This window comes from Spea bombifrons, chromosome 3, assembly GCF_027358695.1.
Source record: "Spea bombifrons isolate aSpeBom1 chromosome 3, aSpeBom1.2.pri, whole genome shotgun sequence".
Taxonomy (NCBI): Eukaryota; Metazoa; Chordata; class Amphibia; order Anura; family Pelobatidae; genus Spea; species Spea bombifrons.
In genome coordinates this window covers 11466741-11538829 of record NC_071089.1, presented here as the reverse complement: position 1 = coordinate 11538829, position 72089 = coordinate 11466741, and the positions used below count along the sequence as shown (strand labels likewise).

The 72089-nt window shown below is 38.4% G+C and overlaps 1 long non-coding RNA gene across 1 annotated transcript; it reads right to left on the bottom strand.

Moving 5' to 3' along the window:
* Nucleotides 1–44591: 44591 nt before the first annotated feature.
* On the bottom strand, nt 44592–44766 carry LOC128484666 (uncharacterized). Its single transcript, XR_008351186.1, has 2 exons — nt 44716–44766; nt 44592–44671 (listed from the first exon to the last, which is right to left on the bottom strand). It is a non-coding gene; the product is annotated as an uncharacterized LOC128484666 (long non-coding RNA).
* Nucleotides 44767–72089: the final 27323 nt, after the last annotated feature.

Sequence of the window (72089 nt, the reverse complement as noted above, 5' to 3'; positions counted from 1 at the left end):
ACTTCCCATTGTTTATGTGATTTTATATTGAGTGATAAGGATTAACTGTGCGTAACAGTGATATGACAAGACAAAAGGAGATGTGTTTCTCTATGAAAACAAAAAGGCAATTCTAACTAGGGTCATCAGGTGCTTTTGGTTTTAACCATTTTGAAATGCTAATATGTTCTCATGCCTCGTGCTTCTTAAAAAAAAAGTGGATAGCCGAGACAAAAGCTTGTGTTAGCGGCTTGTATATTCCTTGTTTGGTTTTGTTAATTATCGGCCTACCCTGGATATAGATGGGTGTCTATTAGAAATGGGCAATAATCACTTGCATCAGGTAGTTTATGGCCCACTAGTTTTCAGGCAAAAAATTACATTCCCATTCAGTTTGGCTGAAAATTAGGGGTCATTTTTTTTTCGGGCACAAACTCTGTTGCCTGGTTCCCACATTCACTCACACTCTCACACTCTCATTCTTGTTCACTCTCTCTTACACCTTCTGGGTGTCTATTAGAAATGTGCAAAAATGACTTGCATCAGTTAGTTTATGGCCCACTAGTTTTCAGGCAACAAATTACATTCCCTGCCCATTCAGTTTGGCTGGAAATTAGGGGTCATGTTAGGGGAAATTAGGGGAAATGTTTCCCTACAATGACCTTTATTCTTTAACTTTTTTAGTTTTTTTTTATTTATTACAGCAAAGCAAAAAATATGGTGAATAAATATTTTTTTTCCGTCTTGGAATTTTTAAATAATAAATAAAAAAAAAGTATACTATTTTTACTTACTCTTGGGGAAATTATTTGAGCTGATAGTTCTAGACAGCATCTCATGAAACAATAACAACTGTCGGTTTTATTACAGCAAAAGATTAACAAACGCAGACATTGAGAGTTTATGTAAATTTGTGTACGGTGCACAGAAAGTACAGCCAATATTAGGACTGCCAGTTCTTCGTTCAGTGGGTCATTCTCTATATTACGAAACAGATCTCTACTTTTGAAATATGGGAGAATCTTCAAATATAAACGTTTGCAGATATTAGAGTTCTAAGAACTCACATAGTGGTAAAACCGTGTCAACAAACATTCTGATCGAGGTCTAAGTTTGTATGATTTTTTTTTTGCGAAAAATTCATTGCAGCAACGATTTATTTTTTATTCTTCCTATGTAAAAAGGGTAAAAGCAGGTGTAGCTAATAAGTAAACCTCCAACATTTTGGCTTAACTGCAACTCTCATAATGTTTAGCAGGGTTTGTAAAGCATATGAAAGGTTTTGGTTAGCTAAGCAACTATGGAGTTACTTTGTGGTTACATATTCACCTGGGTTAAAACATTTCAGGTCTTTAAGACATAACTCAGCTATGGCATATATACCTACCAAAAGTTTAACACTCATTGGCGAGGCAATCAGTATTTTGTTTATTAATGCAGTACAGTAAGCTTAAAGCGGGGCCAGCTTTAAAGCAAGGAAAAAGGGGCAGCTGCCAGGCTTACCTAAGGGTGTCATGCAAGGGCCCCCTCAACAGCCACCATAGTCTGTCCTACCTCGAGTCCCGTGCAGCCCTTGCTGTTGATGAGCACCAGGATATGATGCCATATTCTTGCGGCCAGCAGGAGGGGGCACATATACCATAAAGAAGCCTTAGAGGTGAAGCTTGTGCCAGTAGCTACAGAGCTATCCGCCTCCGCTCAGTACAGTTTGGGTGGGCAAGAGACAGGGGGCTATGGGGGACCTTGCCCTATGCCCCATAATATTTAAAGATGTTCCTGGCTAAATGATCAGTTCTTCACTTAGCGCTTCTCGTTTCTTCTTTAACCCGTGCAGTATGGGTATACTCCGCATGTGCTTCTGAAGTTTTTTTCCCTTGTCTCGTAAAATGACACTGTAGCCTACTAATTAGAGTAACAGGTCATCAAGTTAAAAGGAATGTGGTGGACTGGGGTGGGGGTGTAAAGTAATAAAGAAAATGTTCTACAAAAAAATACTTTTTTAGTGGTATGATCCAGAATTGATCTGCTATCATCTTGTGATGAGGGCTATTCAATGCTTTCATTTTTATAACCTCATCTATCCTTCTCCTTATCATTATTGACTCTAGGATAAGAATGCGTTATGGATAAAATGAGCACTTGATTGATAAGTAGCTAAAGGACATTATAAGACTAGTATTGCCACTTATGTACATTGAAGATATATTTTTTCTTGACATTTAATCCTAGACCCTATACAGCAGGATAAACAGGCTTTTTATTTTAACCAAAGACACATGTGGTAAAAGAATCTTCTTGCAAGGCCGTATTGCAATCTTGATAATGTTTTATAGAAGCCACATTAAGAACTCAGAATAGTAACCAGAGCCTTGATGCACACATAGTATGATGTCAGCTACGATGAAGATGACAGCGAGCCGGGTCTGGTACCACTGAGCATGCAAAAAATTGAAACAATACTTGTGACAACACCAACAAAGGGCAAGGTCAGACAGAAGGTCCAATTTTAAATAGAAAAAACTAATAGCAGGATTTGTGAAGGAATATTGTAAAAGACGTTACATGTGTGCATGCTTGCGTTCCCCGTGCCGTCTGGTCAGGAGGCCACATACAACGGGTAAAGTCTAGTTGTAGACCTCCTTGTGGACAGAGGAAGACGGTCTTGCAAGGAACAGGATGGACATCTCAGGGTGAAGTCTGACACCACCTGGCCACCAAATAACAAGAAACAAAGTATCCCTTTCCATAATACAGCAGAATGAGTGTTGCTACTTGTAGAATAGAAAGTTAGCTTGCAAATAGGTCATGCTATGGATACTTTGAAAGTCGTATGAATGTTATCAAACAACAGTCTGATTGTGGTAACCAAATAGTTCTTAGAAACAAACTTCACATAAAATAGAATAACTTCACATAATAAACATAAATTCTTAGTTGTGTAAGTAAAAATGGACATTGCTGCATTATCTATAAAGTACACTATGCTTTATGTACATGTTGTGGACCAGGTAGACAGATTCCAGTTAATGGCAGGTGGGGGGGGGGCACTGATTTAGGGCACTAGGTCATAAACCTCCAAAGTAATATTTTCTGAAAAAAGTGGAATCTTTGGGAGATCAATGCGTGGCTGAGAAGGTGGTGTGAGAAAAAGGGATATGGGTTTTTGGAGCACTCGGCAGACTTTGCAGTCGGCTACAGACTCTACAGCATTGATGGTCTGCACCTAAACAATGAGGGGGCTGCAGTATTAAGGGAGAGACTGGCTAGAGGGATGGGTGAGTTTATAACTAGGTTTGGGGAGGGCAAATATAGAAATGCAGAGGTAGTTAAAGAAAATTAGAAGGGGAAAGGAGGTGAGGGCAGTGGTAGGGTTAACATAGACAATAAGGAGGTGCATAAAATGAAACCTGTGGTCATGAAATGTTTATCAACGGATGAAGCAAACCAAAAATCTATGGGTTAGGGGTTAGTGAATAGCCTCCCGAGTAATACTATGCCGTTTTTAACCATGTTAAAGATTAAAGACAACCTAAAACAAAAGCAAAGATAAAACGTTCCATTAATTACCCTTGACAAGCAATGTAGTAACACTTTATGGGATTTCAAAGGCAAAATGTTTACAGTGAAAAGGTTAGCAAATTCACATGTGGCTAAATTTTCTTAGCCATCATTGTCAGGATAATGGAACACTACATTTAACATTAGTTCAATTACGTTACAATTTCTGTATGCATTCATCATAAATCACGTGTAAATATCACTGATAATCACTGATGTATCTATCGCTTGCAGGGGTTAGATGCGCGTTAGATTACAGTACATTTGCTTTGCATGTACAGTATCTCCCAAAAGTGAGTACACCCCTCACGTTTGTGTAAATATTTTATTATATCTTTTCATGTGACAACACTGAAGAAATGACTCTCTGCTACAATGTAAAGTAGTGAGTGTACAGCCGGTATAACAGTGTACATTTACTGTCCCCTCAAATATAACTCAACACACAGCCATTAATGTCTAAACCTTGGCAACAAAAGTCAGTACACCCCTAAGTGGAAATGTCTAAATTGGGCTTAATTAGCCATCTCCCCTCCCCGGTGTCATGTGACTCGTTAGTGTTACAAAGTCTCAGGTGTGAATAGGGAGCAGGTGTGTTACATTTGGTGTTATCGCTCTAGCACTCTCTCATTCTGGTCACTTGAAGTTCAACATGGCACCTCATGGCAAAGAACTCTCACATGCTCACATACACCTTACAGTTGCACACACAACGTCATATGCTCATGCACACGTATGCTAATACCATATACTAATACACGCACTCAAACGCTATATGCTGACATGCACACTCAAGGCAATGTTACACAGTAACACACACAATATCATAACCTCATATCCGGTAACACAACACTCTTATTCACATGTACACACTATCCAACATACTCTAACACACACTGACTCCAACACTATACAATATACTGGACCTGATACACCTGTATTGGGCATATCCCATGATGGGGGCCCTATACATCGCACAGACTAAGCAAATACATTCCTGTGAATTAAATGCCAACGGCTTTCATCAGCAAATACAATATTCATATCACAGTTTGTATATACACTGTGAAAATTCCATGAATTAGGGGGAGGAAAATATTATTTCTAAGACACTCTCGTAAATGCATGAAGATAACAGGGTAGATATGCATTGAAAAAAATACAGAGATTCACATTTACATTGCGTCTCTGTTTCAAACCTAATCTCAAGTTAAACCATGGTAGACTGAGTATTATACTCATGATCAGTTCCGTAACTAGTGAGCTTGTAGGCCCCCAATTATTTTTGCCATAAACACAATTATTACTAAATTAGACAATCTTAAACAACACCAAATATCTAAAATATTTAAATATAAAATAAATAAAATTTTTACCTTCATAAACTTGAAATCTAAAATTCTAGGGTCTATGCATTAAGTAAAAATTGACAAGGTTTTCTGAGACATGCAAGAGAATTGTAAATTGGAATAACAGCTAAAATGGAGATTTTCCCAACTCAGTTTTTGAACTTCAAAAATATTTGCCCCCTAAATAGCTGGTCTGTGCCATTATTGCTCTCAAACAGCTTGTCTGTGCCATCATTGCCCCCAAACATCTTGTCTATGCCTTCTTTGCCCCTTGCCCCCAACATACACTCAACATACACAAATTCGCACATGCTAACAAACATATACATGCTTACACACACTTACAGATACACATCTATGCTAACACTCAAACATGTACACATGCATGCTCGTACATACAAACGCTTTCATATACACATTCATTTTAACACAATCTTATACATACCTATTCATGCTCACACACATACATAGACATTCATGCTGTATACATTTATAATATACATTCATGCTCACATATATTTATACATGCACATTCATTATAACACACACATATACATACATATTCATGCTCACATACAATTATATGCCATTGTTCAGTAAACTATTTTTGGTTGTTCATATAAATACAAGTCCAGCCATCAGGGCTGTAGGCACATCTGTATCTAAGAGTCAGTACTAGCAGGCACAGAAAATGTCCACTGGGAACCACTGATAGAGGTTGTTGCGAGGTTGACTGTAAATCATACTAACTGAGAAGGGATATGTTAATTTATTAAAATAATACTTTAAAAATGGTGATAAAGTAATGGACTGAACGAGGGGTTAGAAACAAAGTAGGAATCAATTATAGTCTGAAACTGACTAGGTGTTATGAGAAGCTGTTGGCTACCCTTGCTTTAGAAGGTAAGTTGAGATAATGAGAAGCTTTCTTCTGGCCTGACTGAGGAACTTCTATTCAATTAATAATGTGTCTGTCTCCACCTACAATATAACACTAATGATAGGACAAAAAACAGCTTTGTTAGGCTTGTTGACAGTGTCACTAATAGGGAGTTGTGCTGAGACTTGAGGTATCCTTTCATTTGTCTCACATTTCCATATGACACATATAACAGGTTCAAGCTAAATCCATATATTACTGGTTGGGATCCCCAATTTTGTACAATACATTTTATTTATAGGGCTCCCACAGATTATGTAGCGCTATTACAAAAGTAAAGTTAAACTAACATTAAATTGACTATGATACCTCACGTATACCACCACTTTGCCTGAACTTATAACTCAAACATCACTTTTTATTATGCTCGCTGGCAAAATATGGCTTTGGGTGATTTAGCAACCGGGTGCCAACTTGTATCAAGTTTTGGCAATGCCTTCCACAATGCAATTGATACGGCTTGCACATTTCTTGGCCAGTAATGCAAATGTCTTCAAAATTTGGCAACCCAACACTGTGCATTTTTATATTGTTAAGCCGAACCAACTTCATAAATATTAAGCATGATATGTTATATAATGAGTCCGCCATGCTCTTAACTAGCATTTGCTGTAAGAATTCCTCAGTAAAAGGCTAGTCATTAGGCACACACAGCTGTAGAACTCTACTTTTTACAGGAAATGCCTTTAGTGCACAAATACATTAGGAGGACAGCGTGATCCGTGAGAAAGATTTTACAACTACTGCCTGCGTTGCACCTGTTCTGATGATTAATGCGAAACATCAGTTTCTAGCACTGTCACTTTGGCACATCCCGCAAGTCCACGCTTTTATATAGACAGTAAAACATCAGCGATATGCATATGTTGAAAAGTAGAATCTATCATCGGTTTAATCCTTGTTTTGCCTGATTTGCTATTTAAAGAAACTCGCACATTTGTCTGTATCCACAAGCAAATCTGTAATGGGATACCATTCACTGAGAATTGTTTTTCCCCATTAAATATTATTATCTACAAAATACCTCTTACAGAGAACAGTTCTTGGTAAAAAAAAAAGGTTGTTTTAGAGACAAACATTAATTTTGCTCTGTATTATGTCAGCAAATAAACTTTGGAGAAAGCAGATTTGGCATTGTATTCTTTCCTCTGAAGGTTTAATCAAATACAAAGCAGAAAATATGCTTCTTCAAGTTCTGTACAAGAAGAGCCTTTCAATGACTTTTGTGTCACATGACATTTAAGTATTCCCTAAAAAAACAATGGCACATTTTTACACTATTAATAAATTCATTTCAGGAAGGAGTTGGGGAATTCGGCAGCAGTGGGAATGATGTTTCTAATGCTACATTTCATTAAAAACATGCTAAAGACAGAACAAAAAAATTAAAAAATATAAATATCAAGGTCTCCTGAATAACCTAATGCTACATATGTCAACCATACTGTAAAACATAATTATTTTTACGTAAGATATATTCACATATCCAAACAGAACATGTTACAACACGTATCTGTTACCCCCCAAAAAAGTATTTAATTTATTTGGTATATTTTAGAGCTGGGCAAGCAAGTCGAAGTGCAATATCAGCCACGACAGACTCTAGTTCAGCTCCCAGAGTCTGGAGCCCCACCATACACATACACAGGTTCTCTCTACCCTTCCTCCACTAAATCTGCTAAATATATGATTATACATACATAAATAAAGCTTGCAGTGTTTGGATACCTCTACCACACCACATGAAAATATCTTCAACACCCCTAAATCATCCTCATAACCTCCCATGGGTGTCAGAGGTGGGTGGTTTGTTTTGGAGATCAATGGTCTCTACCACCTTGAAGCCTATTCCTGTCAGCTGTTGAAATTCCAGGATCATAAACATTCACAGGGAAAACAGGAATCTGTCCCAGGTATAGGAGAACATATGGTAACACTAACAATGGTACAGGAGAGTGAGTATGAAATATTTTTACTTGCTACCCTTGAGGCAGTCAATCACGGTGACAAGCTGCTCACCAAGGACCATGGTAAGATCCTGGTTCACATTGAATTATGGCATTATAATATTCCCAAACCATAGCATCATTGCTGCAGAATATTATCCCAGTGCTAATCTGGCCAAGAATTTTAGTTTTTAGTAATATGTATATGTTCTCAATGACCACTATATTTTTCAATAAACTCAATTTAAATGTTAAATGGTCAGCTCAAAAAAGAAAACACGTCAGACGAATAAACTTTTTTGATTCCTGAATTTCTGTTGGTACTCAGAGAAAGTAATCTACACTGGAATTCTGTTTGGTAGAAATGACTTGCAAGTTCTCTTTTGCTTACCGTTAGCTGTCAGAGCCGAAATAAATTGTAACTTGCGTCATCCTGGTTTACAGAAGAGCAATTTGGGAGCTTAGAATCATAAGTGTATTGGTGATGAGAACTACGATTAAAGAACCCCAGCAGAAAAAAAGATAGAACCTCATGGCAGACAAGAGTCATATATTCCACCTGGACTGCCCAGTTTTCTGCCTGCGCCAGCCTTAAAGTACCAGGGCTGCCTCGTTATCCCGCAAACCCCATGCATGCATATATTGCCTCATAGTGTTAACCCTATTAACCAACCTTATCAACCAACCTATTCACCTACCGTTTGGCTGGAACGGTATCCCACTTGATTGCGGAAATACTTGCATCTAACATTATCCAGCCTTTCCAGTTTTAGACTATAGATTCTTTTCCTAGCAATTCACCTCCATATAATGAACTTTTGTTTATACTCCTTTAAGTATTTAGATGTTTTTGTCACATATCTTTTTAATTTGTACAACTGACAAAGATTAATCACCTTGAATTTGGGATCATTACTTGTATAATGCCTTCTTTTTAGCCTTGTTTTATTTCCGCAAGCCTTTTACATTTGATATGTTTATTGGCTAGCTGATGGATAATAGATTGCAGGCTTTCAAGACTATCTAGGTCTCTTCTTCAGGCGTATTAAACCAATTTCATTGTTACCAAAAGGTCACGAGTATAAAGGCCATAAAAAGTCTCCCCAGACTATATGTTTGTCTATATTTCAGGGCTGGCAGCATAGGAACTGTCATACGTTACATGATCCTCAATCCCTGGTGCTAGAGGCTCATACAAGGTCTGCTAACATGCAGTAGAGTCCACGTGATTACAGCTTCTTGCTTGGGCTGGCAGTAGGATTCCAACACAGTTTACACTAGAGGTCCATGGGGAATGAAGAAATATGTGCATGAAATGTCCTGGATATGCCTTTGGTGGAGTTCAGTAGCATGAGCAAAACATTAAATATAAATCACACCAGCACAGTGATTATTTTCAGTGCTGTCTTCAAATATAATTTATTGACAGCTGTGGTAGACTATTTAATGGCCATGTGACCTTTATTTTTAAAGGAAACGTCTCATAAAATAATCTCTATGACCATAAAATACAGAGATTACCTTAATGCTGTATAGCATTGACAAAAAACTCTAATTCTCTCTCATTTCTTTATCTGCAGACCTGGAGGCCGCCATTGGTGTGAGTCATGTGATTTTTTATGGGGTGCCTTTTTCCTGCTCTAATGCCACACTGAGCTGATTCTTAATGGCAATGCTAATGACCGTCCATTCCTTTAGACTTTCATAAATCAGAGTGCGCGGCTGGGTGATTAGGACTGACTGCTTGTTTACTAGGAACAGTATGATAGGGAGTCAGAGTGTTTGTCTTAGGCTAAGATAACAGAGCTAGAACACATACAAAAGGTTAATGCGCAGTGGCATTATGCTATGCAAAAATTAGAACTGTTTTTAAAAAAGAAAAAAAAAACATATGCTTTTGAAAATGATTCATCTTTACATTTTTAATCTCATACTATTAATAAAAAAACTTTGGTGGGAGTTTCACTGCGGATGCTTCAACATATTACATAATGAAAGCTGTAATGTGAGGCTTGATGATGTATTACAAATGGTAAATTAATTCATTAGTTTTGCTGATGGATTTGGTTGAATAACAAGCTTGCAATCATTTTTTTTAATGTGCAATTGTAACTTCACTACACTTAAGATTGGAAGTCTCAGGGGGCAGGCTAGGCATGTGTCCAGAGTACCATGTTTTATGGGGTGCAGCTAACCATCAAGCCCACCTACTTTAATCTACCTCCTTCCAATTAAGCTATTTTCTCTTGTAAAAAAAAATCTGATTATTGCACTGTTTATAATCTATGCATTACTTCAAAGCTGATTTAAAGTTTTTTTTTTAATCGTTGAATGTGTAGCAACACATTGGTTTTATGTAGAGGACGATAGGGTTGCTTTATTCAAGGCCAACAGTAACTGACTGTTCCCAAACTGTTCTATCCCACATTTTGTTTTATTAAATATGACCATTATCCATTATTTATAAATGTGGTTTAATGCAGTTCAATATCTCTATGAGTCGATTCAATGCACCCCTGTAAATATGTCTAATTAAGTAGCGATGCCCCCTACCCAATCATATACACCTTCTACATGCCAAGAAATGGAATCATAATTTAGTGGAAGCTATTCAATTTTTTGTCTATTTTAAGTGGGGTTTTTGCTGGTTAATGAGAATGTTATGAACTCGAGTGTGGTTTAAAGCACCAAGAAAAACGCCAAGATAAGAATGGGGATTCAGATGTATTTTTTTTGCCAAGTAATTACATATTTTATAAACATCAGTAATTATTAATAAAATATCTATAAAATTACAAAAAAAAACATTTTAGCATATCTTACATGCTGTTTTAGCACTGTTATCTTGTCTTTCCCTTAGAAACAATTGTTTAACTGTTCCTGCAATCCATTTTTAAGGCAAAAAAAAAACCAGGAACTTTAACCAAATCATTTTAAAAGTCTGAAATGTAAATAGTTTATTTCTGCTGACCATAAAACAAATGTGGCAGCTGACTAGCATTAGTAAAATAATATTTCTCCATAAACAGAAGAAGTGGTATTGCTTCATTTTAACTTCTCCATGTTGTAAGAAAAATAACATTTTTGTGAAACCCTGCACTGTTTTCTTCTTCTTCTTTTTTATTTTTACTATGCTCCTTGCTGAATAAACTCTAACTTTATGCTCTTTGAGGGTCAGTGACACCCCATAATTTACAGTCTGCAATGAAGACTTAAGGGAAGAAGAATGGATGAAATATGGTGTCCAGGATATAGCTGCTCACATTTCACACACTAAGAGACGTACCCCTTTGGCTTGTTGCCATAGTGAATTCTCTTTTGGGAGTAAATAACTCAGAGCAGAAAAGAACTTGAATTCATACTGACCCAGCTGTGAAATGTCACTACCTCTCAAAAGATATTGTGCATTGTGTGAAAGGAATTTTGTAATCTTGATATATGTGACCACAGTTCTAAAAGTTCATTAAAAAATAAAAAAAATATATAAAACATTTTTTAAAAAAAGCTATAGTTTATTTTGTATGTTACAAACTAATATTAGAGAACTTTGTTGTTGACATTTTGCTAGTATTATTAGAAATCATACGATATTGGAATTCTAGATGAACTATTTTTTCCATATTATTTACTACATTTTAATAAAAACATGTTAAGCGAAACATTTGTCTTTAATTCTAAAACATACTTTTTTATTTTTTATTTATATTTTCACTGCGCTAGATAATATAATAGGTATTTGGGACCTATGTCTATAACTGTTAAAACATTAATACGCAAATGAAAAGTCTAATTTATTTTGATAATATGATACAAAATAATATTATGCACAAAATAGTATTTTGCAAATTTTTCCTTTATTCTTAAAAAAATCATAAATGCATTTATTGATATTTCTATATGAACTGCATTTTTCAGTATTAATTGTATTAATTTTAATACAAAAAAAAACACTTTTTTAAGTACTGTTCACTTATACACAACAATAATTATTTTGGATTCACATGAAAAATCATTAAAATGTAATAAAATAAAATATATTGTTTGCTATGATTTTTTTTAATTTTTTTTAATCAGACGGTTGCAGTCTAACCCATGAGATAATTAAACAAACACTTTTAATAACGCAATGTTATCATTTCCCAGACAAGAGATTTTCCACGTATTGCTTGGAAGTGCCGGCACTGGGGAGTGACTCAATGCATAAAAGCCCACTTATTGTAAACAATAACAGAGAGATTTTAGAGCTGAACTCTTTCAAACCACAGTGTCATGACCTTGGGAAAGTCATTTAATCTCCCTACGCCTTTGGCATCAAAACACATGTTTTAAGTGTACAGAGCGCGCCTGCAAGGTGTGGAGGGATGCTTGTATTTTTGGCTGGTGTTTTCTGTTCGGCAGAATAATGGTGTTTCATCATTTAATGACTGCAAATACTATAAACATTTAGTAGCGATATATATATTTTCCTTACAAGGTTAAAAAACTCAGTAGTAGCCATATTTAGCAGGTCACATCTCATTCTGGTCTGACGCAAAGTGATAATATGGAGCAATTGTTATAGATCACCGGTTTCTATGGTGACTGCTCCAAGATCATAATTTTGCACTGTAAATGCTCCATTTTATTTTTTTTACTTTCCCAGATCAGAAGTAATACACTACAGGTGGTATGAATTTGCAATTTAATTTAGCAGAACTTTTTTACATAATGTACATTCGCTACACATTTGCGCATTAACCAAAGCCTGAAAAAAAAGGGGTGCAGCATCCTTTTCTCTTATTTCATCTTTCATAGAAGGATCTATACTTTGGAAATCTGTCAGTACTAGTTTTGAACTCAAATATTTCCATGGCCCAATATTTGTTACTGATGGGATTTGGGCAAATGTCTACTCTATACCAGTTACTCGCATGTCTCAGGTCATCCACTACCCAACCATGAAAAATTCTAGATCTCGGAAAAATGTTCTGCTCCCAAAGAAACTTCCACGTGGCTGAATGGGAAAGTGGAAGCAAAACCACCAGTTTCCATCCACCACCGTCACAGTGCACACAATGATCTCTGATGCATTCATATTGAAATCACACGTAGCCATGTGACATGTATGTCATGGTGCTCGTGACATATACGTTGGTGGAAGTTCGTATGCGGCTAAAGAGTTTTTCCTGCAACGGTTTCTCCTCGGTGGAAAACAAAGCGTTTCCAGAGAAGGTCATTTTTTCCCAGTTCTACTAAATTACCCCTTTTTCCCAAATCTTAGCCATCCTTTTCACCTGCATCCTTATCCATTTCTTCCTTCTGTTATTTTATAACACGGGTAGTGTTGGTTCTCTCGGAATGTTTTGGCATTAAAGTTTTTAAGCATTGTTTTTATTAGAAGTCTGAAGAATATTTTGGTATCATTATATGGGAAAGGAATGCCTTACAAGACCCTTTAAAACAGATTGAGTGGGTCAAATCCACAGAGTTATGTGTACAATCAGGCCTACTATAGATATAATTACACATAAACAGATCTCGGGGATATTGTTACTGGTCATGAGTTCACACCATGAACGCAAATGCGAGTCATGAAGGCCATCGCAGAGACAGGCATTGTTCAGTGTAAAGTGTACCGAAAAAAAAAAAAAGACCACTTGTCAGCAAATTTCAACTTCACACTCAGGTTTGAAACTCGATTATATAATGTCACGGTGCTCAGACAGACGATGAGAACCCTCAAGGGATTCTGGGTAATGAAAAGTTCAACACAAGACTCAAAGTGAGTTGGCGACTTGCAGAGAGGTAACTTGAACCATAAGGAGAAATAATGAAACAGCAGCGAAGTTCCCCGACATATGCGCGTATAAATCCCACATCCAGCTGTGCAGCGTATCTAAAATAGTAAAACCTTTCTTCTAAAAACATGCATTCGAAATTGCAGGCTAAATGCAAAATGCTAGAGCAAAATATGCTGCTTCCCCAAAGATAAACTATACTTAAACCATGCTCGCCTCGCTGTATTTAAGCATAGGTCCCACTGACCGATCACCGACCTTTGGAGGGTTTTAAAAAAAAATAAAACCAAATTTAGAGCTTTAGTGGCTTTAAAAAATAAAAATCAAATGTGAAAAAAAAATCCTAACTTGTATTCCTGAGAAGTATTTTGAAATCTAAAATTTATTTCCTCATTCATGGGAACATGTCATTCAAAGTTGGGCTTATAAACGTCGATGCAAAAATATAAATTTTCTCCTCCGTATGACAGATCATCAGACACTATATGATTATCTTTAAAAAAAAGTTCTAAAACTCTTTCCCCTTCTTACACTCTAATCCAATTTAGCCAGATAGTTACTCGAAATCCCTTAGAGGCCTGCGGTTCGCTCATTCTCTCACAGTCCTGCGATTTCCATTAGTCCAGCTGGCAGGAGAATTTAGAAATAACAATATCTCAGGGGGGGGAGGATCTGGAGATTGAAAGGAACCCTTTGTCCAGGGCTGTATGAAGCCAGATTAATTATGCATTGCAGAACACAGTTTTAAAGCTCCGAATTAGGTCCTCATTGTAAGCGAAGGACAGCATAGGTTTGAAACTAAAAAGAATTCCCATTTCCATCACAGGAACAGTCATATAATGACTGAAAGAATTCAGAATTAAAGAAAATGCAATTAAACAGTATTTTTGTCGTTAGCCCTGCATGGCATTTATATGTGGTATTCATAAAATGATTCTCTGACATTTTTTCACATGATCGCTCCATGGGAGGCTAGTCTTTGAAAATGTCTTAGTCTTACTCTCTATAACCAGGCAATCCAAGCATGTTCTTCTTCAGCAAACGAGAAAATACATGAAAAAAAAAGAGGTCTCATTTATTTTCCATGAATAAATTGGTTTTTTAACACATACATTATTTTCTCCGATTAAACAATTGTATTTTGTTTAAGAAATATCAATGAGCAGACAAAAAAAAGGAGAAATCTCCTCTAAACCCACTAAAAAGTACCATGAAATCTTAAAAGTATTATGGAGGCTGTATAAAACCTATCATAAAGTTATTTATTTATAAAAATAAATTATATTAATATTATTATTATTATTATCCATCTTGTATGTAGATGGTTCATTAACTAGAAAAAAACTTTGAAGCTGGGGGTTCTAGAGTAAATATTAAAATTATTTTGTAATGTCAGGGGCAGATACATGGTGGTATATTGCATATCCTAGCACATGGCAGGGCTATTCTTATTGCAGTAGACAGGGCTGATTATGATCCATTATCGACAATAAAATACATAGCAGTTACTAAAAACCAGCAAATTAAGTGGGTTGGTATTCCCTGGTTCCCAGTTATGATTTACTGACATGGCACATCAGGAGCTGAATTATATCAGTCAAAATCTATTTGAGGTGTCCTCTGTGGAATAGGAACAGAGTAGATTGCGCTATTTGAAGGCAAGGCAAATATTCAGTGGATTCCCATTACCAGAATTTCCACAGATACTTTTAAACCTTAATAAGAAATCACTGTCACAAATAAATGAATAGCTATTCTCATATAGACTGCAATGGGAAAATAACAAATATTGGCCAAGATTTATCAACAGAGATAAAACATGTTACTCATTTTTATTGGATAATTTGTATTAATTTACTTGTAATAGACTTATCTCTGAGATCGAATCCAGCCCTGGATCTTCTGGGCCCACTGGAATTTTGATGTCCCCTTTCTTCTAGCTTCCTCTAAAAAATAAATAGCAGCTGGGTTCCAAAAACTGCTCTATCCTGCTTGCTTAGTGCCTCGGGGCCACCTTCATTTGTCAGGGCCATCTTAGATTAAAATGGGGCCAGAGGCAACCCTTCCTTAGTTGACCCCCCAGCCCAGTTGTACCTACCCTAGAACCACAACTAAAATCATTCTGGAAGTGGGGCTGTCAAGGAGAGCATTCCATTGGTTGCTTTGGTGATAAGACCACTTTTTATAACTTTTCCCCCAAAATTGTTCTTGATCAATAACTGCGTTCAGTAATTTAAGGTCCCGGAGTGCACTGAAAGACTTTTCCCTGTATTCAGTAGGGTTGTCACTTTTTACTGGACCTTGATTTTTACATGTTTCTGACTACAAGCCACTGCTTCCCCGCATTATGGGCGATGTATAGGCTTGATTTAGCTCAATTCATGTATTCCCTTTTATGAGCTGAAATATCCCATATACTGCAGCACTATAGACGGTTGTCAGGAACATGTAAAAATTAGATGTGTTCAGAAAAAATTGTCCGAAATACACAAGATATCCACTTTACCTGACCCGATGCCCTTTTCACTGATAATGGGAGCACGAGATTTTAAGCTAAGGTGTGGCAGGCCCAAAGGAGTGGAGTATGTGCTTCGAAAAAACTTTATCTGTATTACAAAATACACTCCATACATTTCCAGAAATATAAATCTGAAATCAGACATGAAAAAATACTATATGCTTTCAGGTCAAACTACCCCCCAAATTTAGCTAACTGTGCTGCTTTATTTACAATGTAGTTGAGTCAATGCTGTTTTTCTAACACACTCGGAGTCTTTTACAATTTATAGCCCTCTTTTGGACACCATTAATGAACCACCTGTGTGGGGGGTGCTTTGCTACCTCCGAGCCTTGATCAAAGATTACAATGTATAAAAAGAACATTCAAGGAATGTAATAAGTAAATATAATAATATAACTTTTCTAATTAGCAAAGTAATTCCATATATATATATATATATATTTCTGTATATATATATTCATTTCTGTATATATATATATATATATATATATATATATCCCTAAAAACTGAACAACTATATAATGGCATGCAGCACTTTATGACTGCTTACATGATTAAACATTTATATTGATAAGTGACTTTGTATCACTTTATTGTAGGAAAGTTTTTTGTTTTTTGATCCAAAAGACGCAAAAATCTTACTAGTACTTACTAGTAGTTCTGATAAAGATGCTAAATTGCAAAAGCTATTGTTACAATGTAAAACTGATTGTAGTGAAACAACTTGTGTGATCTTTCAAACTAAGGAACACATATGTGTTTAGAATAAATACCTTTTTAAAAAGATTAAAAATCTTCCAGTGGCAAAAAAAAAAAAGAAATGTGCCGATCCAAAAGAGACAGTCAGCAAGGGGTTGGGGGTTAAAAAATGGTGTCAGCCTGGATTCAATTGATTTGCTGCAAGGGACATGTCATTGAAAGAGTTTTATGGCCCAAGGAGCAATACTAATACTAACAAAGGGTTAAACAAAACCCAAACATTCAGTGGGCATATTTTTTTGTTTTTGTCTCACATAAAGCAGCCCCTTTAGCCATTGTCTGCCTCTGATTATTTGCTTGCTCACTTTTTAGTGTCACTATGCTGCCCCCAGACTGCTCTGCTGCTCACTACACCCCAAGCCAGCGTGTTCACCAGTATGATATGCCCATGTGCTGTAAATCACGCTTTCATGCCATATACAATTACCCACATGTGTAATGTAGGATCGGATTCCATATTATACGTCACATGTCTCCATATTGACATAATGCTCATTTCTGTAAATTAAGATATTCACAAAGTGAGAATGGAAGCAACATTTACTCTAGATAAGCCAGATAAGAGGTACTTCTTTGTTGTAGTTAAAGTTCATCCTTTAGCTAGCCTGTGCCAAAGTCAAAAGTTGCTGAGAGTCATGGGAGCAACAGACAACTGAAGGGCTCCCCTTGTGGCTATACTTTTGTATTGCTGCAGTACGGTCACGTGGTTTTCTACTTTCACAAAATAATGAAGCCTTCATATTCTCCTAAAATAAAGCATTATGTTTCTGTGAAAATAGCTACGCTTTGGGACCAAGTCCCCTACCTCTTTACATAAACCTGCATCCCAGCTTCACGGATAGCATGGATGCTGCCTTCATAAAAGCTCCAACGAGAGGGGATGTGCTGGGAGTGGGAGTATGCCTGCTTCTAACATGTTTAGGGGGTAACTAAGCAGTGTTCCATGGTAATACTCTGCTTGGCTTATGCGGAGACGTGGTTAATGAAACTTACGGTGCTGCATCGATTTTAAAAAAGGGACACTAATGTCACTTTAAACCAGCGGAGACAATTGGAGTAGATCCGTTTTATTTGCACATGAATGATTCCCATGCTTTGGTTCCTGTAAATCTGTCTTCTACTTTTATCTTCAAAAATAAACCACGAACCTACCCCGAAAACGTTTTATTGGCAAAGGTGAAAATTCCCCGTAGAGATCATTTAAACGGCTCCTGTTAGGTACAGCTGAGCAGGGCTCGGGCTCGATGGGGGGGGGTACTACTTTTACAAGGATCTCCTCTAAAATAAGATTATCAGATTATACGGGTTAATGGTCCCAAACCTCTAGTTGGAAAGTCTGTTGACTCTTGCAAGCACTTATTTTTTTTGTTTGTTTGTTTTGGGAGCATGTTCTGCATGGTTACCATCCTGTTGCGCTGTTCACTTTTTCTCCTTACCATTGCGGAAAACAGAATCCTCGTAGCTGAAGGAGTTGTGGGCCTTGAAATCCTCAATCATAAAAGTCGATCTTTGCTGACTATGTGTTTTTAGATCCACCTTATGTGCGTGGCAAGGTTCTTCATCTGTGACCATCAGGTGTTATTGGGCACTGATTGAGTCCCAGCTGATACAATGGATCTGCATGTATCATAAAAACAACATATACACACAGCTATGTATGGAATGTGACTGGGTTCCAAAGCAAATATGGGGGTGAGGGGGGTACACAAATATAAAGACAGCTCCCTAGATGTAGGTACGTATATTTCTAGGGTATAGGTATAACATCACGTACTATGTATGTCTGTGTAATGGTGCCATGTTGTATCCTGATGGGCACTATGGGAAGGGAGTTGGGTAACAGGGAGTAGTGGGAACCTGACAGTCCTCTACATAGGGACATCTGCAGAGTAGATCCACTCCTGATGTGGACATTGATATAACCCTTTTTTAATAAAATAGGATACCCAGTTAATAAAAACTTTAATATAAAGGAATCATGTAGCCGCTGTAATGCTGCACAATGTTTGAAATGATGCCAGTCCAATGCTAGTTGTTTTTCACACTTGTCCTTTTAAACTTGCACTCCAAAATAGCACGCATTATTGTACAGTCCCTTCTAGCTACTTCTGCCTTGTGGCAGGAGTTCAGGAATGCTTTGTCTTCTCATGCATATCATTTATTTCCTCTGATCCTGTGTACCAGTTGACCCTTTAAAATACAATTTCTACAGTACTTACTCAACAGAAACTGCACTCGCCCAAATAGCCAATGACCTCCATATGGTGATCACACAAGGAGACTACTGTACTCCACTCTGATCCTCCTTGACCTCTCTGACACTTTTGACTCTGCCTCCACATTTTTCACTCTATTGATATCCAAGCTCTATTCTGGATTTCCCCATCTTCCTCTCAGCGTCCTTACAAAATTTCCTATTCTTTACTTCTTTTCAATGCTCAGTGGGGGTTCCACTTGGCACTGTTTTGTTTCCTTGTTGTGCTCTTGTTTAATCCTTCAGTATGTACCCTTATGAACTCTTATGCCCCAGTAACGACGATGATCTTTTATAGAACGATAAACAAATGTGCTGTACATTGCTGCACATTAAAAATGCAATAAACCTTTATGGTACCAATGATGCACTATTTTTATCCACACCTTATTTAAACCCAGCAATGTGGTCACAAATCGCTGATTGTCTGTTAGCAGCTTCTCACTGGATGGGTGCTTCTTATACCCCCTTCCAAACAAAGGGGCTTTGTCCACTTTTCCATTACAGTCAATAACACTTCTATTCATCCGGTCTCCAAGTGCATTGTCTAGGGGTCATATTCTATTACTGCCTGCTCTGTCTTTCCATATTAACCCTTAAAACTGCCTACTTAAACGTCTTCCTGTAAAACATTGCACATGTATGTTATTTGTGGCTATTAAGTTTCAAATAGCAGACCCTATGGCTAAATGTATTTTCTTAGGTGACCTTCCAGACTCAAAGCGATTCCATTCACACAGTAAAAAACAAAAACTAAATTAATATTAGTCTTCGGTAATTAGAGCAATATTTAAATGTAATATATTATATATTTATAGACGTGTACTGTAATGTTAAGGGTGCAGGGCCCATGGTTAGTAACTAAATCTGTATGGTCATTTTATATATGATCTATATTATAAATTCACCTTTTCTTTCTGTAAGTTCAAATTGTTATGTGCTGCACTACTTGTTATGTTCTATGTACTCATTGTAGAGACCACAGAATATATAGTGCTTTATACAGTAAATCTATAAGTAATAGTAATAATACATAGTGTGTTATTATAATTTTGCCTTGACATGTGGCTATTGCATAAAATGCTCAATTTTAGATTTTAGCCTTTATCTAAAAATTGTTGGTTTATATTTTTGTAACACAGGGTGCATATGATCCATTACATGATGTAATATAAAAATGATATTGCTTTAATTGATTTGGTAAAAACCTTTGAATCACTGGATTTATACTTTAATGCCTTCCCGTTCATAAAACATATACAGTATGTCACATTCAATATATTTATATAGTAAGACTGATTTGGTGTGAGACGTTGCTGCTCCAAAAAGAATGACACATTGTTAGACTTTATTGGAGAAATAGAAAAAAGAGGAGAGTGAAGAAAGAATGAAGAAGGTAATTCAATAACAAATTACTTAAGGTCAGGGCCTTCTTTCATTCTAATAGGGCTCCATTTGATGTTAGGCCCTAAAAATATATGTCATGCATTTCGACATCTTGTTAATGCTATTAATATTTTTATTATTATTTATTTTATTATTATCTTTTATTTATATAGGGCCAACAATTTATGCAGCGCTTCTTATAATCCATACTTCCAAAGGCTACAAAAAAACTAGAACTGACAGACAATGACATACTGATACATAAGGTTAACAGGGGCCCTGCTGGCAAGCTTACTATCTTAATACATTCCCTATTTTTAACAAAGTCCTGAAAAACAGCACCGGTTAGTATAGTTTATTAATCGTTCCAACAATTTATACGGCATTTTATTCAAAACTGACAACCAATACTTAAAGCAGAGCGGGCCTATACAATCTTGGTAAAATCAGGAGCGGGCTGGCCCAAGGGGCAGGGGCAATTCCTCCGGGGCTGGTCCAAATGTCTTCACAAAGGGCTGGTCTGACTTGGACCGGTCTTTTGTGGGGAATTTTGGATCGGCCCAGTGAGGCAGAAATGCAGCGGTAAAAGTGAGGCTGGTCACGTATCGTGTGAGCAGCCAGGAAAAAAGCCTTGGCTATGAGTCAGGTAAGGGGGTGAGACAGGGTGAGGAATGAAGTGACAAGGTAACGGACGGAGTGAGTATGCATGCATGTATGTATGTTAGAGTGAGAGCATATGTATAAGTGTGTGTTAGCATGAATGTGTATTTGTTGATGTGTTTGAGGGAATGTATGTTAGTATGAATATGTATGTGTAAGTGTGTGTGAGCATGAATTTGAATGTATAAGTATGTGTGTGAGAGGCAATGTGTGAGCATGAATGTATGTGTGTAAATATGTGTGTATGTGTGTTAGAAATGGATGTGGATCTGTAAGCATTTGTGTGTTAGCATGAATGCCTATGTGTAAGCGTGTGAGAGGGAGTGTGTATTAGCATGAGTTTGTGTTTGTTAGCATTTGTGTGTAAGTGAGTATGTGTAGTAAGTCTGTGTGAGTATATATATGTGTAATTATGTGTGTGTGTGTGCAAATATGTATGCAGGAACAAGTGAGGGTGATGGGGCCACTTGGCTTTATCTGCCCGCTGGACTAGAAGGTGCCAGCCCTCCCCTGGGTGAAATGCATAGTGCTAACTGTGAACATTCATAAATTCATTCATATTTGAGGAGACTGTGTACTCGGCCCTATACAGTGACATGTCTCCCTCATCGAGATTTGTATTCTGTCTCATATATTTTCAGGCTGATTGACGCATTTCCATTTTATGAAATCATACGAAAGTTTGATTTGAAAGAAATCCCTTTAAAAGTTAGATGAAAACAATAGCTAAAACACAGTTCTCAAAGCCCTATTTCATTGAAAGGAAAGTTTGGTATAGTAGAACATTGCTACTTTGAGAGGACCCAGCTGCTGTGAACGGGAATTACTACACAGAAGAGTTCTCCGCTTTAAACTGGAATACAATGTATTCCATATCCATCCTCTACATGAGTTCGCTGGGTGCTTCTTTATGTATTTTTCTTTGCCTTGGGAACCGATAGAGGTTGCCCCTGCAGGACGTTGGGTCACATAGATTTGCACAATAGTGTTTTTATCCAGAAGAGTTTCAGTCTATTCCCTGAATGTGTGGTCTCCTTAATGTCCCTGCTAAACACTAGAGTCTCTATCAGAAGAGCCGAGAGCTGAACTAAAGTCTAATAAAGGAGTTTCTGGAGAGTCCATTTAAGGGTATTGATAATATGGTGTATATTGAAGTGAAAATAATTAAGAACACTCTTGAAATACAGTTCCCCTTAAGCTTAACCCCTCTAGGGCTGGTAGGGATAAGATAGAGTTTGCATTCAACAGGATCTCAAAAGAATATTCATACATGGTGCACTTCTACCTATAACATTCTGTTCTGTACGGTTATGCCTACTTTGATACATTTCTAATGTGTTCTTTTTTTTTAAGAATGCTTTTGAATCCATCACAGTTTCTATACCCACCTTTAAATGGAAAACCATTTGCTTCACTGAAAAACAACTAAAGGAGGCTTAATAAAATCCTAAACGCGATCTCAAGTTTATGGTTTAGTTCTTTGTGATTTTTCTTTTTTAAATCTCCCCATGCTTCATTTCATCTAGTCTGAAAGAATGCATCTTCTTCATCCGCAATTCTACCCCTAGATGAAAAGTTTCATTAAAACACAAGGTACGCCTTTTGTACAAAGCACAAAAAAAGAACATATTTAGACTGCGAATAACGACACTTTGTTGGTAGTAAACTATTATGAAGGTCTACTTTTTGTAATGCAATAATATGGACATGCATAATGTATAATATTAAAGAAGCAGTATTGGAACACACAATGCTGGGGGCTCCTTTAAACCTTTTGTGGGGACTCTTTCCTTGTTTTGCAGAAGATAAATGGATGTCCTCAGTACTTTTCTAGTTATTATATAATAAGAGAACAAATCAACAGTGCCCTTATAATTATGTAAAGTTTGCGCTGTCCATTTTGTAGATGTTCAAAAAGAAAAAGTACTGAAATAATTATTTTAGAAAATACAGAGGTTATTCTAACATCAAGGAACCCCTCGTGGACACAAACATTGGGAATGTACATTCCCAATGCATTTTCACTTAGTGGCAGGTTTCAAGATCGAACTCTACTGTCAGGCCTGGACTGGGCATCTGACACGCCCGGGGCAAATGCCTGGTCGGCCACTGGCCCACATTGCTCCATGCTCACCTGATCTGACACTCCGGCAGCAGATCAGGTGCTGCAGTGTGCAGCCACCGACTGGATATGCCTGGATACACACTGTGTGAGTGTAATTTAGTGGACACCGGCTTTAATGTGCCAGGGCTGCCTCGTCATCCCCAGTCCTGCCCTGTCTGCCATCACCCATTGGGTGTGATGGTGCTCTAGCCAGGCAACCACATTAAAAGGAGCTTAAATTACCTGTAGAGGTTTTCACATAGAACTCTTCTTGGAGATGTGCTAGAAACATTTAAACACCTAAAAGTATTTAGCAAAGTACAGGAGGGAAGTTAATTTCAAAGGAGAAGAAGACAAGAGGTCATAATATAAAACTAGAGGGTGAATTAGTGTCACGGTCCACAGCGCAGCCGTTCACCGCAGTACCCGCGCATAGGGGGTACTAGATACCTACCTCCTCTGCTGCCTCCTCGCGGTCCTCGCCACACCAGGTCTACGTTACTGTGTTTCTAGTGAAAGATCGTTGCTGATATTTGCCTGATCCTGACTATGCTGATTTCTCCTCTCCTGACCCGGCTTGCCTGACCATTGTTTTGGACTTCGTTACTTGTTTTTTGAGACTGTTATCACTATCCCTGCATTCCGGGTTCCTCATCTGATCCAAACGCAATCATTAGATGTAACGTAAGGAGGTTTTACTTTAGTGAGAGGGTGATAGATGGAACAACTTTGCAGCAGAAGTGGTAGATGGTATGAATCTAGGTGAGACCGATTAAGGTTTGTGTGTTAACATCTTTAAAAATAGGCTAGATGGGGCAAATGGTTTTTATCTTTTTTTTTTCTTAACTTATCGTTAAGTTCTATATTTTTCTGGAAGGATGAATTTTGGATAATTTAAGTAAATGGAGCAAAACGAACATCTCCTGTAGGAAGGTTTATAGACATCGTATTTAATGTTTATATACTGATGGTTCACTGTAGCAATTTTTGAACAACAACTTATGAAGTCAACATTTCTGGAGCAGTGAGATATGATGTATTACATTGTGGAGATTGTGGAATCTTCATCTACAGACAACAGACAATTCTATGTTGTTTTCTACTTATAAATTCAGTTACACCCAGGAGGTTTTTCCCCCCTTACGTGTCTGTTTTGGACGGTTACAATATATCTTAGGGAAGTGGCCTACACACACACTGTGTGGTTTTAAGGGTTTCAACGGACACAGCTGTCGGCTGTGCTCATAAGCATGATATCCAGGTTGCCAGCATACAAGAAATCCCAGACGTATTGAAAACATGAGAAAAATATAAGATAAAGAACACATTTAAAAACTTAAGTCATGGTTATGATTATTTAATATGTTCTTTACATTTCTGAATTTATATGGCAAATGTTCAGATGTACTTCATTAGATTATATATTCCCATTTATTTTTATAGAATATAGAATTCAATATCGAGTGTCTATTTCTGGTTGAAGAAAGGAAAAAAGTCCTTGGACTTGGAAGTTCTTCTTGTTCCCATATAGAAGAACATTGATATATACATATATGAGATTGTTGAACAGCCTGTGAATGGGACATAGGAAATATTTGTGGCACATGAAAAGTTCTACAGTAAACTTTAATCCAATCCACTCTTGAATTTTGCTCCATGGTACCATAAGGGGGAATATCAGAAATCATATATCTTTGTGCACAAAATCTGAAATCTTACCCCAAATTATAACATGTGCTATATAAAAAAACACATTTGGTAATTTGTAATAACTTTCCAGTGAGTCATCCTCGAACTGAAAGCGCCATTGTTGTCTATCAGGAGAAGCTTCATAAAATATATATTGTTGGGAATATCTCTACATAGTAGGTTCCTGAAGCACAGTGGACAGTGAAGTTACTCTGATAATATATATCAAAAGAGCAGTAATTGTGAATAGTTTCCTGAAAATGATGGGCTTCAGGTATATGGTTACTACAGTATGATTGGTGCCTGTCAAACGGCATGTAATTGTGTGGTTATGTTATACGTTTTCCTCCGAAATGATGAAAAAGGCACAAAACAGAAGGCCTCATTCATCAGAGCATGGCAATGCAATCTCCGTGCGGAAATTAATTGTTTCAATTTTCATTTAGCAAACTTTACATGTGTAAAGCGTGTGAACATTCCTATTCACTATGTAACAGTCGGAACACTGTAACGGTATTGTTTCTGATGTTGTTGCACCTGTTAACTCCTCAACTGCTGCTCTGGAAAAAAAATCCGTAACAGACAATGAAAAATTTTATCGTTCCAGACCGTAAATTTGGAAGACGTTTCTATTGGTTCGGGGGGACCAATGAGACAGAAAGGCCTGGACTTCCTAGCAAATAATAAGACAATATCAAACTACGGAAAAGTCGAAAAAGACCTAGAAACATTGAATTTGTGAGCAGATAAGGACCGTCCAGCCATTTAGTCTGTACATTTCTTCTTTTTGTGCTGGGATGCTGGTCCATCTAAAGTGACTTTTTAATGACCTGGTCAGTTCTTTCATTATATGTTATACATTGGAGTTTGGTTCCTATGCACCTATATACTGGGGTGAGTCACCTATCCATTATACGCCTATCCATTATACGCCTTGAGCACTGCAGTTGTCTTTATTTTGTGTTATGTATGAAGCATCTCTGGTTGGTGCCTGTATACAGTGAAGTATCCTACCTAGGCTGACTAGGCCTAGACCTAGGGGAGCAGCAATGTCCCGCTGCTCAATAAGTCGGTTACAGGGGACACCATATTTTTGAAAACATAATCCCAAAAGTAGTATACACATACTTTTTTGCATAAATACGTAGCAAATTGCTTGTTCTTACTCCCTGACACTCTCCAGGCAAATTAATCCAATCCCCAATCCATTCCTAATTCTTTCTTCAGTATATAAAGCAGTGTTGTCACAAACAATCATTAATAATGTATTGTTCTGTTTTATATACTCTTAATTAATTCAATGCGGTAGTTAAATTAGTGCAAAAATATAAAAAAATATTAATAAATGGATAAATATTTTAAGGGCTAGTGAACCTATCACTCACCCTTGGCTGATAGTTTGACGTTATTATTATTTATTGTTTTATATAGCGCCATCAGATTCCGCAGCGCTGTACAAAGTGTAGAAAGGACAAAACAATTAGTATATAACATAACGAGATGAGATACAGAAACAACAGTTGAGGAGGGCCCTGCTCTAACCAGCTTACAATCTAAAACTATTTGGTAAGTAAGGTCAGATGTCATAGGGAATATAAAATATTTGATCTAAGCAACAGAGAAGAAGGCATATATGTTTCCAGGTGCCAGAGTTGATACATTCCCTAATAACTGTGCTTTACCAGGCTATAAATCCCGAGTGAATAGCAGTGCACACAATGTCACGTTGGTCTACATTAAAATAAGAGTGTTATCCATGAATGTTCCCCTCAGTGAAATAGTCATCGTGATTCTGCATACAAAGGACAGGAGAAATTTCACAAATAGTTTTATCCTCTCTTCACACATTCTGCATTTTCTAATTCTTTGTCCTATCCATGTAGTCAACCTTTGGAGAAGTTACAAATGCTCGGGTAAGCCTTTCCAAATTGGTGAAGTATGCGTTGAGGTGGAAGGAATTATTTGGAATTATCAGCGCCTGGATTTTTGTTGGTGTGGAGGATTAATGTCACAGTAATAAGGAAAATGATGCAATGGAGGCATGAGTTGGCCAAAGACATGGAAAAAAAAAACAGTTCCAATGCAAACATGAGACGAGTCCACTGAAAGTCCAATACAATGAGACTCAACCACCCAAGACCTTGAAAAGCGAATCGTTAGATGAATACTTTGCAATATAAGATATTTGAGCTGAGATTGAAGTCATTAAGTGAGGAGTCTAAAGTCCTAAAACCAAGATTTATATTAACTTTTGTATATAATATACTGTAAATATAAAGCTATGTGAGAATCTATGCTGTTCCCATATTGGTTAAGCAGATCACAAGATTTTTTCCCCAGGGACATAATGTGCAAAGGGCTCCACAGCGGCGTCTCAGTGCACAAGTGGCCTTTTCATGCTATGCTAATGACACATGCTGCTAATGACTCCTGATTATAACCAGGTATGTCCAGAGTGTTTGCTATCGTATCCCTAACTTATTTTGCTGTTTACTTGCTCCGTAACAGCGGCACAGACGTAAGTATTGATTACACGCATGTGCTGTAACACGTACTTGCAAGGGGGACCCAAAACTTTGTGATATGCCCTGCTTTAGTACTATTTAATGCTGTTTATTTTAATACTACCCAGTCTACACCTCTCCAAATGTTAAAGGGACCATGAACCCCATTATGCATACCGTAAATATGTGTAGTGTCATCAGCTATGAGCTGTCGTCAGCCACTTTTTCTAATACATATAATATAGAGAATAATAATAATTAAGAGAGAAACAAAGTGGCGCAGCTCTTTCCCAACTGGGCACGGCAAAGAACGATAGAATAGAATTTGACAGCAGTTGGAAACTACAAAGCCAGTCTTGTCTGCACATTTTCCAGTCCTGTCCTTGGCAAACCTTACGTTCAAGACAAGCCATATTCCTACTAAGGCATCCCTAAATTAAGTGTATTAACCCCTTATGGTGGAATGCTGCTATACTTTGTCTGCCACCTTTCACTAATACAATACTTTCTAATATTGTTACTTGAATTAAAAAAATGTAAGTTTTTTCCCCTAGATGCCGAAAGAAAGAAAGAAAGAAAGAAAGAAAGAAAGAAAGAAAAAAAGAAAGAAAGAAAGAAAAAGATAACCACACGATTAAGATGACTATTTTATTAATGCGTCTAGTTAACTAGTTGGTCCTAGTTAACTCTTACAGTCATCAACCTTATTATAACAGACAACACTGAATTATCAAGCGTGAAATGTCTTTCAAAAAATATTTTTTTGTTCTTTGCAAACAAATGGAGTAGGATTTTACGACGTCTTCATATTCCTCCTGTATATGCAAACTGCCAAGCGCAGTCTTAATAAGCAGAAGCAGGAAATGTCATAGAAGTTCAATATATTGCATTCCTGAGAAGAGAAATGTGACAGCTGAATTGAGCTGATACAGGTCTTTTCATTATTTGAAACAATTACTTCGGCACAGAACAGCATGGGACTTCATGAAATGTTTTTTTTTTTTTTTGGAGCTCAGATGCCTATTAGGACAGCATTACATAACTCCGTCTTTGTAGACCCTGGCAGCCTTGAGAGTACAGAAATTCTCAGCCAGGAGTCCTGCACTCAACTCCTCTTTCTTCTGAGCCAGGCATTGAACAGAAAAGCCTATCTTTTTTTTTCCACTGCGTCAACAGGAGCATGTTTTTCATCACAGATTAATAAATGAAACTCTCCATCATATTAGCAGTCCTAGAGGACTGCTTCCCACAGCTATTTTGCATAGGAATTAATGGTCTCTAGAACCACAGTATTTACAGATGCAATATTTTTGGCCGTAGCCTTCTGCAATTTGGAAGAATGTTTTTACCCTAATCTCATTTGTACAGGGAACGTGGTAAATATTTTGCCAGATTTTCTGTCATCTAGCTGTAAATTTCTCCATCTTGCTATTTGTCCATCTAGTGATCGAATAAAATGACTGTATACTTCTTATATGGAAGTATCATATGCAATCTGTAGGATGCAAAAAAGGCAGAGATCCAGTCTCCTATTGGCTGCAATTGGAGGGTCTGTAATTTTCTCAACCAGTCACACTTGGGTAGTTGTCTGTAGGTCCTATTGAAATAGTTCCTTCGCACACACAAATAAACTGTATATATATATATATATATATATATATATATATATAGAGAGAGAGAGAGAGAGAGAGAGAGAGAGAGAGAGAGAGAGCTCTAAAGTACATCATAACTCCCACCACTATATACTATGCCAGGCATTACATGAATATGAGTATGAGTATATGAATGAGTGAATGAATGTTTGTGAATGATTGCATGGATGTCCAATTTGTCCAATTTTAGTGTGTTAACCACACTTTTAATAAAAGTAAGTATCACCAAAATTGGACAGAAAAAGCAATTACCAGCGATTGCGTTTTGATCCTACAGAATCTCTCTGTGGGAGTGATCGAAGGCTCGGGGGGGCTTTTTTTGGGATGACGTACCATGTCACCATGATGTACCAGGTACGTCTGCGGTTGTGAAGGGGTTAATGATGTTGAACACTGCTGTGACCTATAGCTTACCAGCCTCTATCATTCTCCTTATAAAATTTTAGAACATTTTTAGAACCTTAATTTTTATTGAAATGTTTGCCATGGTAAAGCATATACACAAATCAAAGCAGACTTCAGTTTATACAAGGATCATACAATCCCATAATCAAAATAAGGTAGATGGGATTAGGTGATATATATATATATATATATATATATATATATATATATATATATATATATATATATATATATAATTTATTTATTGGAATCATCACCCTTGGCCAATACACAAGTTCATAAAAAAGGAAGGGAGTTATCTTCTTCTCTCTTTCTTCCCCCTCTTTCTTTCCCTTTTGGGAATGAAAGAAGATGAATCTTATAGGCCCTACATCTGGGCCAACTTAGAGGTCTCTTTTTCAGATTCCATCTGTTACTCAAGAGACGGATATCAGTTGCAGCTGAATCATGTTAACTTGTGCTAGGTTTGGTAAGGGTACATTTGTTGCCTTTACTCCAAAAGTAAAACTGAAAAACCTGATTTTTAAGGAACTGGTTTGCCCATTACTCAAGATGCCATTGTGTCTATATGGATAATTGGGGGAAATACTAAGCTTGTCACCACTGGCCCTAAATGGTTCTATTAACATATATCAGTAAAACACGCACACACCTTTTACCAGAGCCGTAGGGCACTTACCCTTCTGCCCCTAGGAAGCCCTTATCTGCACCCAAAGTCACATTCGTAATGATCTGTTGCAGGGAATGGTTATTGAATCCATCTTTGCTTGGAAATAAAAAGCTCAGTGAACTCCAGAATGTTTAATATATTAGGGATTTGCTTCTTCCCAGTCAATTTCCTCTCACACAGGATGCAGCTATAGAAAAACAGGCATCCATTCATTATATGTTTGTAGATGCACACAGTAATGTGAAATGACATCCTGAGGCTGTTACAAGCTGCATTTATTTATTTTTTTCGGTGTTTTGCAGAAATTGAGCTTAGAGATGTACCAGTGACACATCTCAATTCCGAGGCTGTTAATTAGATCGCTCATGAATCACCAATTGTATGTTAAATATGTTCAGTTACATCTTATTCACCCCCGACAAACATATAATTATTTTAAATCTTCACCTGTTTTTATTATTCACCTACGTTTTGCTTATAAGGTACAGATTTTGTAATGTCATTATTTTAAGGTTCATTCCTGAAAATTCTGAAATGCAATTGTCTGGAGAAATACAATACAAAAAGAATACATAATCAATAGCTACCAAACTACTTTACATTATGTTTCGTTTTTACTTAAACAACATGAACTGCATATTAAAATCCACTTGACTCAAGCACCAGAATAAGCACATTTCTATTTTCTGTATCAATTACTTGCCCATTAATTCTATGTTACCCCAGCATTGCGCCCCACCACTGGGACACCTGAGATATAGAGTAGAATAGTTTGGCTACTCAGCTAGGAGAAGAGGCTTTAAACATACTTTTATTAACCAAAAACTACAGGAATATTTATTTTACATAGACCATTGCCGAGCTTAGAATGACCATGACCCTACCGAAGCCATTTGTTTGTTTGTTTGAGTAAGGGAATAAACTCTTGTTGAGTTGGCTTAGATTGTAAAGTGGTGAGGAGAACATATTGTTTCTCTTCCTCTCTAAATTGAATAGTCACAAAGTTACCGGAAACAAAAAATATGTCAACAACTTGATTAGAAAAAATTAATGGAATTTGTGTCATTAATTAGTTTTTTCTTTGTAAAATATTGAAGCCTCTTACGATTCCCTACAACAAAGCATAGTGCTTCTATTAGAAACTCCATACGTTGTGACTTCTATTCATGAAGCTTCTGTGTTGGTGGACTTGATTACTCACTTTTGAGTTCATGGTTGAAACCAGTTACAAAGTGACTGAGAGCATGTGAATGTGTGCTCTCGTTACTTTTAAATCCACAGGAACATGCAAATACTAATCTCTCCAGCCTGCCTGATGGACAGGGCAGAGCAAAGAGTTCATACCTGGACACCAGTGTCCTTGACAAGGCCTGAAGAAGTATTTTATATCATTGGGGCATTTAGTAGAATATCTTCCACAAAACAGGTTGCAGCCATCAGTTTGTCAGAGTCACAATATTGCTTGGAGGTGGACCCTGATAGAAAGGATAAGAAGAACCAAGTCTAAAAATGAGGTACCACATTATCAGGCAATGCGTGGTCAAAGAGGCAAAGGAGGTCAGGAACTGGGAAAAGCAATTCAACAATAACATTTGTATTATGGAGGAACCCAAGGAATTGAACACAGTATTATGGTATAGGCACGACAGTTGCACAGCTACGCTGTGTGTTGCGTAGACCAGGCGTCACCTATGAATGCAAACATATTGTATCTTTCTGCCCAGACTTCTTGTCAAGGTGACACTTGTGACACTCAATGAAATGCAAAGACCGTGATGAAAACAAAGTTAATTTCACTAAATTCTTAAAAAAATGATAGCAATATAAGGCATGCCTGCCCCTTTAAGATGCTGAAATGCCACATATTATGTATACTAGTGCAGAACATACTTACATGCGAATGAGTACGTTCTTAATGATAATTAGCAACAAATGTGAGTATCTGCTGACAATTAAACCCCACTGAGTTTGAGTGATTGTGATTATCTACATACCATAACTGTGAGATTTAATAATAGAAATGTAAGCGCTTGAGACAGTTTACATTTTCGTTATTGGAATGTGCTTTAGAGTGATTTAATTTGTTTTTAAGTCTTCAATCAGGTATTGATTAGGGAATATATTTAGTAATTTGCCTTGGTTTTCATTCCCTGGGGTAATTCAAATATCCATGCATTAGCACTCAGAGTCAGAAACACAAGCTGGCTTTAATTGCGTATTTGTAATTCACTAAAGGCGTATAATAATATTTAAAATGTCTTGTTCCACAAACAAGCAATAAATATGGTTTAGTTCCCTAATGAGTACTTTGGCGATTTCAAACAGCTATTTGCTTATGAATATTTTAACTAAATTATGAGAGTATAACAGACATGGATTTAGCAAGATGATGTCACTCCTGGAGCTGCATTTAATGCTTTAATTAAAGGGAGTGAATAAACAAAGAAAATACATTCTTTGGCAATTTCCAATATATTTGAGATGCTGAAATTGTTTCCATAGTGGCACTGGATTTTTTTTTCCACTCTAGATGCTCCAGGGGCTATTAATCAAAGAGGCCGTGTGTTATAATTATATAATAAGTGGTAGAACTTACCATTTACAGTGCATGCCATGTATTCAACGTGCGGATGAAAATGTTTAAAATGATAACTAAAATGTTACTGAGAAGAAGAGCTAGTTCTATGATGTTAAGGATTTTGATGTTTGAGTTTTGCACATATGTTAGAATATGAGGAAAGTTCATACCTTCTCCCCTAGTGTTTCATAAGCAAGTGATTTTCCTGGCTGGAATTCCCTAGTTTTCCACCTATTCAATTTGCCCTGCCAAAACAGTACTTTTTTTTAAAAAAAGAGGATCTGTCACTTTTCCCAGTTCATTTTTTTTAGCACTAAATAAACCCATTTAGATGAAAATGTGTAAATAAACTAAATATACACCTATAAAACCCACCATATGTGTATGCCAACTCAAGTTACTTACATTATTATCCCTCCCCGTTAATCTCATGCAGCTTTTATTGGAGAGAGGTGCAGAGAGGGAACTTCAGTACAAGAAATTCTGTACATCCACAGATGCTGATCACAGTATTGTTATATACCGTGCCTAGTTACCCTCTGCACACTCCTTCCAGTGCCATCACACCTCCCGTCTGAGGCAGCGAGGGAGTCCCGCAGTGCTGTATGATGTCATCAAGCAGGAGTAGAGTCTTTTTAAAGGCTACACTAGTGAGTATGTTGAACTAGTCTTTTGAGGCTATTTGGTCTTTGAGGCTATTTATTTTTTAAGGAGTCTCCTACTCCAGTTTACCTATCCACCCTGGCCCTGCTTATTGATCTCTCTGGTGTGGACCCTGGCTCTGGGGTCTTAGATTATGGCTTGTCTCTGGCCTACCATTTCAGTCACTACCCACAGCTACCTTTCCCCCCAAATCATTCTGTACCTAGTGTAAGGGGTATATTGGCCTGTCTTTCCCAGCCTAAAGCCCCTCTCCAGACCTTGCAGTTTTCCATCCTGCTCATTCACTACCGATACATGTTCTATTCCAGTCTAAGTCATTCTCTCTCTACTACGCACAGGATCCACAAATCTCTGCCTTTCTTCATTAGTGGTAGTGCCGATATGGTGTTTCTATCCTTTCTATTCCTGTCTAACTTTGCTGAATTATGCCTGTCTTCCTGTGCTTCTCTGAACGATCTCCTAGTGCGCCATGTAGCGCCTCAGACTATTCTCTAAGAAACTGCACCTTAGAGCCTGAACCAGGTAGGTCCATCACTTATTGCTTTCATGAAGTGAAGCTCTCCATCTAAATATCTTTAAAACAATAAAACTGGCTGACAAAACAGTTTTAAGACATGAAGTTAGTTATGCTTAAATTTATAGCACCCAAGCCATCTCCATCTGGAGAGCCCAACAAGTCCTATTCCATGTGTGTGCTTTTTTTAAAATGTAAAATAAAAAATACAACAACAAAAGTTTAAAGACAAAAGCGCAATGTACATTATTTTTTTTCTGGCCACCGAAACCGAAAAAATAACTGTGAACAAAAAAGGAATGAGAGGTTGATGGAATGAGAATGGAACCTGCTAGGCAATTGCCTTGTCCAAGCTATAAAAAAAAAAAAAAACATGTGAAAAAACAACAAAATGTTTTATTATGCCTTACGTGAACCATCTGCATGACAATGTCGGAGAATTATTTTCAGGGGAAAAAACATTTAAAACTCCCTCAAAGTTTATTACTTTAATCACAAATATGTTTTCCAAAATATTGTTTTCTATTTTAAAACACTTGTACTTACCCCCCGATCCCCTTCACAAACATACTGCCTGTGGTAAACAATAGAATGGCTCAGTCTTAAGCACCAGCCAGACACCTTGACTAATGACATTTTGAGGAGGAACACGCTTCCTTAGCATCGCCATAAAGAATCGGCTCAGTGTGGTATTTGAGCCGGGAAAACTTACCCAAAATATGAAATGAGTGACAACAATGGTAACATACAATGTTTAATTAGAGAAGCGTTATTGTTTGTCTGTAAGCACAATTTTGTGATACAATATATATTAGATTTGTCTTGTTTTTTTAAAATGTGCTCTTCAATCAGTCCGAAAATAACTATTGGATTTTAAGAAGTTAGAATATACATGATGGAGTACATTTACAGTATCCTCTCTGCCGTTCTGGATATTTTAAAGGACAGCACTGAGCCTGGACTATAAATACTCATAACGGGACTTTCCAGCCTCGCTACATATGAGTTCCAGATATTTGGCTGCAACAAATTGTGCTGTACAACCGACAAAGCTAAAGGAGCTGAATGTTTTATAAATTAACACAAAACTACAACATGTTTAATATATATATATATATATATATGTTTACACATTTTGTTCACACAAATAACAGTTTATTATAAAAATCTTCAAAAAGTAAGTCATTAGTTCACCTTTCTTCTTGGGGTTCTTGGGACTAATTTACCAGGAAACATTTACTATAAATTGCAGTATGGTTATCACAAATCAATCCATGGACACCCTTCCTATATTGAGTTTAGGTGTTTCAACCACAACCACTGCTAACAGGTATATAAGATCAAGCACATAGACATTCATCTCCATAGACATCAGCCCTGTTTTTTAGGGTTTGGGCCCCTTAGCTCCGGTAAAGAATAAGACTAATACTGCAGCATACAGACAGATTAGACAATTCTATGTTTCCAACTTGGTGGCAGCAGTTTAGGGAAGGCCTGTGACTGCGCCCCTGTGCACAAAGCAAAGGCCATAAAGACATAGATTAGAGAGTTTAGTGTAGAAGAACTCGAGCGGGTGCACATAGCCCTGACCTCAACCCCATCACCTTTGGGGATGAATCGGAAAGCTGATTGAGAACCAGGCCTTCTCGTCCAACTTTTTTGCTGAATGGGCACAAATTCCCACAGAAACACCTTTCCAAAACCTCGTGGAAAGCCTCGCAAGAAGAGTGGCAGCTGTTATACCTGCAAAGTGGGGGACCAACCACATACTAATTGTTTTGAAATGGGATCTCCGACGAGCTCATATAAGTGTGATGGTCAGGTGTACCTCACACTTTTGATCATATAGTGTATCTGTTATTTCTAAATGATTAGGAATGTAGAAAGTTTGCACAGCCAGAACCAAATAGTTATAAGTTATAAATCACTCAGGACCATATCTCAGGGGTAAAAAGGATGGCAGTCTTATGAAATTATCCATTATATTTCTAATTGTAATAACCTTTTGTGTCTTGTCTTAGATTCCGGGTAGTTTTATGCCCATCCCATACATGTTTAATTTCCCTCACTATATTGGGTAAAAACACAATTGTTATAGCTTAGTTTGGATGAATATTTTTTAGATTTAGATCAATTGAATGCTGAACTACTGTACATGAGAAGATAATTGGAAATTTGCAAACTTTTTTCCTTTTGAGCTCTCCTAATGCGCACAATTTCAATAATATTTTTTTGTTTTATGTGTTGGTTTTGTTTTTTTACTTTTTTTCTGTTATGAAAGGCAATGGCCATGAAATAGAACTATATATATATATATATTAATTAGATATTAATAAAATCTCCAGGTTTCACGTACTCTGTTGAATTTAACACTTTAAAAAAAAAAAAACTTTTCTAATGCAGCATTAGAAACATAATTCCTATAAAGTCCAAGCCCTTCCCAGAAAATGTTTCTTAATAATGAAAATGTTTCCCTTATTTATAATGTCGTTGGGAACACTTATTTATCATGGGATGCAAAGGAAGTCCCTCAAGAAGAGTTCTTGTGTGGTTTCATTCAAAGGAAAGAATATAATGAAAGATATGTTAAGGGTTATTTGCTTAACATACTAGAGAGTGCACTTACTGTTTTGTTTAAGCGGAACATTGCCATTAAAAATAATCATTGTAATACCAATAAGTAGAGTTTTTTTTAAAACCTTTTTTGCAGTCAGTTCAGTATTTTAGATCGTAAGTGTTGATTGCAGGTGTCTGATACATAACGCAACATTTATTTGAAATGTCACCTGCAAGGCAGCACTGAAACTATTATTGCTCAATAGGACACATTTGTTATAATATAATAACTCTATATAACTATTAATATGATACAATATTTGCCAAGATTAAACCATATACTTAATAGAAAATAATATTTAATCATCAGGGTGACTATTTCTTAAATGAGTACTTGACTGTTTAGGTTTTATCATTATTCTTTTTTTTTTTTAACGTTTCCTTGCGGCAATATGGCACAAGGGATTTTCAAGGCTTTAAAACGGAATCTCTATAAATAATTGTACTAGAGATATAAGTCATTAATAGCAAATTGCTAGATCGTATCACGTAATCATCATCATCAGCAATCATTTAACGTGTTCAGTAATTAAATATTGTCCAGTGGGTCAAGAACACAGGAAATTGAGTAATTTAAAAGTTGGCAAGACTGTGTCCTCAATTTTGAACATAAAAACATATGCTGAACATTAATACAATGGAATCGTCTTACTGTGCCCATTCACTTGGCGATATTGTTGAATGTTCAATAATTACAGAGTAATTGCATATTGAAACAGGAGTGTTTATAAGACTGTATGTATATGCACATTTATATATATATATATATATATAATATATATATTATATTTATATATTTATAATATATATATTATATTATAATATATATATATATATATATATATATATATATATTAAATATTTATTTCAAAGGTACAGAACTGTATTAAACTATAGAGGACGAGACAGGCTGTCGAAAAAGGTAAGTATCTCACAGTATCTGTTGGTGACCTTACAATCAACCAAGACATTTTTCAAGAATCACTGTTGACCTTAGAATTCCTCCAATTTCCTAGACAGATTTGTTGGTAGTTAAAGCTATGAATGAAAAAACACATATTTTTTTTTTTAAATCAATTTTGGCAGAGACCTCTGTGGATACACAATGCACATTTATTATCTCCTAAATCTAGGACAAACATTTTTGGGGTTATCAACTTTTGCATTTACTTTGGAAGTAAAGTGAGAGGAAAGTGCATTTTCAAAATATCTTTAATCTGTAGGGATTCCTTATCTGTCTATACATTTGGAACACAGCGGAAATTAAAAAAAAACCAAAACATTTTCTATTGAATAAATATAACTGGGCATTAACATATAAAAATAAAAGCCTTTTACTTATCAGCAGCATCTGTCTTTGTGTTTGATGTGCTCTTCTCAGAAATACCCTAATACCTAGTGCTGCTATATTTAAGTAACCTTGGTTCTGCATTGGTGATCACATGTCAGTAGCTTTATAGTGTTGATCTTGTTGCTAAGCCCTGTGCACGACTGGGGACATGTTTCCAATTTTGTAAGGTTAAACTTTTAAACCATGCTTTCCATACAGTGCTTGGTATTGTATAACCACCGCTGTGTTCGCTTTTAAGCATTTTCTTTAACGTCTAAATCAAATTAAGTCATAAAACTGTAAAGTCAAAAACGCAGGTAAATGTTCAGAGGTTGCTAAAATGTCTAAGAGCACAGTTGACATTTTTATGAATAAATGGATAAAAAAAATTCATCTGTGATCAAAGGATTAATGGAAGCTTGCCATGGGAAGGACAGCATCTAGTGTGCATAGATTGTGTTGTGCGTCCTTGCTAGACTTCTGTTCGGAATCAGGTCTTTTTTGTTGGACGTTTAGTAGGTGCTCAGGTGGATGGCTAATACCTGACATTCACTTACACTTGTAGGCTACAGCTCTTAAGATGGTATCTGCCCTCATTAACACTCTGTAACCATCACTGGGGTTGTAGTCCACATTGGTGGGGGTAACTGTGGTTGTCTGTGCTTGAATTTCTTGCTTAAAAAAATCAGACAAGAAAAAATGGGAGAACAACCTATTCTGGATACGTACATAGCCAATTGATCAGAGTTTATAACAGAGTCACTGTAATTCTTGATTAGTTCTATCCTAAATATTGTGCAACATGGAAGACCTACATATCCCGGGATAACACTGCATGCCTTGACTGACAACTGCTGATATAATTCCATACACACCTAATATGTCCGGCCGCGTATTACATGAGCATAAAAACAAAGTCATATTCACCCGTGTGCCAGGCTGACAATTAGTCCCGGCGTTGTATGTGTGTGTATGTGTGTATTAATATGCAAATCTATGTGACCAAGACAGGGTACTCTTTGATGTTTTCATACTTTGTCACATTAATACTATCAAGGCAAGATCATAGTAACCAAATAAAAAAAATACAACTAAAAGTAACTTTGGTACAATCTATCTCTAATGTTTGTGTACATTTTCTGAGCTGTTTTCTAACTACTATCATTAGATGGGCTGTTTATGGGTAGGGAGTCTTCACAGTCCCCTGCTTTATTTGTACAGATGACTAATGCTGCTTTATGGAAGGTCAGGTTGAATCCTAAATGCCACTTAGAGCAATGAGTTTCCTGGATGCATACTTTACTCTTGATAATAGCATTAATCAATGTCAGTGCAGTATAGGCCACTGACAATGAAGCATTGTTCTAGGGGTAAAACTTTCTCATCATACCAAACTGACAGTCAGTCTCTGTCTTGAAAGATAATAATACAACCGCTATCTTCAGGGAGCCTTCATCCAAATCAACATAGTCAAACAACATGTTTTATATACTGATCTATTGATAAGTCTTTTGGGGTCTACCAGTAGAAGCTGAGTTGTGTATGTCATCAGCAATGGACAGTACAATGCAATGGGTCTCTTGCTTTTTTATTCATATTGTTCCGGGCATTGGCATTTAGTTCAACCATAAGCCATACCCGTGCTAACTCAAGAACCCACAGTTTAATACTAAAGGGCCATGCGATAGATGCTGGGTTCACTGTTATGGATATAGCACAAATGGGTATGAAGATGCTGCCACTGGGAAATCAGGAGCCACAAGGTTCATAATATGCAAAGGGACAGTATTGTGCCACCTCTTTAACATAGGAGACACAATTTATAGATTCTATTTGCAACTGTTCTAGAAACCATGACCCAGAGCTGTCTTTAAAGGAACAGTGCATTATACTCCTAAATACCCATCAAAAAGACATGTATGTAGATCACCCCACCTGATTAGATATGTATTGTGTAAAGGGTGGAGGAGATTACCCAAGAAATAACTACACGGTCCATTATGTATGCACTACAGTGCCATAGGGTTACTAATACACAGGAAAAAAGACATCTCTCAAACAGAGAATCTTATGAGATTGATAAATACTGTTCCCCTTAAATCCATGAGTCTGATCTCCAGGTTATCCTACTTCCCTGCTAAACACTATGAGTGATGTATTTGTACGGTATTTACCGGTATCAGTTCTGTCTCATAGGATCCTGTTCTATGAGTAAATACATTAAACTCATGACTGCATTTAATCTAAGTCAGCAGTTCCATGTATTGTGTCCATTGAAGTATTAAATCTGTATTGTTTCATCATAGGTGTTGCACTTTAAAGGAACTTGTCATTTGAAAACACATTACTCAATGAAGCATACAATTCTATTTGATTCTGTTTTACTTGGCAATATTAATAATATTATTTTTAGCCTAATGCCATAGCACTCAATACTATGAGGCATCTTTCACAAAAATCTAAACAACCTCAGTGCAGAATGACATCATTTTTACATCCTTATTAAACAATAATCAAGGGCTCAGCAAGTAATAGACAATGGAAGTTTATTTTCCCAAAACATACCTCCCCAACACCTGTGTGGCCAGGGGCAGAGAGGGTGGAGTCATTCACAAGAGTGGCCGAGGTCAGGTGAGAAAGTGGGCAGGGCCAGGACATGGTCGCCCACCCACCTGACCCTAAGAGATACCCTGTGGTGTTCAGCTTTAGAACATTGCGAAGTGGGCATGCGGGAAAATCTCTCCAGCCTATGATCCATGCTGTCCACAAAAGCAGGACAGTAGGACATATATATATATTTAAGTCAAATTGTTATGTTATATACTAAATGTTATATCCTGTCTACCCTTTGTAAACTTACCTCTTCTTAGTCCTACACATATATAAGAGAATGGAAACATAGCTGCTGAGGCTTGGTTGAAGGATGACCTCCATCAGACTATGACCTGTCCATGAGTAGATACCTGTTGTGCAGGTGCATCAGGCTTAGTGAAAATGCATAACGCATGAAGACTAAAGCATAGATGGCCACGCCAACTTTCTCTCATAGTCCGTTCCTGACTCTATGATCTTATTTTGCGCAACCACATGGAGATTTATTCAAGCAACAGCTGTGCAGCTACCTGTTGTTCACCTTTAGTCTCTGACCAGTGTCATGCGGCACTCTTGGCTTTCATTATGTACCATTAAAACTAAGAGATATAGACATAGAAATAAATCAACCTTGGGAGTAACGATAAACCTTATTATATTTGTAGGTTTTTTTTTGTGAGGAACCTGAATTTTCCCTGGAAAAGCTCACAAACAAAAATGATCATTTGTTATGGCTCAGCACAGTGTCAGCCAGTGTTCTAAAATAAGGATCTGATATTTATTATAAATTGAGACGTGCTCATTCTGCACGTAAATATTTAGCAAACATTGCTTTTGCTTATGAAAGCCCCATACGCTGTGCCAAATTGCACCCGAGCCATAGATGTGGACAGTTCCAGCATGTGAACGGGGCATGTCAAGCTCATTATTTTCCATGCTTGTGCACAACAAAGTTAATGTTTATTTTAGCTGTGCCTGACCTGTAGATAAACTCCAGTGAAGCAACTGCTGTGTTCGGGCCTGTCTGCAGATGGATACGTTACTTTGGCACAGTGCAAAAAGAAATCTCTGTATTCAATATTACAAAAGGCTTGCAACAGGTATTATTTTATTAAATGTACCTGGTCTTCATGGGACCTTAACTCAAAATGCATTACTGCATACACATGCATAGATTACGACGTATGTGTATATAAAGTTGTTCATAAGTAGTTATAACTAGTTATGACTAGTTAAGGGATCCTAATATGCCTACCTTGTTGAAAAACTGCTCTCAATCCCATTGTACAGCACTACGGAATATGATGGTGCTATATAAAACAATAAATAATAATAAGAGTAATAATAATAATAGTCCTTATCTTCTTCGTAGTAAAAATCTTTTTTGGAACATTTTGAGTACTGGGGGATCAAGACACATTTTTCCCCATGGGAGTCTGGGACAGATTTCATAGTTTCGTTATAGTTAGATATCGGGGAAACAGCTTACACTTTAGCTAGGGAAAAGTAGATATTTTTTTTATAATGTCTAAAAAGTTATTCATAGATAGTCTGGCAATCTGGACCAGGCTGGTTACAATAGGTGTGAATTTGATGATGTGATATGAAATCATCACAAATTAAACATGAGTGGCACCAGGCCCGGACTGGGACAAAAAATAGGCCCAGGCATTTAAGCCTGAACAGCCCATATTTATTTATTTATTTATTGTTAAAGCCCACCCGTACCATCTTTGCATTTAATCATTCACACAAATCATTAACACATTCATTAATGCAGTCTCACAAATCATTCAAGCAATTCATCCTCACATGAATTCATTGTCATACGCATTCACACAATTCATCCACACATTTATTCATTCATTCTCATACGCATTCACACTACCCCCTCTCTTCATCTTATCTGCCCCTTCTCACTATGTTCCCCCTTTTCACTATGTAACCCCCTTCCCCACTTGTCAATATGTACCGCCTCTATCTATCCCCTCTGCCCCTTCTCACTGCACCCCCCTCCCTCACCCTACTTACCTTGTTGCCAGAGCAAGCAGCAACTGCGACCGCGCCTGTGCCAGGGCAGGATTGACTTAGGGGCTGATGGAGCTGCAGCTCCAGGCCCCCACCTTAAAATAGGTCCAGTCAGGACTGGACTGACTGGTCCTATATGGCCGCATTAACGCAGAGCCCCTTAAGCCCGCCGCAACTACCCCCTCCTAACTATCTACCCTCTCCCTCTTTGAAGTTCACTTACCTTTCAGGAGTCCTGTGGTGGGGGTGCAAGGCCTCTGCCTCCCAGCTCTGCCACTGTATGGAACAGTATAGAGTGATGGGAGTTATGATGTACTTTTAGAGCATAATTAGATCATGAAAAAGACATTGGAAATGGTACAGCATAACACCCATCACTCTCACACACTTACCAATCCACACGTATACCAATCCACACATATATACCAATCCACACACTTACCAATCCACACACATATACCAATCCACACACATATACCAATCCACACATATATACCAATCCACACACATATACCAATCCACACACATATACCAATCCACACATATATACCAATCCACACACATATACCAATCCACACACATATACCAATCCACACATATATACCAATCCACACACATATACCAATCCACACACATATATACCAATCCACACATATATACCAATCCACACACATATACCAATCCACACATATATACCAATCCACACATATACCAATCCACACACATATACCAATCCACACATATATACCAATCCACACATATACACCAATCCACACGTATACCAATCCACACATATACCAATCCACACGTATATACCAATCCACACATATATACTAATTCACACATATATACCAAACCACACATACCGTATTGGCTCGAATATAGGCCGCACTTTTTTCCCCCACTTTAAGTTTTTAAAGTGGGGGTGCGGCCTATATTCGGGGTCTAGCGCCCGACGCCCGGGACATGCAGTCCCGGGCGCCGGGCAGGCAGCGGGGTTAAGATACAGATCCCCCGCAGCGGTGCAGGGGACCTGCATCCTACTCCCTGATACGCTCAGACAGCCTCCCCTGCCAGCACTTCCCACGGGGGGGAGTACCGGCACGGGAGGTTATCTAAGCGTTTTACCTCTGCCCACCCCCGACTTACCGGAGCAGACTCCCGGGTGTCTTGCGGGGCCGGCGGGAGACATTTACGCAATACGCGCATGCAACTTCCGGTACCGGAAGTTGCATACGCGTATTGCGTAGATGTCCCTCGCCGGCGCCGCAAGACACCCGGGAGTCTGTTTCGGTAAGTCGAGGAGGGGGGGCAGAGGAGGACAGCGGCAGCGTATCGCGGGGAGGGAGGACAGCGGCAGCGTATCGCGGGGAGGGAGGACAGCGGCAGCGGATCTCGGGGAGGGAGGACAGCGGCAGCGTATCGCGGGGAGGGAGGACAGCGGCAGCGGATCTCGGGGAGGGAGGACAGCGGCAGCGGATCTCGGGGAGGGAGGGCAGCGGATCTCGGGGAGGGAGGGCAGCGGATCTCGGGGAGGGAGGGCAGCGGATCTCGGGGAGGGAGGACAGCGGCAGCGGATCTCGGGGAGGGAGGACAGCGGCAGCGGATCGCGGGGAGGGAGGACAGCGGCAGCGTATCGCGGGGAGGGAGGACAGCGGCAGCGTATCGCGGGGGGGAGGAGGACAGTGGTAGCATATCTCGGGGAGGGAGGACAGTGGTAGCATATCTCGGGGAGGGAGGACAGGGGCAGCATATCTCGGGGGGGGGGACAGAGTGGCAGCATGTTTTTTTTGGTGCTTTTTTAAAGAAAAAAACTTTTTCTTTAAAAAAGCACCAAACTTTTAGGGTGCGGCCTATATACGGGGGCGGCCTATATCCGAGCCAATACGGTATATACCAAACCACACATATATACCAATCCACACATATACACCAAACCACACATATACACCAAACCACACATATACACCAATCCACACATATATACCAATCCACACATATATACACCAATCCACACATATATACCAATCCACACATATATACACCAATCCACACATATATACACCAATCCACTCTCACTGAATGTTTTCCTACCTTTCCTCTTTTCTCCTTACAGCTGCTTTTCCTCCTCTTCTTCAGTTCCTCTGTCTTCTCTGTCTTCTTCCGGGTCAGAGGGCACGGACAGCGGTGGGCGCAGCTTCAGTGTTGTGCGCCGGGATCTGACAGCAAACCCCGGCGCACAGCAGCTGTTGCCGCGCGGATCACAAGGGAGCGGTATCGGAGGTCTTTAACAGACCTCCGTCTCCCTTGAGTGATTTTAAGCCGGGTTGAACCCGGCTTAAAATCACTCAAGGGAACCGGAGGTCTGTTAAAGACCTCCGATACCGCTCCCTTGCGAGCCTGCTCCTCCAGCGGCGGACATTACTGTCCGTCTCTGGAGGGGTGCCGGGTGCCGAAAGTTGGCACCCCCTGATGAGCGGCACCCGGTGCGGACCGCCCCCCGTCGCGCCCCCTGGAGTGTGGCGCCCTGCTCTAAGAGGCCGGGAAGCCCCCACCAGGGCCGGCCTTAGGGGTCTGCGGCCGCACAGGGTTTAAATTAAAACATCGGGGGTTTTTTTTCAACTTTATTTAACATCCTTTATGTTAAATAAAGTTAAAAAAACTTTATTTAACATGGAGGATGTTAAATAAAGTTAAAAAAAACCCCGATGTTTTAATTTAAACCCTGTGCGGCCGCAGACCCGTAAGGCCGGCCTTGGTGGGGACTTCCCGGCCCCTTAGAGTGGCGGACCCGGTCGCAGTTGCGGCGGGCTTAAGGGGCAGGTGCCCCTTATGCCCTGCGTTAATGCGGCCGTAGGTAGGGTAGGGGCCTGGAGCTGCAGCTCCATCAGCCCCTAAAGTCAATGCGGCCCTGCCGTGGCCCGGCCCACCGGGCAAATGCCCGGTGTGCCCGATGGCCAGTCCGGGCCTGAGTGGCACAATGCAGCTGTTTCATTGAGCCAACACCAGCTACTTCTCTAGTTGCTGTGAGTAGCTAATGGGACTGGAGCGTAAGAACCTCACTTTCAGCTTTCCATGTCAGTAGGTGACTCTGTAAATCCTAAACTTCCCGAGCAGTAACATTTAGTCTCTTTATTTGATCTCCATTAGCCTGTTCTCTTTGTTCTGTGCTTTGTTTAATCTATGTTGCTTGTAAACTGGCCAGTCTTTGTTTGTGTCCTTTTTGCTGCTGGACTCCAAACAGTACCATTACATTCCCTTATGAAGGCAATTAGGTAAAGCAAGACCCCCATTTTTGTTGGTACCTTTCAACGTGAACTCCCTCCTGCCCAGCCTTTGCTTAGATGGTGGCACTCCCTGGGCCATACAACTCGGTGATGCGGATAGTAGGTTTGCTGCGGTGCTTTTGGATGCCGGTAGCTGTAATAAGGATAACAAATTCCGCCTATAGCAGAAAAAGGTAGGTTTGCAATTTGAGCTACAGTAGGTTGTTTTGACCACACAAGCCAGCCTTTGCCCCCCCATGTGCATCAATGAGCCTTGGCCACCCATGACCCTGTCGCCGGTTCACCGTGTTGCCTTCTTTGGAACAATTTTGATAGGTACTGACCACTGCAGGCCAGGAATACCCCACAGTTTTATTAAAATGGGATGCCAAATGAAGCTTCCAAACCTTAAAGATGGCCAAAGTCGTTTGTAGACGCTCTTTAAAATGCATATCTTTGTATATGGGGCCAGATGAAGATAATGAAGTGGCCAGGGAAGAATAAAGGGAGCAGTCATATCACATCTATTCTGCATAACAGCCAAAAGTGAACATAAACGTTTAGCACACGCATAATTACATAGAGAAACATTCTTTTTTTTAGGTTTTTTTTGTAGGATTTTAGTAAGGCATTTCATTTTTTGTTTTAATATTTCAAATGTAATTAGAAGCAAAGCAAATAATAACAAATACAAAATATATTTTTTTAACAAATTGGTGATTTTTCAATAAGCTATTAAAGAGGGCTAATGCCGTTCACAGTTATTAAAATATTTTCTTCTTTTTGTAGGACATTAAGTATTTAAAGCCCGTAGTTTCATCTGAAAAAAAAAAAGTTCGTCTTTGTGACACTTGCATTGTGAATTGCCAGATTCATCAAAGTCTCCATGGTTATTGAGCAGATCACAAGAGAAATGATTAAAACCTGATTAGTATTCAGGCCAGCAGCTATCTGGAAGACTTTGCTAGTGGCAACTCCTTTCTACGCCAGTGTAGTTTTTATTAAAGGAAATGATTGGAGTGAAGGAAAATGTAATTTCCTGTAAATTACCCCCTCCTCGGATAAGTACACTACTCATTGGCAAATAATTAGGAACACATTGCATGACCCTAGTGTTCAAAATTATAGTTTAACCTTAAGTGTACGACAAAGAAAAGGGAATTGCACAAACGATCTATAAAAGCATTGGATTACTTTATAAAGTGGTATTTTTAATGCAATAAATGGGAGTCTCGACATAATTCTGTGTTTATTAATAAAAGTGCATTTCGGTCAGGCGGGACGATGAATAGTAGCAGGTGTGCAAATGGAATTTTGCAAATCACGGTCAAAAACCATTGATGCCGCTCTAATTAGCGATTGAGCCAAGTCTGATTTATAGTTTCTTCCCGTGTTTGCCAATTAGCGGTTTAATTAAATCCAAAACTTTTTTTGCTGTTTGACTTCAAATGGTAGCTTATCGGTGATCACCAGCTGGGATAATGCACCTTACTGCCAGCGAACACAACTCGTACATACCGTACGTTTTACTTAAACCTGATAAAATAAACGAACTTAAACACATTTTATAAATATTATTTCATAGATTCGCACAGCGCTGCTATATAAATCAATAAATACTGATAAAAATATTAATTGCCTTAATATATTTGAGCTAAAACTAGGGGAGTACATGTCTCCTGTTTATTATTTTTAAATTCCTTTTTTATTGATGAATTACTACACTTTTAAAATGAATAGTAGTAATATGAGGTATGTTGTACCTCAATAAGAAGTTCTAGAACGTGTCCTTCACACCGTTAAGTAAGTTACCATAGAAAGTCCACGTTCTATTAAAATACAATTTATCACTGTGAAAGAAAAATGTATTGGCACAACTTCAAACAATGTCTGAGACTCACGAGAATTACCTTCAAATATCCATTGTGTGCTGATTTTGATGTTTGTGGTAAACCAATAGCATTAATCGTTTCTTTTTAGTCAGCTCATATGCCAGAGATATATAGGTTTTGGAAAATAGTTTTTCTAAACACTTGGAAGTGAGTTCTAGAATTTACGGCTCTTTCATTATTGATTTATTTACTTCTGTCATTTTATGTGTATGTATATTGAATTTTAGTGTGCTCTTTTTCTTTCGTTGGGTATTTCTAGGAATCTGTATCCCTCCTACTAAGGGGTGTAACACAGGGCCCTGCAATGGAGTAGAGGCTCCTAGGAGTTAGAGGCCCAAGTCTTGGTGCAGAAACAGACCCTTCAAAACCGGACCTGATATTCTGTTAACAAGATCCTCCATGGTGTTGCCCATTCTGTGTGACTTAAATCCCGTAATTAGTACGTTAAACATAGGTGACTAAAAGCAAGTAATTATTTCTTACCCCCACCTGGTGTCTGCTTCCGCCATACTATCAATATCAATTCAGCGTGGTATCAATTGCTAAGCAGCATCGTTTTTGTTACGTGTTGTGGCGTCGGAGTTCTCACATAGTTGTCAATATTGGATTATTTTAGTGGTTAGTAAATAATCTTGCAGATAAATTACCAAGAAAGCACCTACGCAAAATTAATTGTAATCAAGACATTTAGAGAAGGGTTTTGTTTTGTTTTTTTCCAAAAGTTCGAGTCTGCAGAAATAAACTAAAATATCTATTCTTCATAAAACCTGATGTCCCGGCTCCTCCTAGTGCTTAAGATAAATCATTTAACATTTAATGAAATTAAAAAGTAGCCAACCTGGTTGGGGCATTTTTTGTCCCTTCACTGCGTGCGTATATGGTGGCCCATTTAACCCTTTGGTTAAGGCTTCCATACTGAAAGTGAGTGTTTTTTTTTGCTGGGAATTACTTTTTTATTTTTTCTTGATTTAAATTTAGACCCATGAAATACATTTTCTGTAACCGTTCATAATCAAGTGAGAAGTCTGGTTTTTATATGCATTAGACTAGGTACACAATAGTAAACTAGGCAGGAGGCATATTGGTAGGTGCTTAATTGCACCTGTACCCACTTATATTCATGTACTGCCAAGAGCTGGTCAAATAAATATATATCTATATATATATCTATATCTATCTATCTATCTATCTATCTATCTATCTATCTATCTATCTATCTATCTATCTATCTATATATAGGGTTCCCAGGTTAATAACAAAGGCCATATTATTTATACTTAAAAATGCTAGTCTGAATTATTATTCACAAAGGCATACATACTCTGTAAATGTCATCTATGTAATAATTGAAGATTTTTATTTTGGAACAATAGTTCTATTTTTGTGCTAATAAGGTTACGAGTTCGATTTTTACAGCGTTGTTTGGAAAACAATGGGCACGGCATAGGGGTTAGCTATAAAGTTGTTAAAAACAGAGCAATCGGCATGAACATTCCAGTGGTTTCTATGGTAATTGTGCCATTTTACTGCTTGGCACCGGAATAGGTCCCTCCTAAGGCTATGCTGCTGCTGGTGAGCCATATTTCTGTTGGATGCAATAACAATTTGGTAACCATACATGAACTTTTGTTGATCCCTATTGCTTACAAAATGTGGAAGAGATACATCTACTTTAATCAAAGGCTATGAATGAAGTAAAAGTAGCAATTCTGTAAGAATACCAAGGTTTGGGGTAAAAAAAGGTTAATCCAGTGGGGATTTCTCCCCATTTCATCTAGTAAGCGTGTTGAAATGGTAGGTTTTCAGTACAGGATGACCTTGTCATTGCTATTCACACATCACTCTGTATAAAGCACACGTACTTATTGTTATATAATGTTAGCAGCTCTCAATGTCATGCCTTCCTCTATTATCAATACTTTGATCTGTGTCCGAACAACCTGTATTTATTCAGATTTAATAATGCTGTCACAGAATTAAATAGAAAAAATGAAGTGTGTACTGGTAGAATTTTATTCTGTGTAGCGTTGATTGTTCTGCGGTGAGCTGCAGTTCATTGTGTGATTTTACTGTAAAGCACAAAGAATTATATGTATCGTGATTAGGAATGTTGTAGCCAAAGGGTTACATTTCATCTCATTTATTCTCTGTATATATATATATATATATAAGTATAATTTATACTACTCGTTGCTTGATAACTAGAGGGCCTCAGCTTTTAATATAGTTTTTTTTCACAATTGGGCACATATTTTTGTTTGAAAGTTGTTGACACAAGAAATATTCTATGACAATCCATCACACCATGATGATCCATCCCACTTCTGGGCAAAACTAGCATATACCTAAAAGGCTGAACTTGATTGACTTATAACCTGGCTTGTTATAACTATACCCTGTTTTGGGGGTTAGTGGTGCCAGCCAAGGTTGGGTTTGACCAAGTGCCATAGAAGGAAAATGAGTGCAAAGCTTGGCAGGGAGTGAGTGCAGCTGGATCGTCCCCAGTGCAGACTACCAAAAGAAGAATTTGCCCCAGGGATCCTGGTGACAAGGGTACAAGTGGTCCCCACTTACTGCTTACTTAAATATGGTATTTCCATATTTGCCTGTGTACATAGTGCTTGTTGTACCGGTTGGTGTTGCACCCCTTGTAGCACAGGGTGCCTCTCCTGTAGCTGGGGTGTATGAAGAGACACAGAAATACTTCATAGCCCATTCCATCAACAGGGGCTCCCCCAGGTACCAGTTATCAATGACAATGATACTAGTTAGCTTTAAAAATGATCCATAAAAAAGAATTACAAAGTTCAAATGCCCTGTTGATTTTTCCTCAAAAGCAGACTCAGAATTCTGTTAAACTGAATACAGATCTGTGAATTGCGTACTGATGATCTTAAACGGCTACATCTACACTACCTGAGGCTTTGATCCAGATACAGTTTCACGTCAAGGCCAAAATACAACATACCTATTGTTATCCAGCATATATGTGATATATGTTTTGAAATCTCCGTTACACTAGCACGTATTGTATGATATAGGATATGGGTATGGAGGCACATCAAACCCTTTTTTAATATGTATGTGAGCTATTGTTTTAAAGTACCTTGGGGTCCATAAAGAAAACCCAACATTGTGGGGAATCTTAATTTAAATGCAAAGAGATTAACCCGTGCTTTGCTGAGGTATAGTTCGCTACATACAAGATTTGACTTGATATTATCTGTAGGGGTGAATGAGTCTTTGTTGATTTGCAGAGACGTAAGGAGGAAACTCCATATAATCCAGTTCATCCTTCATGAAAAACATTGGTTTTCACAAATGGAATGTAAGCGGAAAACCTGATCTAAACTTGAACCTAATAGTGAAAGGCATTTGGCTTAAAGCTAATCACGATTTTTATTATCGACAGTCATTGCACATACATGCTGGAGATTTTATTTAATATTTTACTGTGTTCGGTCTTAAACAAACACAGGATTTCACTCTCGACCCACGAAGCACCTTTGGAATACAGTAAATGTTATTTTCTTGACTCAACATGCTACCTGGATTCTAATCCACTCACTCACCATATCCGGCTTTGATGATTATACCTTCCTTTTGCTGGCAACCCCTGTGGACTGTTTGTCATCATTCCAGTCCATACGAAAAGCGCTGTTGCCAGATTTATAAACCTCACTCATCTCATTCTAACTGCCATCTGTGCGAATGTACGCAGACTTCCCGTTTATTGCAAGTTCATTCTCAGTCTCACGTAGGAAGTGGAGGTGATCAAGTTCGCTCAATGGTTCATAGTCCTCTGAACTTTTACACATCTCATGTAATCACAGCTCTTCTTTAATACATGAATGGGAAATAAAGATGTAGCTGGCAGTTTATGTAAATATGACATCAGCAACATATACGCAGAAGTCTGGAGAACATGTAAACAGGATGTATTTACATGAGAACAAAATGGTTAGCTGGTAAGCAAGGTTAATATGTAATGAAGCATGATAGAACGTTGTTCTAGAGAATCTTTAATGAGGCTTGTATATACGTTAGCTGGGCACCCCTGCTAATTATTGATTTAGATGTTTCAGCCACACTTAAATCAAGCACATGGCCATATGATGTCCATAGACAGACATTGGCAGTAGAACGTGTTGAAGTGAAGATCTCAGTGACTTTAAACGTGGCACGGTCAGTGGATACGTGTTCTCTGGAGTGAAGAATCACGTTTTATTATCTGGAAGTTTGATAGAGTAGGGGCTGTTAAATCCGCAAAGGGGGCAGCAACTCCAACTAGGCCTGCTAGTTAATGTCCACACATTTAGGAGTGTTATAAGTACTCTTGTTGATTGGGGTATAGCTGCTACAGAGACAAGGTTCTACACCCTCAAGTGACACCATAGTCACTCTTCTCATGCTCTACAACAGTATAGAGATATACGGGCATATGCTGGAGTTTCTCAATGCATAAAGTTCCATCTGTAATGCAAATGTTATCCATTTTCACAGACCACCCCTCACTCTTTTCTGATGACACTAACATTCTTTATGTATAAGGACCCCCTCCATGTTCCACGATTTGAGACACTTTTGGCTGCTCCCACTAAGATCAAATCACTATTTGCGCGGCATCTCGTTAGATACCCCGGAACGCGAATGTGCATTGGTAACCAGGAGAAATGTTTGGACAGATACATTTCCTATAAACCAAGGAGAAGGGGGGCAGGGACACAGTGCAAATTTATAGAAGGGAGTTCTGAAGGAATTTGCAGTGGGGAAAAAAGTAATTAGATTTGATGGCACTAAATAAAATGTAATGTAACGTGAAGGAATGGGTTTAGCAGACCTTGGTATCCACGCCTCCAGAAATTCAGTTTTGTTTAAAGACCTCAGTGGGCATTAAAAACAAAAGCGAGTGTCCAAATAATGACCATCACTTGAAACTGCGGACTATGACTACACAAGGGCTAAGGTTCAAAATGCATCCCCATATTTTAAATTTTTACTGGACTTTAAAAAAAAACAGAATCCTTCCATATCTTTTTATTTTTTAATGGACTTTAATAAACAGTTTATGTTTCCGGGTGTTCTACAAGAAATTTTATTTAATTTATCTCAGATTGAGTCCTTCAAGTAGAAACACTTGGTTGCTCGTCATGTCCAGTGTCACTGTTTAGTTCTGGCAATTAAGAGTTAAAAAAGTTGTGCTGGTTGAGGTAATCTGCCTGTAACTTTCTAAATATTTACTTTTATTAAATAAAACCTAAAATTACATAACTGTCAGATCATTTGTAAGTGTATTTGAAAAACCTTTTTCCATGTGTTATTTTCCATGTGTTGCTTATTGAAAACATGCAGCAAAACCGAAAGGTTGAGTGAATTCCTACATATAACTTTGGATATGTGTTCCTTTTTTGAGTTTTAATATTATTTAAAATGGAAAATTATAACTAAATAAGTTATCTCTGAATAATAAAGAGTGAATAAAAGGAATAGTTCTACTGGAACAATGTGCCTTGATCAACATATTAAATCTTTATTATAATGTAAAAGAAGAGTAGGTTAATAAATAATGTATAACAGAAACTACAAGGAAGAAAAAAAAAAAAGAATAAGATGGCTTGATAACCGATGGACACCTAATCCTTTTTTGGGAAGAAAAAGAGATTTCATTGTGTTTACCAGCAATTCACAGTAGTTCTCGACTACTCGAGCCAGATAGATTTTTTTTAGCAAAGAAAAAATCTATTCAGGCAGAAATATAAATTAAAAATAAGCGTGTATATAAAACCATTCTTTCCTGATTGTTCTTCCTAATGTTTTCCAGACCTGCTTTTTTGGACAGCTGAAAGGGGGCTGGGAAACTGTTTACAATATTTTCACATGATCATTGTGGCAGAGTTCTTGCACTGTGTGAAAGGCCTTCTGTTTTCAGATGGCATTGAAAGTTTACCGTCTCCCCAGACAAAAGGAAGAGAGCTTCTTGCCAACGGATGAGTAATAGGCATAGTCACTTCACAATAACTTCAATCCAGCCCTAAATCTACTTGCTGTTCCAAGGTTTCCTTCTTTCTCCAAAGCAACCTTTGTCTCAGTTCTAAGAGCCCATCAGATGAGCGGTGAAGAAGCCAAAAGGGAAAGTTCAGTGACAACAGTTGCTCGGAGCTTATTACTCCGTATCTGCCTTCTTACTTTGACAACAATAATTGGAAAAGCATTTCGGTTATGCTTTACTTACACAAACTACAGACCATTTGTATGGTACTTAGTTCCAGAAAACTCCCGAAAATACATTTTAATATATTCCTCTGTATTTAATTAGTCCGATGAGTTATATTCTATGAGTAACTGATGGAAACTGAGATAGTGTTTATTATTAACATTTTTATTTCTTTCCCCAAAAACGCAAGAGAAAGCCAAACTCTGTTTTTTCACTCTCTTTCACTCCTTTAAACGTTTTCACTACTAAAGAAATATGAAACAAAGAATCAACAGTTTAAGGGGAACATTTTTATTAAAGTCTTAATATAATAAAAATATTACCATGCCACGATTACTTAAATCGCCCTAGCAGAATATAATTCACATGGGCCAGTTTCTGCTTCAAATGCTTGTTGAGACCATTCCACTCGCAAAGTACTTTCAGTGTTCACTCTATAAGGGTTGGGCAGCCTCATCTGCCACTGGATTCTACAACAATTTAGAAATGTCCACACAACAGTTGCTTCTCTACCAAGTCTTAATAGTGAAAAGGTACAATCACCCTGAGTCTGTTTAATTATTTCAAAGTATTTGTGACCAAGCAGTTACATGAAGAAATAGAAAGTAAGATAAAATCATGGCTCTCTTGAAGGCATACACTACCTGACTTCTTTGAGCTACCATGACAGTTATAAACTATGCACTAATCTTATGTATAAAGGAGAGGACTGACACCTTCTGGCCCGGGGCACTCTTCACTACTCTATATCTCCTCCTCCCATCTAATGTTTCATCAACACACACTCTCTATCATTCACACTGCCTCTCACACACCCTTTTTCAAGCGTTACCTTAACTCATCTGGTGCCTGGGTTTGCTTCTGCTTGTACTTGATGTGAGCTGCCCTCTACCACTGAAGGTCCATGTAACGTCACACTACATGACCCAGCTGAGTACCGTCTTCCTAGATAAAGCCAGTCCATTATTAAGGGGCATGTTTGACTAGTCCTGCGTGACTGGGGGCAATTGCCACCCTGCCTTCTGAGCCAGCCTGAACCTATAAATGTATTTATTTCTTCTAGTATACTTATGTGCCTTAAGTAGATACAATGATGTTTTCTTTATTATCCTACCTAATTTTAAATATTTTTGGTGGTGAAGAGCTGAACATCACAAAGAAACAGCACTCAAAGGGGGTTACGTACAAAGGTAGTGCGGATCCCAAAACAGGGAGGTATTGCTCATAATTGCTATAAGGCCAATGTGCATTATATAATTTTGGCACAAATTTGTATGCAATACAATAGTCACCACAAAAAATAGATATTTGAATTAGTAAATACTCAATCATATCTTCTACACTGCACGTTTTTGAGCAAGCCCCACTAACCTTCTGTTATGGCCACGGAAGGCCATCCCAAGTATAAATATTTAGGGGGTTTTATGCAAAGAAATAAAATAAAAATACTTATCTACAACATTGTAAGTACTGCATCATTGTGTAATTGTGATTGTAGGCCTATCATGAGCTTACATAAGTGCTAAACAAAGTCAATGTTATTTCAGGTACTAATCTTCTCGGTCTACCTTCCACCTACCATTAATTGGAGATTGCTTTGTATATTACCTAGAGAAAAGAAACCAGTGGAATATATGTTGACTATTTACGGTGCTGCTTAAAAATTATTAATAATAATAAAATAATTGAATCAAAGGTTGTCCTCGTTCCATACCCAAAAAGGTTTCACTTGTGTCAGACATATTTTTATAATTAGTAGGGTTTTTTTATTAGAAGCCTGATGAACTATTTGGCCATTGTAAATAAAACTGTAGCTAAATCTAATCAATGAATGTTTAGCTTCCCTAAGGAAACATATGGATTCTGTTGATATACCTTTCAACCTCCTAAACTCTTTTCAGCCTCTCTGGGAATAGAATAAGATTTCACAGTATGACCTCATGCATTATTCGTACACAAAACTAGCTAATGCTTGGTGGCAGAATGTATAGAACCAGATTATTCCTATAATACATTTTAATGGAGTTCTGACCTCTACATCCAACATATTCTCCCACAGATTCTTTCCGGCAATAAAACATAAACGCTGATGCCTATTTAAGTCTGAAAACCCGGTATATATAAGATTTATAAAGGCGTTACAATATCTATCTGCCTCTGCTTTGTGCAAGAATAGGTGCCCTCAGGATGAAGAAGTACCCATTTACATTTAAATACACCTTTTGGGAACTTGACAACACCTTTTTAAAACAATGGAATCAATCAAAGAATTAACATTAAATTTGGGATTGTTTATTTGAAAATACAAGGGAAAAAAAGATGGTTTGGGATGATTCTATCACTATTGAAAAACCATCATTTTTTTTTTTGTTCTAGATAAACTCCTTCGACTCTCTAAATGCAGATGACCTCTGGGTATCTCACCAGTCCCCATTGTAATGCTTAAACACGAGCAAATATTTGAAATCCCCAGGCCCTGATATGGAAAGGAACAGGATAAAAGGTGGAAGAGCTTCTAATGCCGTTGGCTGGAATGGAAGAAAAACAATCTCATATTCACTTACACTGTAGCAACCAGTTTTTTTTTTACCAAGGATGAAATTATTCAATATATATATTTTATATATGTTTCTAATGCTGCATTTAATTACAAAAGTGTTAAATTCAGCAGAGTAAGCAGAACAGTACCTTTCATATATATACGGCCCATATTGTATGTCCATTTTGAATCACTTTTCACTTAAATTAATGATTTGATGATGTAACAATTGGCCCCCCCAAATATTTTTTCAGGGGAATGTTTAAATATCAGAAGGACTGGAACTGATAGGCTGTTGCCATAGAATACTGAAAATTCCTAGTTAAAATTGCGGCGCTGTTTCATCCTATTAAACCCTCAGAAGTTGTACGAGCTCAATCAGTGTTTAATTTAATGGAATAGTTGCTTTAAATGTGCCGATTATTAAACCTAATTTTACAAACCAATCCTGAACCAAGCCAGACAAAGCTTGACATTGCCATTTGAAGCTGACAAATAAAATGAAAAGCTTTGGTAGTTCATCAATAATCAAACGCAGTATAAAAAATATCCAGCTCGGCTGTGAAGAAGGTTTTATTTTATTTGAAATGATTTTCGGTCAAGAATTTAACACTTTAAACACTGGAAGGTTACCATTTTCTGTCCACAAAGAAGCAGAGCAATCCATTAAAAAAAGTAAAGAATTTTATGTACAACTGCTGTAAATTGCGGCGATAATATCCCAAACAGTGCTCCTTTCACACTGATAAATAGACCGTTTTTTATTGCCATGTGTTAACCTTTGTCATCGACTAATGGACCCCTTAGTAGTAAGGTTGTTCTGTACTGCCTGCAGAAGCCAAAGATAGAATCCCCTTTGTCCTAAAAATGAACAGGGCAAAAGCGATGTGATACGCTCTAGTTTTAAATCCAGCTAATTAAAATCTGCATGTGCAGTGTAACCGAGAAAGCGTTTTCACCCACCACTTTCCCACAGGCAGGATATAAAGGCATTCAGTACAGCAGAGTCCCAAGCAGTTCCATCACAGAGAACACAGACTACAATTCATCCACGTTCTCCTTATCAACATTATTGGGATTTCTCTTGGCGGAATAATTTATAAGTACAAGACTGATCAATGAAGTGTCAACTTTGGAATGTTAACGTACTCGATAATTTGGCATGACTTATTTGAAAATGCAAGGGATACGTTTTTTTTTTCCTCTTTGCATGTTAAATAGGACGAATTACAGGCGGAATGCGTTCCAGCAATAAAAGCTGGTAGTGTCATTGGCTTCGCTAATGAGTCGAATATGCTAGGTTTTATCTTAGCAGCTGTTGGTATTTATTTATAATTGGTAAATAGGTGCTAAACTATTAGATTCCACGTCTTATCAACAGAATGCCTTCAAATTAGATTTATAAACCAATAAACCACAGATTAATAAACAAGGGTCAAAAGTGATCAGTGGGGTGCTAATAATAAGGAATTTATTGCCTGTCCATTATATTTCTGTCTGCAAAGTTTTTTCACCTGTTTTACTAAATATACAAAATTGAAATATTTACATAACGGGTGCTATCATTATATATATATATATATATATATATATATATATATATATCGGTCGACAATGTAATTATTTATGTTTGAGGATATTTATATTGTGGCAAGGGTTATGTATACAGGAAGTTGTTCTTTTGCAAAGTTTCAACGATAGTAGAATGACCGTAGCCCCCGATGAACCATTCCATTGGTGGCTATGATCATAGGACCGCTTTGCACACTTTGCTAACTCTCGCGGTAGCAATAATGATTGTGAAATAGATGCACTTTTTTTTCATGATTTATACATTACTAGAAACCATAAATTAGACATGGGAATTTTATGTTTTCCTTGAAAAACTTTTTTTATCCGGTTTTAGTTGTGAAATGAATATCAGTTACCGACATTAGAGGTTCCAGATAATTTGGAATGTTATTGTAGTTTTTGTTGAGATGTTACTTCGGTTCTGTTGTCTGTTTATTGCACTCTAGTAGTGACGTTGCCATCACACCTTTAAGCATAACTACATTTATTTCTTAAAATTGCATAAAGCTAACCTGAAGATCACTGAGAAAAGAGGGAGAGATAAGAGGCAGAATCTGATATGACTTGCATTGTCTTACAAATCTCGTCTGCTGAGTTTATCTGTCCGAGGTTATATTCCTCTCTCTTCCTTACAAATTCTGCCTGAAGCAATCAACAATCAGCAACTTAACAACAAGGCAGAGATAACTTAATGAGAAAAGATAATTGTGCAGATCATGAAAACAAAAAGTTAGAAGGTGGGTGGGTATCTAACGCATGTATATGGTTAACTTTAATCCCTACAAGGCCCAATTGCTAAAGGTAAAACATTTAGACAGCGGTCATAGAAAAATGTAATTTGACAGGAGATAAGAACTATTAAGCCCATCTACCCATTGTACAGCGCTATGGAATTTGATGGCACTATATACAACAATAAATAATAATAATAATAATAATAGTCTGCCTGTTTTTCTAGTTGTAGGTTTTTGCATCATAATCAGTCCTTGTTCTTGTCTTAGATTCAGGATAGATTTATGCCTATCCCATGCATCAATGATCAACGATCAGTTAATGACCGATGACGTGCCTGGCACATCATGGTATTAAATGAATTTAGAAAGTGACCAAGGGTCCCTTTCTTCGATCATACGGTGTTGCTGTAATGCCTTGATGTAGAGATATTCAGCAACACCGAAATCTGCTCCAGGGCCCCTGTGTGACCCCTCCCTGGTCGTCCACGCCTGCCATATACAATATGGCGATGGACGTCTGATTTAAAACAGCTTAGGAGGCAATCAACGGTTGGTTTGATGGGGGTAAATTGAAATGGTCAGCTTCAAAGATGTCCCAGATAGCTCATGGGGGCAGAATTACAAGGTTGGAAAAAATGGTTTTGATACCCTACTTAATTATTGCCCTATAACTATAAACATTGGGTATTTTTAAATTCAGGACAAATATTGGAATCTATTTAGCAGTTTTTTCATTAGCCTTTGTAGAGGAGTTTATTTTTTCAAATAAAAGTCAGAAAAAGTGTTTCTTTTTAAATATTTTGCCAAAATGTATAGTGAAATAGATGATTTGATTAAAAAGCTCTATGATATATATCCAAAACAACCCCAATACAACCCCAATATATTACGTGTGGTCAGAGTCAACGACAGATAAGAAAATTACAGCAAACACAAGCACCACAAAAAATGTTAAAACAGCCTTGGTAATGAAGGGTACAAAAAGAAATAAAAAAGCTCAGCCCTTAAGGGGTCCTCTTATTGTTTTTTACCTTTTTTGTCTTTTTCATGTCATGAAGCATGACACGCTCTTCAGAAACTTGGCTGTGTAAAACGTGACTGCTTTGTGGCCCTCAACATCAAGACATATGAGACAAATAGCATATGCAAAGATAGATGAAACAGATTATTATTCCTTATTAAAATATAGGAAATACAACATATAATCCATGCCAACATTTTTATTTTAGTTACACTTGGAATTTAGTTCTTTAGTGTAGTTGTTTTAGTGCATTTAGAAGTTTGTGACACATGCAACATTGTTGGCCACCTCACATGAATAGACTTGAAAGACAATTGAAACAGAATCATTAATCCACTCCTGAATTGGCATAACACTTTTTTTGTCCTTTAGTTGGCTGTTTTGCATTTTGATGGGCCAGGGTTCATTGTCACTTTAAGGAATGTGATTCCATGACTTGAGCCTGATCCTGACCTTTGGCTTTGTGACCCTTGCCTTAAGATTTTGCCTTCAATCCCATCAATAGCTGATGATGCCCACCTCGACATTTTGCCTGTGGCCTCACTGAAGTATCTTGCTGCCCAAATTGACCTTGTGCCTGTCTGTTCTAATTGCTATGAGTGTTCCTGTCATCAGAGCAACAGGGCTATTGTATGCCTCATCAGCTCGGTTCAATTGTAGCAACCTATATGATCTCTGCAAGTCATTTTCCTTTTGAAAATGAGACAAACGTTCAATGTGTAAGCTTCCACCCTTGAATATGTATTCTACAGTATATTTGCATGCATTATGAACTTAGTGTTTTGGCTACAATTGTACCTCGAGCATTTAAATATGACAACATAATCTCTCTATCGCCACCTTCAAGTAGAATAAGGCCGGTTGGCCAGGCCAGTGCATGATCTGAATTCAAAAAATTAGGAGATGTGTCAATTGTATTGTAAATTGTATCGTCAAACTGTATATTGTCACTTTGAATGCTATTGTGACAGGCTACGTTGGGCATTGGGCTTGAGCCTACACTGGCTTGTTTCGCTCTTGATAAAACCATTAGTAGTCAGAAACAATATTATTATACCACTAATGAATGAAAAAATAGAAAACGTCTCAATTAATATGCTGGTCCTTTAACACTGTCTTACATATATTTATTGTTATCTGCTGTCACTGATGGAATTTACTTAAGACACTCTCTTTGAGATCACAGAATTCTGCCCAAGCTTGGGGAGGCTTGTCTGGTGGGCAGCTGATGGCACCCACCCTGGCTATGACTTGTGGGAATTTATCTGCCTGTTGGTGAATAATGGTAGCGGGCGGGTTGTTTATGGTTGTGTTTACTGTTATTGTTGGTTGAAGTGACTATAGCTGTGGCTTCCACCCTAACCCACAAATGTGTGCTCTGTCCTTTATTCAAGATAACTGGGTTGGGGTTGGCTATAGGCCTAAGTTGCCATGCATGTTCAATAATGACAAATGTTCAATGGACCTAATTTTACTAGTGTGGAAAATAGGTAATAACTACTACATGTCCTTCTAAAACCTTCCAAACTACTGTATAGTTGTTTACTGAAAACTAGAAAATATTACACATGAAACAAAAACTATTTAATTTCTTATTTACAAGTGTCAAGTGGATGATTGCAAAGGTGTGATGAGGAAAAGGACTTCCGGGCATGAAAATAACGTGAAATGCTAATTTTGCCACAGTTTGTCACAGATCTCAGCTTACTGGAGAACAAATTGCCCCATATCTTTAAACCAACAATCTATAAAGTACTCAATACCCAAATAACTGAATAATCATGCAAATTTTAACTGTGTAGGTGATTATTCTGCTTTAAGAGTTTAAAGAGGCAATGTTAGTAATCTGCCCAGAAAAAAAGATTTAAGAGATGAAGAAAAAATGTTAGATAAAGCTATCTCACTATTATACTTTTACAGTATTGGATTTACTGCCGCATAACTATGTAAATACAGAGTATATATATATATATATATATATATATATATATATATATATATATATATATATATAGTAGATAATATAATGTAGATCATGTATGTAGATAATATGTGTACATAATATCATTTTTAGTGGTTTTTGTTCCTAGTGATTTGCAATTCCCAACAAGTTATTCTTTATTTTTCTGTCTTTCTCTGTTCTCTCACATGAAATCTCACAAGATTTAATTATCGGAATGTTTTTCCCTCTGTCCTTTCTTTGACCTTCGATTTTATGCCTCGTGGCGACATATAGGTCCTTAACTTTTTTAAAGCACTTTATAAAATGAGAGGCATTCTCTCTCTCTCTTTTAGCAGTCATAAATTAATGTCCTGCAAAGGCTTTCAATAAGATGATATTATGCCCATTTGTGAGCCCTGGGGATAAGGATTTTACTGTAGATCTTTGTCCGTGTTGAGTTCAAAGAGATCATTTATTTGTCATATAATGTACACTCTATAAGTGAACCAAAACTGATACATCATGCCACACATGATATTTCAGTATACACAGGAATATAATCATATCTAGTTTTTTTGTTTGTTTGTTTTTTTAGAAAATTCACCATTTACCTAAATGTTGGCATTTAGTCTTGAAATTATAGGAAGTGTGCAATGAGTTATACTTTATGTAAATATAAGTATCTGAATCAGGAGGCAAACATTCCAAATCGGAAAACTGTCAAAGGCTCTGATAGCCATTCAACGACCACAGAATGGATTTCAGCATTTGCAAGATCTCCCCCTGAGACACAGAAAGTAAATGAGACAATTTTTCAAATATGATGGTGTCAGATGCCAAATACAACCTCAACTGCTGTCTCTGAAGGCAACAAGATCCTCTGCCTCTCCAACTCAGTGACTTTGTTCTTCTTCTCACCATAACGGCCAATTTCAGTGTCTAGTACCACATCTACAATCTTCTCACGTTATCATGTTGAAAGTCTTTTCATTTTTCCCTTCAACACCCATTTACTATACATTCCTTTACACCACGGAGCAGCATCGAGCGACTACGTCTGAGTGAACTTGCTAAAGTCCTGGTCACGCATCGAACTTTCTTTCTATGGCCGTGAACTACCATAGGATCTCACAGCATGCGGATAATTTCCTTGACTGATGACGAATGGGAAAGGCAAACTGGAAGGAGTAGTTAATAGTGGTCTGCATGGGTATAGGGGTATAATAAGACAATTAAATAGCGTATAACATAAGCCAGCCACGATACCAAAGCTCAGAAAAACAAGTTTTTAAGTATCTTAACCAGCTTTTGATTTATTTACGAAATATGCTATTTGGCATTTGCATGGTCTGCCATCTTCCGTGTCAATCACACTTGGTAGTTTGGCCGTATAACCATCAGTAATCATCAGGTTTCTGTGTTCGCTAATTGTCTGTGCCACGAAGAAAGCCGGAGGAGGATGAATAAATGTGTACAGTAATATCCATTTTTTTATTTTTATCCATTTATATATAAATGCCTTTGTATGCCAAATCTTTATATCCAGCCTTGGAGAGAAACGCTGGATATTGGAACAACCGAATCATTATTTTTTTAGGAACATTTTCTAACAGTATGGGGCCTATGACAGTTTGCCCTGGCTACAGTTCTCCGGCATTCAACAATGCTTGAGTTCACAAACATATCTGAAACGATTGACCCCAAGTATCACACGCGGTCACGATGATGACAGCATGATGTGAGAACACAGCTGTTCCTAAACCTCCATTCTTGCCTACCCTGTGTGTGCGAGGAATTACTGTCATTTACAATAACCTTGCATGAAAAATTCCTCAACAAGTATCGTAAAAGACATAATGAAGATAATGACAGTGTGTATGATGTAAGAACACAACTGTCTTTCATCAAAGTCAAATATTCATGTCATCCACTATTGCTGTCAAAACCTGACGGTTGCATGACAACAATGTAGTTTCAGTTAAATGAAAGCTAATGGGGATTATTGTTTTTTTTTCAAACTGTTAAATGCCAACAATTTTTCACAGCGTTGAACAAGAACTAGACAGGATATACAGATATTCTTCTTAAATCCTAATTAATGGGGTTTATGCATAAGAAATTATTCTAGTTGCAGCCCCCTGGGTCATAGCCTTATATCTCATTTCTACAAGCGGCATTATGTAACTCTTAAGGTGCATTTATGGCGTGTGAAGGGCATGAATCTTAGGCACTCTAACACTAGCATTTGTCAGATCGACCCACATTGTGTTCAAGTCACAGGTCCTAAGATGTAAATGGCCAAGGTAGCAGCTCTAATTCTACTGGAGAGCTGGAAGAAGTGATCACCATAGCAACTAATAAAATGGTGGACAGGAACATTTTAGTACTCGGAGCTTTAGCGTTAGCCTCTGGTTAGGCCCAGTTAGACTTTAATGGGCAGGAAGTAGGCCGAACCTGGGCATGCACAGCTACCCTGCCTAGAGACTCAGGGAAATGACCCACAGTCCCAGGGAAGTGACCTTTCATCCAGAGCCTCTGGGTCAAACACATAGAACTCCCAGATCTCATAACAATTTGTGGCTATGATAAGAAGACCACTTTTTATAGTTTGCACTAGAATCACTTATTATACACAACTCTCGAAGTCTCCTGTCCTAGGCAATCGAGCGATGCGTTCAAAAAGGTCAGGGTGTAAATGATAGCTCTTTGAACCCAAGAGCTCAAGTGCCTGAGTGGCCTGTTCCAGAACAACGTAAAACTATTTCAACCAATTTGTTTACGATGGTTATTAAAGGTAGTATTCCAATGAAAGTCTGCCACATTGGAGCTGATGTCTGATTTTGGCTGCCGGTACATCTGGATTCCTCCGACTATAAAGAATCCATTGACTTTCAGTAGGCCTTTGCTGTCGATTCATGTATACATCTGCAGCGTAATGTATTTGGTGAGACTTTCATAGCTTAGAACATTCCAAAGAGACCAACTTTACAACTGTAATGGTACTGATGTGGCCTGTTATTATTGGTTTAGTAGAGAGGAGTCTTACAACGAGAGCGTGGAGTGGGTGTTATAAACAAACGCAACATATTTTATTTTTAAAACTTTCTTTTAGTGTTTTGCCTTTATTTCCTCACTTTCCTCATACATTTGCTAAACAGTAATGTCCAACGCCTGTGTGTCACATGCCATTCAATGCCAAGAAAATGTAAGTTGCTGATGCTGTTCTGGACTTAAAAAAACATAGAGAGAAAAACTTTTGAAAATGTATCGGCCCCAAATTACTCAGTTAAATCTGGAGCACATTATGTGTGGTTACCATGTGAATAAGTACGTGGCTAATGTGAGCGAGAAGGCAGGAAAGAAGAGAGGATATCTGAGGTCAGTCTTGTCAGGGTTTTCGAACAAACAATGAGGGCATTGGTTTGAGACTGGAGAAGAACGTCCAAAACAGCTCAGAGAGCAAAATTAAATGAGGCATTAGTGAAGATTAGTCGTACTGTGAAGAAACCCAGCATAGACTGCCAATCACCCATTAAAAACATGTGGCTATAACTTTTCACAGCAGACGGAAGTCATGAAATGCAGCGTTACAATGAAAAACATTTTGTGAGACGTGAAAAAAAAAATCATAGTCTTGCCATACAACAGATGCATTAAATGAGCTGGTTAATAAAACATGAATATTAGGTTTTTTTATATTTAGTTTTATCAGTGACAAGACATAGCTTTCCACATCTGAATCATTAATTACTAGACTTGTGCATTCGTCTTCGGGCGAACATGAAAACGAGCACGAAGAGGCCGTTTTTTTGTTCGTTCCGAAGGAACGTAGAACAGAATACAGTGCCGGCAAACCGTAGGCGAAGACGAAGACTCACAATCACGAAGAATCGAAGATTCTTCGTGATCGTCTTCGTTTTTGCCGCGCAACCGCCAAAATTTCAAACAGGAGTGAGCTGATCCTCGTCTGTCCAATCAGCTCACTCTTGTGACGTAACGCTAAGGGTCTCGTCCAATGCCTGTGCTGCTGTTTTTTGAATTCTGAAGGCGCCTTTATAAGACCAGAGCTTGCCTGAGAGATCCATTCATTTTTCGCTGTGACTGCTTTGGCAACACTGCTGTGCTGCATCCGAGCGTTACAGAGAGAGATTGTTCTGTTCTGTGTGAGACTGGTAAGCCTTTCTCACAGTGTACTTCATCCTCACTTCAGTGCTACTTAATATAATTAATTTAATAATAATAATTTGATTAATTTAATTTTTTAAAAATTAATTTGTCATCAACTTTAGTGTAAGTGCTGTTGAGTTGACAGTGCACCCAGTGCCTCAGTGGCACTGGGGTGCCCTTGCCCTGGGCTGGCACTAGTGCCTATTGCCTGTCCTGCTTAAATAAATTAAATAGAATTTATAAATTACAATTTAATAGAATCTATAATTTAATAGTTCATTATAATATTATATATATATATATATATATTTGTCAGTCATATATATATATATACTATAGTATACTAGTGTAGAGTGTACTGTAGACATTCATCTACTAGTGTCTAATTTAAAATCAGTAATATTAATTAATATAATTAATAATTGAATTCATTATAAAATTATATATATATTTGTCAGTTATAGTTAGTAATAGTATACTAGTGTAGAGTGTACTGTAGACATTCAGAACATCTACTAGTGTCTAATCTAAAATCAGTAATATCAATAATTCTCTAATTCTTTCTTATCTTAATAGTTAATTAAATTAGCTATAAATAAAAGTAATAATATTAATTAATTACTACTAGCGTATAGTTCAGCTAATCTTATTAGTACTGGTGCTGCAGCTCTATAGTTTGTGCTTTGTTTTAGCAACAGTAAGAGACCAAGTCAATTTTTCTTAATTAATCTTTCATTTTATTTCATTTGTTTTGCTCACCTCAGTCCATCAGTGAAGTGAACTTGTTGGGCTAGTGAGTGCAGCCGCATAAGTGCTGTGTTTTTTTTTGATCAGCAAGCAGTGACGTTAACTGTTTTGCAAAGATTTTCTCATTTATTTTACATTTTATTTCAATTTTATTAAAAGTACCCTTAGTGTTTTGCTCACCTCAGTCCATCAGTGAAGTGAACTTGTTGGGCTAGTGAGTGCAGCAAGCAGTGAAGATAACTGTTTTGCTGTGACATTTTATTTTATTTCTAATTCTTTTCAAGAAAAATTGACTGTGACGAGCTGTACTAAGCAAAGCTTCAAGCTACTAGCTGTAGTACTAAAATAATTCTAATCTTCTTTAATCTTAATCTATAATATATTATAAATAATAATATTCTAATTCATAATCTATAATATAAGTAATTCTAATTCTAAATTCTAATTCATAATCTATATTCTTCTATCTATAATACATAATATATAAGTAAATTAGTTCTAATCTATTAATATTATATAACTTAATATTAATTAATAAATCATATACTGAATCTGATTTAACCTCACTTTAGCTTAGTGGGTTTGAGAGCGTCTGCCTAGAGGTAGACTTATAGTAAGGAAATATAGCTTTAGGCTAGCATAGTGGTAGGCTAAGCTCTTAGGCCCGTGTAAATTCAAATTAAAAATAAAATACTGCTAGTTATTAAATAGTTAATCTTGAGTTAATAATTTAAATAACTTTAGGATTTTGGCAGATTGCACACAGCACAGTGCAGTAGTGCATAGTTTTACTTTTTAAGCAGTAGCACTGAAGAGAACTTCCTCTAATTTTTTTGTCTTTAATTCGTTTTTCCTTTTTTTTATTTTTATTTTTTTATTTTTTTTTTATAGTTTTTTAAACACTACACTACACTACACTACACTACACTACACTACACACACAACACAAAATTTGAAATGGATCCTCCTTTTGGGACTAAGGAGGGACAAGCTCCATCTACCACCACCACCACCACCACCACCACCACCAGCACCACCACCAGCACCACCACCAGCTCTAAGATGCAGCCTTTGCGTCAGTCTAGTCGGCCAAGTAGGCCAAGCTCTCGCTTATCATTTGGGGAAGCATTGCTTGAAGGATCATCAAGTAAAGGAAAGGCACCAAAAGCAGGCAGTAGTAGTGCGGCTAGGCCCACAAGCTCTATGGTTTTTTACGGAAAGCCTAAAGCACCAGAAGCACGTTCAAAGTTAAAGGGTAGCACAAGTAGTACCAGCCCAGTGACTAAAAAGAAGTGCCTTTTGCCCCAAGCAGCATCTTCCCCATCCACCAGCAGCATGCAAGGTACCAAGCAGAGCCAAATTAGCAGCAAGACTCAGAGGGGTCCCAAACCAAAGCGATCTCATTCCTTTGTAGGGAAAACCACCACCACCACCACCCCCGCCTCTACCACCACTAGTGCTGCGCCTACTGTTCCCACTGGTACCGCCACGCCATGTCCTCCTAGTACCTCTAGCAAGCCACCAAGTCCTTACAAAATTTTTGTAAAGACAGTTAGAGAGAGGGCTACACATAGTGGAACTCCACCTAGCGAGGTAGCAGAGGAGCCTGAGACTGAGAGGCCAAGTGCAGAGTCTATTCTTCCTGCTCGCACTACTACTAGTCACGAGTCTCACGACGATATCAGTCTTAGCTCCAGCCTAGCAGGAATTCCATTCGATCTGGCTAATGAAGAGCTAGACTATGAGCCAGAGGAAGTAGAGGAGATGAGTGGTCAGGAATCAGATTCCTCAGGGAGCAGTGTCCAAATGACTAGTGCACAATTTTCCCCTGAGCCTCCACCTTCTCCGCTACGATCATCACCATCACCACCACCAGCAGCAGCAGCAAAACCTAGCAAATCTAAAGCAATTAGCAGTCCCACTATGGCCAGTACTGTTACCACCAGTCCCACCACCACTAGTTCTGCCTCTGTTCATCCACCCCGAGCAGTAAGAGCAGCACCCAAGGCACACTCCAAGGCTATGCGCGCCCCAATTTGGGAGCACTTTGAAAATGTTGAAGAAGGGCGCTATGGAAAGTGCAAACATTGTGGGAAGCTAATAAGCAGAGGGAAAGTGTCTGGCCATTTTACCAGTGCTAGCATGAAGCATCACCTCAGCACTCAACACAACGCTGTGCTATTGGGGAAAGATGCAGAGGTAAAACTTAGTGCAGGCAGCATAGCTGGTGGCCGTGGAAAAACCCCAACAGCTTCTTCTTCTGAGCCAATAGCAGCAGCAGCAGCAGCAACTAGTGCTGGCAGCCAGAGACCAAGGCAGGTTGGAGCACTGCATGTCCAGCCCACCCTGGAACAATTTGTGGCATTCCAATCCAAAAGGTCAATGCCCAAACAGCAGGCCAATAAAGTAACGCGACTGATTGGTCAGTTCATTGCTGTTGGAGGGGCATCCTTCTCTATGATCGAAGGGGAGCCTTTCAAACAATTGATGGCGGCTGTGGCTCCACAATATACAGTTCCGTCACGTTCCACTTTCAGCAGGAACATTGTCCCCTCATTGTATCGGTCCTGTGTTGCAGCAGTGAAAGAGGAGCTTTCCAAGGCTGCTGGTCAGTCTGTTCATTTCACTACAGATTTGTGGAGTGCACCTAGCGGCCAGCATGCCTTTCTTTCTTTGACAGCACACTGGTGGCAGCCCGGTGTGTCTAAGGAAGCTGCTGCAGCAGGCTACCGATCTTTCCTTCTCCATGCAGAAGTGATGGATGAAAAGCACACTTCCCAAAACATTCTGCATGCGATGAGGAAAATGTTTAGCCTTTGGGTGGGAGCAGAGGCGGGCACCAATGTTGAAGTTGGTTTTGTGGTAACTGACGGAGGTGCCAATATGGTGAAAGCGCTGCGAGATGGTCATATTGTTGGTGTGCGCTGTGCAGCCCACATCATCCATCTTGTAGTGAAGGCAGCAATGTCAGAAGGAACTAATGTGGCAGCAGTAGTTCTGTCCCGCTGCAGAAAGATCGCTGGGCACTTTCACCATAGTGTTAAGGCTAGCCAACTTTTGAGGGAAGAGCAAGAGAGGTCAGGTCTTCCCGTACACTGCCTACGTCAGGATGTCAGTACACGGTGGAACTCCACGTTAGACATGCTAGAGAGGATTTTGGAGCAGCAGAGGGCAATCCATAATCTTGCCTCAGAGCACAATATTGGGATTACCTCTCCATTGAATAGGGAGGATTGGACAGTGATCGCCCAGCTAGTGGCAGTCCTTAAACCATTCAGGGATGCCACAGAAAATTTAAGCTCAAACACTGCCAGTCTGGCCCAGGTAATCCCAGTGTTCTCCCATCTAGGCAGCAAGATGGAAGTGTTCCTTGGAAACCGTGAGGCTGTTCAAGGTGGCACTCTACATCCTGACGTAGCAGCCATAGTCAGGAAGCTGAAGGATCTGCTAAAAGTACACCTTCGCAAGCGAATGGAAGAGAGTCCCGAAATGATGCTAGCGTGCCTTTGTGATCCAAGAATTAAGGGAAAGCTAGCTTTGAAATTCAATGTTCTCAGTAGCTACCGGGAGCAATTGGTCAACAAGGTGCGTGACTGGCAGCGTAAAATGGGAATGCTGTCCGAGGAGGGTGAGGTGCAGGAGGAGGAAGAGATGATGTGGTCTGCTACCCCTAGCAGCAGCATCAGCAGCAGTGCCACAAGCAGCACAACACAGCTGAGTGGAGCAGCTGCGTTTTGGGAAGAGGCACTTGGCAGTATAGTTGGACCATCTGACAGAGCTAGCAGCAGAAAGGAGAGTAGTGCTGCTGAAATGGTCAAACTTTACCTCTGTGAAGTTCCTTCTGCTCCTAATGTTGATCCTCTTAGCTACTGGGATGAAAAGAAGAGTGTGTGGCCTGCACTCTCATGGGTTGCGCAGCAGCTTCTATCATGTCCGCCAACCACTGTTCAAAGTGAGCGCGTGTTTTCTATGACTGGAAACATACTGAGTCCACAGCGTTTAGTTTTCTCTCTAATGTTTAAGGTAGTTTCTCCCCCTGGTTGCACTTGCTGCGGTGTGGCAATGCCTGCTACCTCCGCTGGTGTAGCCAATTTACGCTAGGGCCTAGTGTCTGAGCTCTGTAAGTCCGCTCCCAAACGCCTAGGACTGACAGTCTTTGGATGCTTTGCCCTGGGGTGAAACAGGTGAGTGGGTCGTCAATTGCCCACTCATTCACCTTTTTCCGTTTCCAACGCTGCTGCTGGTGGTGGTGCCAGTATCTTTTGCCAGTTCGCTTCCTGGCTGAAATCATGCCTCAGATGTCCCTAATGGAAAGGGTAGTTTCTCCCCCCTGGTTGCACTTGCTGCGGTGTGGCAACGCCTGCTACCTCCGCCGGTGTAGCCAGCTTACGCTAGGGCCTTGTGTCTGAGTTCTGTAGGTCTGCTCCCAAACGCCAAAGACTGACAGTGCTTGGATGCTTTGCCCTGGGGTGAAACAGGTGAGCGGGTCGTCAATTGCCCACTCATTCGCCTTTCCCAATTCTGCTGCTGCTGGTGGTGGTGCCAGTGTCTCTCTTCAATGCCAGTTCGCTTCCTGGCTAGTGTCATGCCTCGAATGTCCCTGATGGTAAGGGTAGTTTCTCCCCCCTGGTTGCACTTGCTGCGGTGTGGCAACGCCTGCTACCTCCGCCGGTGTAGCCAGCTTACGCTAGGGCCTTGTGTCTGAGTTCTGTAGGTCTGCTCCCAAACGCCAAGGACTGACAGTGCTTGGATGCTTTGCCCTGGGGTGAAACAGGTGAGCGGGTCGTCAATTGCCCACTCATTCGCCTTTTCCAATGCTGCTGCTGCTGGTGGTGGTGCCAGTGTCTCTCTTCAATGCCAGTTCGCTTCCTGGCTAGTGTCATGCCTCAAATGTCCCTTATGGTAAGGGCAGTTTCTCCCCCCTGGTTGCACTTGCTGCGGTGTGGCAACGCCTGCTACCTCCGCCAATGTAGCCAGCTTACGCTAGGGCCTTGTGTCTGAGTTCTGGAAGTCCGCTCCCAAACGCCAAGGACTGACAGTCTTTGGATGCTTTGCCCTGGGGTGAAACAGGTGAGCGGGTCGTCAATTGCCCACTCATTTGCCTTTTCCAATGCTGCTGCTGCTGCTGCTGCTGGTGGTGCCAGCATCTCTTCTCTGCCAGTTCGCTTCCTGGCTAGTGTCATGCCTTAAATGTCCCTTATGGTAAGGGCAGTTTCTCCCCCCTGGTTGCACTTGCTGCGGTGTGGCAACGCCTGCTACCTCCGCCAATGTAGCCAGCTTACGCTAGGGCCTTGTGTCTGAGTTCTGGAAGTCCGCTCCCAAACGCCAAGGACTGACAGTGTTTGGATGCTTTGCTCTGGGGTGAAACAGGTGAGTGGGTCGCCAATTGCCCACTCATTCGCCTTTCCCAATTCTGCTGCTGCTGCTGCTGGTGGTGGTGCCAGTGTCTCTTCTCTGCCAGTTTGCTTCCTGGCTAGTGTCATGCCCAAAATGTCCCTAGTGGTAAGGGCAGTTTCTCCCC